The following is a 72089-nucleotide window of genomic DNA, read 5'->3' as shown; positions in this document are numbered from 1 at the left end:
GCAGTGAATAAAATGATTTAAATTTTGAAAAAAAAGATGAGAAAATGGAAAATTGATTCTAAGTTTCCATTTATGTAACTCAAATGTCTGAGTGGCCCTTAATTGCTAAGGAGGACGCTGATGACCGAACTTTAAATTCTGACTCATAAGCTTTAGATTGTGGGAGTTTAGAGGTGGTCTGATGATCCAGGCATACATCATGTGAGGACTTCTTGTTTACACTGTAACTCAGAAAATCAGTTTGTTTTGTTTGGTTTTAGATAAGTGCAAATAGAACACAACATGACTACTAATGATTACAAGATGTACTAAGGTAGAAAAGAAAGGCACTAGGTGTATAACCATATTGATTTATGGCATGTCCTAAGGTAGCTGACAGCTCATGGGAGAAAATGCCCAAATATCAGTTTACTTCCAACTGTGGTCACCAGGTTTTGAATTACCATAATAGAGTCATTGATATTTTATACCCCTCAGCTATTTTGTAATCTTATTATACTATTTTTTACTTGCACAAATCCAATTAAACTATTTCTCCTCTCAAAGAAAGCATGAGCTATCTTAGAAGCGTAGAAATTTTACTGAGTTTAGCAGGTGCCATTACAAAAAGAAAACATACCTTTCATGAGTATGATTATTTTAGGTGCCATCCAAACTAAATTATGATTAGACTATGAAATTTGGACAGTTTAGAACAAAATGATTATATTTTCTGAATCTGGGGATCCATGACTACTTCCCTTCTTATGATCCATTTTTAGAGAACTTTGTCCACCTATGGCCAGGAAATGATAGCCCTAGACATGCTATAAACCTCGCCCTGTCCCCAGTCATAGCTCATTCATGAGTAGCCATGAGTGGTTTCCTGATCTAACTCATGTCCATTATATTTTCCTTCTAAATTAGAATTTAGAACACAGATTCTAATTTATCAATATTGAGCTAGAGGTCACCAGAGAAGGAAGAATGGCCTTTAGAAAGAAATAAAGTAAAATAAAAAAAGACATGCTGAAGTCCCAGAAAACAAGAGGCAATAGTATTACTTTTGTTTTTTTTCAATTTCTGGTTCTATTTTTAAAATTTAGTTTAATTTTAATTGGCAAATACTAATTTTACATATTCAGAGAAGCATAATGATATTTTGTACACATAATGTTTAGTGATCAGATCAATGTAATTAGCATACCTATCATCTAAAACATTGTATTCTAGAGCCATGTCATATCTTCTGCATTTGTGTTTCTAACATTTTATGACATTTCAGTATATTTTCTTATTTATAACTAGCACAAATAAAATTATATATACATATAGATATAATCCAAATAGTTTCCAATTAAGGTATCTGGGATTGTGCAGTCTAATATGTTTTCTTTCTCAGTTATGTAGACTGGTATCCTTAACATAATGTAAATCATAGTAGAAATTGAATACATATTAACTAATTGATAGTTGTCTTTCCAATGCCTATTCTTTCAAGATTTCATTTAAAACCACTTTTCTCAAAAAGTAGAAAGCTGAAACTGGATCCCTTCCTTACACCTTATACAAAAATTAATTCAAGATGGATTAAAGACTTAAATGTTAGACCTAAAACCATAAAAACGCTAGAAGAAAACCTAGGCAATACCATCCAGGACATAGGCATGGGCAAGGACTTCATGTCTAAAACACCAAAAGCAATGGCAACAAAAGCCAAAATTGACAAATGGGATCTAATTAAACTAAAGAGCTTCTGCACAGTAAAAGAAACTACCATCAGAGTGAACAGGCAACCTACAGAATGGGAGAAAATTTTTGCAATCTACTCATCTGACAAAGGGCTAATATCCAGAATATACAAAGAATTCAAACAAATTTACAAGAAAAAAACAACCCCATCAAAAAGTGGGCGAAGGACATGAACAGACACTTCTCAAAAGAAGACATTTATGCAGCCAAAAGACACGTGACAAAATGGTCATCATCACTGGCCATCAGAGAAATGCAAATCAAAACCACAGTGAGATACCATCTCACACCAGTTAGAATGGTGATCATTAAAAAGTCAGGAAACAACAGGTGCTGGAGAGGATGTGAAGAAATAGGAACACTTTTACACTGTTGGTAGGACTGTAAACTAGTTCAACCATTGTGGAAGTCAGTGTTGTGATTCCTCAGGGATCTAGAACTAGAAATACCATTTGACCCAGCCATCCCATTATTGGGTATATACCCAAAGGATTATAAAACATGCTGCTATAAAGACACATGCACACATATGTTTATTGCGGCACTATTCACAATAGCAAAGACTTGGAACCAACCCAAATGTCCAACAATGATAGACTAGATTAAGAAAATGTGGCACATCTACACCATGGAATACTATGCAGCCATAAAAAAGGATGAGTTCATGTCCTTTGTAGGGACATGGATGAATCTGAAAAACATAATTCTCAGTAAACTATCGCAAGGACAAAAAACCAAACACCACATGTTCTCACTCATAGGTGGGAATTGAACAATGAGAACACATGGACACAGGAAGGAGAACATCACACACTGGGGCCTATTGTGGGGTGGGAGGAGGGGGGAGGGATAGTATTAGGAGATATACCTAACGTTAAATGACAAGTTAATGGGTGCAGCACACCAACATGGCACATGTATACATATGTAATAAACCTGCACGTTGTGCACATGTACCCTAAAACTTAAAGTATAATTAAACAACAACAATAACAACAACAACAAAACAGGCTGGAGGTGCTGGCTCACGTCTGTAATCCCAGCACTTTGGGAGGCCGAGGCGGGTGGATCACTTGAAGTCAGGAGTTCGAGATCAGCCTGGCCAACATGGTGAAACCTTGTCTCTACTAAAACTACAAAAATTAGCCAGGCATGGTGGTGCATGCCTGTAATCCCAGCTACTAGGGAGGCTGAGACAGGGTAATCACTTGAACCCAGGAGGTGGAGGTTGCAGTAAGCCGAGATCATGCCACTGCACGCCAGACTGGGTGACAGAGTGAGATTCTGTCTCACAAAACAAACAAACAAACAAAAACCCTCAAAACCAAATAGAAGGTCAGTCATGGTGGCTCACGCCTGCTGTCCCAGAACTTCGGGAAGCTGAGGTAAGAGGATCTTTTGAGACCAGGACTTTGAGACCAGCCTGGGCATTATGGCGAAGCCCATCTCTTCCAGAAAAATACACAAAGTAGCCAGGTGTGGTGGCACATGCCTGTTGCCCCAGCTACTTGGGAGGCTGAGGTGGGAGGAACACTTGAGCCAAGGACATCAAGGCTACAGTGAGCCATGTTTGTGCCACTGCAGTCCAGCCTGGGGGACAGAATGAGACCCTGTCTCAAAACAAACAAACAAACAAAAAACCTGAAAAAACAACAAAACACATTAATTTCTATCTCATAGATTTTTTTTTCATGTTACATAAGTTACATGTCAAGTTGTAAATCACCATTAAATTATTTAACTTTGTAAGTAGGCTCTGGTGTTATAAAATATGTGATACTTTCAAAAAAAATTATCAACATTATAAACCAAAGTAAGTACTCTTCCCTTTTTCCATAGTTTTTTTGTTTTTTTTTTTTTAATCTCCATCCAGGCACTGATATTAACCATTTAATTGACCTTTAAGTTCCTTAAAGTCAAAGTAGAGTAACTTGTGCAGACACTCTCATGAAGAAGACACTATATAATATTTGTTTAATTTAGAATTCAAAGAGTTAGTAAATGAGAGTATATTTGGAATAATAATTATAACAAAAAGTAGCTTATGAAATATATTAAAAACCTATGTCTCCTTTTAGTGCAATGTCAACATCATTCTCAGCCGAACTCTCCATTAAATGTAAGAATAAGAATAGACTAGCTTAATTAATTCTCGAAATAGACAAAGGCTAGTTTTTCTCTTTTTGTCTCTTTGTGGATTTTATTATCACCTCAATTGTTTAGGTATTTAAAGTGTCTCTGGAATTGAGTTAACAAAAACAAAAAGAAGAGTACAGGCCAGGCGTGGTGGCTCACTCCTGTAATCCCAGCACTTTGGGAGGCCGAGGCGGGTGGATCACGAGGTCAGGAGATCGAGACCATCCTGGCTAACACGGTGAAACCCCGTCTCTACTAAAAAATACAAAAAAGTAGCTGGGCGTGGTGGCGAGCACCTGTAGTCCCAGCTATGTGGGAGGCTGAGGCAGGAGAATGGTGTGAACCCAGCAGGTGGAGCTTGCAGTGAGCAGAGATTGTGCCACTGCACTCCAGCCTGGGCAACAGATGGAAACTCCATCTCAAAAAAAAAAAAAGATGACGATTCTCCATTACCAAAACTGGTACAGGCTTTGAGACCAACATTATTCCACATTAGTTGTATGTAGTATGGTGTGTAGTTTCATTTTTTGTAATATGTATAACATCTATTACATGCAACCTTTCTGAGGGGTACTTATCATAGTGCCTACCTAGCAGAAATTATAACCTTAAAAATAGAAGCTGTCTCCCAATTTTTCTTATTTATTTTATATTACATATAATTATATATTATATATTTTTATGCTTATATCTCTTATATATTATATATTTCTTATAATATTACTATCCTTAAATAACATTTAAATAGAGAACCCATAATTTGTTCTTTGTATTCATTTGGAGGGTAGAATTCTAAGGTCAGTGAAAATTCACTGGTTTTATACCCACTCAAAACTATACTGCGACCAAAATGTTACCTACAATCACCGCCCCCCCATCATACACACGCGCGCACACACACACACACACACCTGCATGTGCACTTTCTGAACAAATTACAGTAAGAATAGAGTCAATGAAGCATTTGGTTTCATCCTAAGTGTTGACTGCAGTGGAGGCTGTATGTAGGTTTTGAGGAAGACACATGTGAAAATGCTGACAGCATCATTTTAGAAATTTACACTCTCCTCGTGGTCATTGTACAAGGGGAAATTAAACTTCATAATTCCTCCACATCCAACATGGTGTCTAACACAAATTAGTGTTTGATTAATGAATAACTATTTCTGAATAAGTATATAAGTTAATCTTTGGATAAGTGAATACATTGAGAATGAATGACTAAATATATGAAGAAATAAAATAAGCACACACTTCATGCTAAAATCTACATTGACCAAGAATACCTGTCTCAGAGCACATGTAGGTCATGTTTAGTAACAAACTAGGAGAGTCATTAGTAAGGAAATTCTAGTAGGAGCAAATTTAGTTCATTGGTTTGAATAAGTGAAACTTTTAAAAACAAAATATGTGAAATAGCAAATATTTTAATGGGAAAATCAAAATTAGAATATGCTACATGAGAATGCTGGATTCACAAAATAGATTCTGTAGAAGAGTTTATCCAGGTTATTATTAAGCAGAAGTGGTTTACTGAATTTGTTTTTCCTATATTAAATATGTAGCGTTTTCATATTCTCAGACATTTAAGAATATTGGCAGGCTTATTTCAAGTTATTAAGTGTCAGAAAAGTGTCCATGACCAACATGAGAAAACAGTCTCTTCATGCTTTTCAATGCTTAAAACATATTCAAATGTAAAATCCAATAATTTAATTGCAATAACAAACTCAGTGATGTGTGTTTATCTTGCTTTTACACACAGGGATTTACTAGAAATCACCTTATGGAAAAGTAGTTCTATGTGCTAAAGCCTAAACTCAATGGAGCACTACACATAAAAGTTATTAAAATCAAATGCTTCTTTTAAACTTTAAATTTAAACCCAGAGAGCTAGATAATCCAAAAGGAAATTAAGGGAAATGTCCTTCTTTAAATAGTCAAACTACTACTGCATTTGGGAAAAAAAAAATTGAAAAGTGATAGGACCCCTCCTACAAACAAAAGGAAATCCCACATTTCAGTATAAGAATTATATTTATTCACATGCACTGGAACTGCACAAATAAATTTATTTTAAAAAATTAATTTTAAAGGTTTATATTAAAGTAAGAAATTCATTTTATTGATGATATTCATACCATTAATAATGTAAAATTTAAAAGAAAAAAATTATCAATATTAACAATTCTTAAATGTGATTCTGTTTCTCACAACGTAAATAAAAATATTATAGAGTACCCTTTCATACGAACAAGTTCTCAAAAGGTTTGTGTACTTTATAATTTCCATAACTTATTTTTACAAGCTTATTGCTTTAGCAGTAAATATGAGTAGAGTATAAAAATATAATTTAATATAATACTCCTTCATATATTAAAATTCAATTTATATATATATTTATACATACACATACATATTCTGAGTATTCAACATTTCAAAAAGGCTTAGAATATTTAAAAAAATATTATAACATACTATGCCACTAAGGAAACCACCACCAATTCTTGAAAAAGAAGGCATCTACAAAACCACAGAGTACTAGCATTAGAAAATAATAAAAGAAGTAAACAAAAATATTACACTAATTGGATGTTTAAGAAAATTCTCAATTAACTACGATGTCAAAGAGATAGTTATGTACACAAAAAATACATTAAAACCCTTGGAAGTGTACTCAACTTAGAGCATCAAAAATTATGACATTTATCCAACTAAGAGGAAAATCATTAGACTTTATTCAAATTAATAAATTAAATTAGCACTAAATTTTGATGAAATATTTAATTTATATGTGTATATAATTTATAATATGCAAATAGTATTTAGTTAATAAATGACTTTTTAAAATAAAATACAAAGTGCAGCTTCATTAGAAATAAGATTATATATTTTACATATTGTATAGATTAGTATATGTGAATTATGTATAAATATACATTGATTATAAAGTGACTATCATTGATTACCATTGACTATACATTATCAATAAAATATGAATTAATAAAATATTAAATATTAAACTTAATTAGAAAGGGTGTTCAGTATATTAACTCATGATAATGAGATCTGATAAACTGAATCATAAACTAATTATTTTTAAAAAATCAAACAACACAGACAAAACCTTTATAAAGATAATTAATTAAAAAGAGAGAAATACATATTAAAAATCCAAAATAAATTTGAGAATAAAGTGTGCATGAAAAATTTTGGAATGTACTATGTAAAATTTGATCAAGACAAATTTCAAAATCAGTGAAATGGTCATTTTTCTGGGTAATACATAAATTTTCTAAATTATTTAAGTAAAACCAATATTTAGGATATGTAGATGATCTTCAACAATTTATCAGAAGTTTACCTTCTATTGTCCTGAATGATCAGTGTTCATGAGATTTTGAGAAAGAATTTTTCTTAAGTAGGCATTTAATGCTCATGCTATGTATGCTAGATAAATTGAGTATATAAATATTAAAATCTGTCAAATTATGTTATGATGTTTATGTAGCCTTCTGAAAAGTAAAACAAAAAAGTAAATAAAATTTTAAAAATAAAGTTTTGTTGGGGAGAAAACAGAAGGACAAATACTACCATGTATCCATACGTATGCATCTAGAAAAATTATGAAAATTTGATACTACTAAAAGTATCTACATTTGTACATAACTGCAATAGGAAATGTGAATGCAGAAACTAACCCTTCTGTTTTCAATAATTTAGAAAACAATATATGACCTTACAACATAGTCAGGAAACAAAGAACTAATTGCCTAGCTCTCATGAAAAATGTATCATTCAAGATCTCTAACTCGCACAAAAATAAATTCTAGATGGATTAAAATATAAGATGTTTTAAAAAACTGCAGAAGTCTCAAATAAAATATAATCGAATATTTGTCTATCACAGAATAGGTGAGGACTTCCTATCTGTCAAAGTGATGGAAAAAAATCACAGAGGACATGATACATCATTTTCCAAATAGGCCTTTTAAATCTCTGTGCATCAAAAATACCTACTTAAAAGCAAAACATGAACAGAATCATAAGGCAAACAAAAAAGGGAGGAAATATTTACCAAAATATTGTCAAGAGATAAAAATCTTTAAAATATTTTTAGAGCTTCTTGAGTTGATAAGACCCCAAATATCAGGCGGATAGAGTTTACATAGTCAATTTGTGTAAAGGACAGATAAATACATGAAAATATTAAAGAATATATAATACAAAAATAAAATATAAATATATGAAATAAAGTCTAATTTTATAAATTAACTTAAATATTCAAGTATAATCAATAATGCAAACCCATTTTTATTTAATAAGTTACTGAAATAAATTCTGTTGAGATACACGATGTGGCTGGGCATGGTTGCTCATGCCTGTAATCTTAGCACTCTGGTGGGCCGGGGCAGGGGGACCCTTGAGTTCAGGAGTTCAAGACCAGCATGGGCAACATGGCAAAACCACACTCGCCCCACCCCAGGCCCTGTCTCTACAAAATACAAAAATTAGCTAGGAGTGGTGGTGAGCACCTGTATTCCCAGCTACTTGGGAGGCTAATGTGGGAGGATCACCTGAGCCCAAGGGGTCGAGGCTGCAGTGGGGTGATAGCATCACCGCACTCCAGCCTGGGCAACACAGCAAGAGAAAGAAGAAAAGAAAAGGAGAGGAGAGGAGAGGGGAAGGGAGGGGAGGGGAGGGGAGGGGAGGGGAGGCCAGCCACCATGGAAGGGAGGGGAGGCGAGGAGAGGCAAGAAGAGGGAAACACAGACACCATGCAGCACTGATTCAACGTAGCTCTTACTGGCTACAATGGGGATTTAATGTCAAGAGTATGTCTGTTGAAGATGTTCACCATGGCAGTGTGGCTGGTGACAGAAAAGATGGCCTACCAATGAAAGTATCTGGCTTCACTGCTCGGGAGATTATTCTGAGTCATCCAGGCTAAATCAGTGGTGGCTATGCCGCCATGCTGGGATTGTCACAATGCTTGCTATGAAACCATGCTGTATTGTCACACTACTTGCTAATTTTTTAGTTGAAGGAAAGGTTGGTCTATGGATACTAGCCCCAGATTATTGAAATCTGATGAGGCTTCCACCATTCATAGGGTTCCTGGATTCTCTATCATTCCCTGGTTCATTTTACTATTTACAATATGAGACATAAGTTGTTGTGGGTATCATCAATGCAGTGGACAAGAAAACTGCCTGAACTGGCAAAGTCACCATGTCAGTCAAAAAAGCTCATGAAAGTGAAATGGATATTATTTGTAACACTTGCTCCGCCATCCTACCCCTTCTGCCATTTTAACCAACTTGTGGAAGAATAGTTCCAGAACTATTTGTCAATTATCATTTACATTTTCTTAGGGACATGCTGATTAATGATAATGCATGTTAAAAGCATCAGAGGGAAAGAGATGTTTTGACTCCCCACTAGATCTCCTCTGATACCTCCTCGCTGGGAAGTGATTGCTCCAGAGGTGACCTCTATTGGGCAGGGATGAAAGCCTGGTCTCTCCATGAAGTTTTCTGACTCTTAGTGAGGAAACGGAGAGGTGCCTAGTTACTGCTGGGTGGAGATGGAATCCTAGGCAGCCTATGTGGTCTCCACTGGCACCACGGGATGGGGGCTTATTATTACCTAGAGGGGATGGAAGTCCCTATTCTCTACCCAGCCTTCTGTGACACCACAATGGCCAGTGGGTTGGGGTGCCTCATTATAGACTGGCATGAATGAAAGTCTAGGTACTTCAATCTAGAATATAATGGTTATTGTCTAAAAGCTTTCATTTTGTGAGGCTGCCCCGTTCTTAGTCCTTTAGCTAGAGAGAGTAGGCTTTTGTTGTTGTTGTTGTTCTTTGTTCTACTCTTATGTGTGTTTCCAGGTTGCCAGTTGCCAGAAACTTCAGCTCCAGGTTAGGAGATATGAGGCAAAAAGAAAATCCAGGAGGTCACCAGCATATCATTCATCAGGGCCATGGCCCCTAGACAGCTTGCCTTTTCTTTCCTCCCTTTAGAGAATTCTTCATTTTGTTTTATACTTAATATCCAAGGATTTTAGATGGACTTAACAAGACACATAGGGAAATATATATCTAATACATCCTCATGGAAGCAGAAATTGTACATTAAACAATTTTTTGCCATAATGAATGTAGAAATTCCATAATAAAGTAATTGTTAACTAAGTGGCAAAGTGATTATAGACATAGGGTGTATTATATCAAATTTTATTTTAAAAGCTTTTAATAACATGAAAATATATCCTTTACCTGTGAAATGAAAAAGACACAACTGTATATGATATTTACTATATTTTTGTATCTGCATATATTAACCATATTTTGATTATGCAGATAAAATATATGGACCAGAATCACTGGTAATTAAGAAGATGCATATTAAAGCAGTGAGATACATTTCACACACATTAGATTGAAAAAAGTTTAAATGATTGATAATTCCAAATGTTGTCCAGATTGGGAGGAAACAGGATCTGGTACATTGCTACCAGTTTAGGTGAGTTTAGGTGAGTGCAACCACTTTTGGCGAGCAATTTGTCCATAACTAGCCAAATTAGAGTTGCATTATTTTCTAAAACAAGAAACTCTACATATAAACATGTGCCACAGAAGGAGGGAGATAAACAAAGATGTTCATTGTAACACTTCACACTTTTAAAACATTGAAAGAAATTAAAATAAGTTAATTATTCAAATATAGGGGAATGGTGTATAATCAATATGGTATACATATAATATGATAGTTAAAATGAATAAACTAGTTTTATGTGTAACAACATGGAGCTATTGCAAAAACACGAGAGAAAATAACCAATTATAAAATATATAATATTATTTATGAAATTAAATGACATATAAAACTATATAATTATATGTGTATAAAATATATCTGCATAAAAATGATATATTAATTTTGTAATGTTGGTTATGTCTGAAAATGGAATGAGGGGCAAAGCACGAGGGAGTAGGAGCTTAGCAATGGCTGTAACATGTTTTTCCCTTAAAAGTAAAGATAGCTAAGGAACAGATGGCAACAGATTAGAAACTGTGGTTCACATGATTGTTACCATGTAGTCCATTAAAGAACATTTTTAAAAAACTTATTATTTGTAATAAAACAATGTGACATCATCATCTTCTTCATTATAAATGGATCTATTTTGTTTAAGAAGTTGTTAGATTCTGCTTAATAAACACTGGGTTTCATCCTCAAAGATGAGAGTGGAACAGCTTTCTAAATCATTGATTTTAAATTAGTGACAAAGTAGAAACTATTTTTGAAGTATTTTAGCCAATCCACCTATCTTGAGTACTACTAGTTTAATCAATGAAAGTTCACTTTTAACTTTCAATATTCTATGGATTAAGAGAATTAAAACATTTGCTCTGGTACTTCTGGAATGTAGTCTTTTGACTAAATGCTTATTAACCTACCCTGAATGTACATTACTAATTGAGCAATTTCCATCCCTTAGTATAAACCAAATAGCTAATACACTCATTCATTTTTCAATGCTTATTCCAATGTATTTTAAAATATATGTGACACCGACTGTATATTTAGTATTTACATGAAGTGTTGATATTAATTTTATAAAAATAAAAGGAAAATTTAATAAAAATAATTAGTGAATTTCAAAAACGCATGCTATATTGAAGAAGAGAGTGCTGAAAATAAGTCAATGTACTAAAGTTACATGAAACAAGTGTAAGAAGCATGTATTTACCCTATATCTAGGAAACTTGCATGTAATAAGAATATAAAACCAAATATAGAACAGTAATAGCTCATGCCCTCCAAGAATCTAAGCATACACATAATTTTTAACTTGAGTGCCTCTGCAACAAAAAATGAATTATATCTAATTTTCTAAATATCAAATTATATGAAGTTTCAAGGACCAGATTAAAGGACAACAGTAAAGGAACTAACGGTTCTACCTTGCACTTCAAGATAGAACAGTGTAAATCATTGCTTTTGGTAGGGAGTTAAGGGAAAGGTATTTTTTGTTGGTTGTTTTGTTTCCTACACGGTACAGATCAGAGAGTAAGGGTGCAAATTTGGAGGAGTACACAACTCTGCCATATAATAGTTGTATGGCATTGGATAATTTACTTCTCTTTCTCTTAGTTTTTTTTTTTAATCTGTAAATGTAGCTACTAATAGTGCTTATTGTGAGGATTAAATGAGCTATTTAATGTAAAAATCTTAGAACATCATCTTCCATACAGTAAATGCTTAATAAATGTTTTCTATAAATATCATTGCTATTAGTGTTATCTGTAAAATAATGGCAAAGTAATGGGACTAATTACTATTAATTATTGTAGGGAGTCATGCCTGTCCACAGTGATCATCATGAAAGTTTCTCACTGATAGCCTACTCTTCTGCCATTATAGGTTCCACTGCAGTTGGATGAGCAAAAGTAACTAGTCCCAGGCAATGCAGTCACTGCAAAAGTTGAGTACATTTCTAGTATAGCACACTCCAGAGTTCCCTTTGATTGTTGTAGTGACTGGAAGCATCAGTCTAGAGATGATATTTGTATTAGTATGCTAGGGTTTCCACAACAAAATACCACAGACTGCGTGGCTTACACAACAGAAATGTCTGAGTTCTGGAAGCTGGAAGTCCCAGGTCAAGGTCCTGCGGAATTCAGGTTTTGGTACAGGCTCTCTTTCTGACTTGCAGGTAGTTGCCTTCTCAATGTCCTCATCTGGCTTTCCTCTGAGTATATTTATAAAGCAATGAATCCTATTAGATTAGGGTCCCACGCTTATGACAATAATTAAAATTAGTAACACCCTAAATAATCTATCTCCAAATGGAGGCATACCTCAGAGATACTGTGGGTTTGGTTCCAGACCACCACAATGAAGTGAATATCAGAATAAAGAGAGTTAACCAGTTTTTTTTTGTTGGTTTTCCAGTGCATACAAAAATTATATTTTCACTTTATCGTGGTTTTAATGTGTGCAATAGCATTACATCTAAAATAGCAATGTACATATCTTAACTGAAAACGCTTCATTGCTAGAACAAACCAACCAACCCTAACAATCACCTGAGCCTTCAGTTTTGTAAGATTTTGCTAGTAGAGGGTCTTGCCTCCATGTTGATGGCTGCTGACTGATCAGGAAGGTGGTTGCTTAAGGTTGAGGTGGCTGTGGCAATTTCGTAAAATTAGACAGTAATGATGTTTGCTGCATCTATTGACTCTTCTTTTCATGGAAGAGTTCTCTGCAGCATGTGATGCTATTTGATAGCATTATATCCACAGTAAAACTTCTTTCAAAATTGGAATCAATCTTCTCAAACCCTGCTGCTTGCTGCTTTATTAACCAAGTTTATTTAGTAGTCTAAATGCTTTGTTGTCATTTCAACAATATTCACAACATGTTTTCCAAGAGTAGGTTCCATCTCAGTAAGTCACTTTTTTTGGTCATCTAGATGAAGCAATTTCTCATCCATTCAAGTTTTATCATGTGATTGCAGCAATCCTGTAACATCTTCAGGGTCCATTTCAAATTCTAATTCTCTTGCTATTTCTATCACATCCTCACTGAATTCCTTCACTGAAGTCTTGAATGCTTCAAAGTTATCCATGATGGTTGGGATTAAAAATTCCTGTTAAATTCCTTCTTAAAAATTCCTGTTACTGTCAATATTTTGACAGCCTCCCATGAATCTCGAATGTTCTTAATCACATATAGAATGGTGAATTCTTCCCAGAAGATTTTTTTGCTAACTTTGCCAACATCCATCAAATGAATCACTGTGTATGGCAGCTATAGTCTTTGAAATGTATTTCATAAATAATGAGACTTGAAGGTCAAAATGACTGCTTGATCCATGGGCTGCAGATTGGATGTTGTGTTGCAGGGATATAACAACATTAATGTCCTTGTACATGTCCATTAGAGCTCTTGAGTGACCAGGGGCATTTTCAATGAGCAGTAATACTTTGAAAGAAACATTTTTTGCCTGAGAAGTAGGTCTCAAAATTGGGCTTAAAATATCCACTAAATTATGCTGTAAACACATGTGCTGTCATCAGGCTTTGTTGTCTCATTTATATAGCACAGGCAGAGTAGATTTAGCATACCTCTTAATGGTCCCAGGGCTTTAGAAATGGTAAATAAGCCTTGGTTTCAGCTTCAAGTCAGCAGCTGCCTTAGTCCCTAGCAAGAGAGTCCACCTGTCCTTTGAAGCTTTGAAGCCAGGGATTGATTTCTCTCTAGCTATGAAAGTCCTAGATGGCCTATACTTCCAATATAAGGCTGTTTTGTCTACAGTAAAAATCTATCATTGAGTGTAGCTACTTTCATCAATTATCTTAGCTACATATTCTGGATAACTTGCTGCAGCTTCTCCATCAGTACTGGACACTTCACCTTGCACTTTTATCTTGTAGAGATAGTTTCCTTAAACTTTGTGAACCAACCTCAACTAGCTTTAAACTTTTCTTCTGCAGCTTTCACACCTCTCTCAGCTTTCATAGACTTGAAGAGAGTTAGGCTTTGTTTTAGATTATGCTTTTGCTTAAGGGAATGTTGTGGTTGGTTTTGACCTTCTATCCAAAACACTAAAACTTTTTTCATATCAGCAATAAGGCTGTTTTACATTCTTATTATTCATGTCTTCACTGGAGTAGCACTTTGAATTTCCTTCAAGAGCTTTCCATTGCATTCATAACATAGCTAACTAGCCTAAGAGGCCTAGCTTTCAGCCTATCTCCGCTTTCAACATGCCTTCCTTAAAACGCTTAATCACTTTTAGCTTTTGATTGAAAGTGAGAGACTACAACTCTTTCTTTCACTTGAATACTGAGAAGCCATTGTAGGGTTATTAATTGACACAACTTCAATATTGTTGTATCTCAAGGAATAGGGAGGCCTAAGCAGAAAGAGAAAGATAGGAAACCGCCAGTCAGTGGAGCAGTCAGAGCACATACAACATTTATTGATGAAGCTTCCCATCTTACGTGGCACCCCAAAACAAGTACAATAGTAACATCAAAGATTACTGATCACAGTTAACTATTACAGATATAATAATAATATAAAAATGTTAAATATTATGAGAGTTACCAAAACGTGACACAAAGACACAAAGTGAGCACATGCTGTTAAAAAAAAAAAAAACTAGGCCGAGGCGGGCGGATCACGAGGTCAGGAGATCAAGACCACGGTGAAACCCCGTCTCTACTAAAAATACAAAAAAAATTAGCCGGGCGTGGTGGCGGGCGCCTGTAGTCCCAGCTACTCGGAGAGGCTGAAGCAGGAGAATGGCATGAACCCAGGAGACGGAGCTTGCAGTGAGCCGAGATCGCGCCACTGCACTCCAGCCTGGGCAACAGAGCAAGACTCCGTCTCAAAAGAAAAAAAAAAAAAAAAACTACCTGTAGGCTTGTTCAACCCAGGGTTGTCACAAACCCTTAATTTGTGAAAAAAGCAGTTCCTGCAAAGTTTAGTAAGGCAAAGCACAATAAAATGATGTATGCTAGTATCTGATAAGAACTATAGAGCAATTCTTATCCTTTTCCCTTTTCCCATAATATTTATTTTCTTCTCTACCTTTAGAGTTTTCTCTTTGTTGTGTTCAGCAAGTTGAGCATGACATATTAGGGTGTGTACACATGTTTGCCCATGTGCATGCTCATGTGTGTTTTAGTTTTATTCTGCTTAGTGATCTTTGAGTTTCATTTTTCCATTGTTTGTTATTTGTCATTGCTTTGGGGAAATTCTCAACCCTTATTTTCTTTAAAATTTATTCTGACATTTTCTCCCTCTCTTCTTCTGGGGTTCCAAGTAGATATACAATAGACTGCTGCGTGTTGTCTCAAAACTCTTGAATGCCTAGTGTTGTTTTTAATCTCACTTTTCTGTCCCTTTGTACTTCATCTTGTAAAATTTCTATTAATCTGTTTGAGTTCACTGATTAATTTCTTAGTTGTGTTGAGTCCACTGATGAACCCATGATAACATTCTTTATCTATGTTACCATGCTTTTTATTTCCTGTCATTTCCATATGATTCTTTCTCAGTTTCCATTGCTCTCCTGAAATTACCCATCTGATCTTGCATGTTGCCCAGCTTTCCAGTGGACCCCTCAGCATATTGATCATAATTATTTTAATTGCCATGAGTCTAAAATCTATGTCATATTTGTGTCTAATCCTCTTAATTGCTTTGTATTTGGAAGTGAGATTTTTTCTTGTCTTTTCATATGTCTTGCGATTTTTTTTTGATAAAAGATGACCTGTTTAAGATAGTAGAGACTGAAGTAAATAATTTGTGCAAGGAATTGTGCACAATTTTCCTTCTATTGGTCTTTGGTGTGGAGTTTTGTTAATTTTATCAGGTTTTAAGCTGCTTTTGAGGTTGATTAACGTTACCATTATCCCCAGTGCGCTATGGACTCTAAATTTTTTTTTTTTTTTTGAGACAGAGTATCGCCCTATCACCTGGGCTGGAGTACAGTGGCGCGATCTTGACTCACTGCAACCTCCATCTCCCGAGTTCAAGTGATTCTCCTGCCTCAGCCTCCCAAGTAGCTAGGATTACAGGCACCCACCACCACATCCAGCCAATTTTTTGTATTTTTAGTAGAGACGAGGTTTCACCATGTTGGCCAGGCTGTTCTCGAACTGCTGACCTCGTGATTCTCCCGTCTCAGCCTCCCAAAGTGCTGGGATTATAGGCGTGAGCCACCGCACCCGGCCAGACTCTAAATTTCACTCACATTAGCATGTGTGTAGGGTCGTGTATGGTAGGAGGTGGTGCGCAGAGAGTCTTTCTCAATATCAGTTCCAGGCTTAGATTTAGAACATCTTTTACCTTGTTTCTCAGAGACAGCTTGCTTCTTAAAGTTCCCTCATCAGTATTACAGTCTAAATTTATTTATACTTGATGCTTGTTAGCAAGGTGATTGGGGTAGTGTTCTGTTCTCTGAAATTCTGATTAAATCTTAGGCAGATAATTTGTTCCTCAGTCTCAGGGATGTGACCTTCACAAATATTCTTTCCCCTCTTGTCACTGTAGCTCTGGGACCAGCTGGCATTCCTGCCCCTCATCCAGGACAGAGGCTTTTTGTTGCTGTTGTTTCTTTTTCTTTTGCCAGTGCTGTATGGGTGGCAATTTGGTGGTCCTTTCACTTACAGTCTGAAACTTCTATTCCAAAGAGAGGAGAGGAAAGCAGTGTCTGAGCAGTCTCATGACCCCTCTGCAGCAGCTGCTCCCCTCCCTCAGGTCTGCACCATGAGGGATGTTTTCTTAGGACTTTTCTGTCTTACATATAAGCTTCTGAAGAGTTTCATAGAGGACAATCATACAATAGGGCACTAACAACTTTTATATCTGCAATCCCTAGGCGCTTCATACTCTCCATACTTGACCTCAATCAATTTGTCAATTACCGTCGCTGAATTCTTATTGGTGTTTGCCACACATAACCAAGTGCGTACATCCCACCCTCTCTGTAGGTGCCTGTTTGTCTCCAGATTTTTGTCTAGTTGGTTGCCTTGAGACTTCAGCTTTCTGATGGATTCAGAAAAATTGCAAACTTGAAGATTTCTGTCTTTTGTCTTTTAAGTTTGAGATCGACATTTTCCATCTTTCTTCATCCTTCAGTGGAAACTGGAAGTGCTAATGAGATTCTTCTAATTGCCAAGTTCTTGGTAACTGTCAACTAAATCAGCTACCTTGCCTTTGCTATTTCTGGGACATCTTATTTTTTAAATATTTCCCATTAGTTTTATTTGTGGACATTTTCCTCCCTCTGGCCATCTCCTTTGTCTTGATATTCCTAGAGTTCTGTCATAAGCTCCCTTTTCCTTTCTATAAACTCAACAACAATGCCATCTATGCAAATGTATTCAGCTATCATCTTTAATGACATTTAAATCTCTAACTATATCTGAGATCATCCTCAAACCTCCTGAACTTCTGTCTTCCTGGATATCAAAGGAACTCTAAATATAACTAGAAGTAAGCTTATTTTCTGTTCTTGTTGTTGTTCTTCCCCCCTGCACATCCTATCTTGGTGAATAGCAGCAAAACTCATGTATTCTAAATGCAAAACCCATATTTCACCTAAGATTCTTTCCTCTCTTTAACTCCACATATCTAAACAGGCCCTAAGTCTTCAAACTTCTACCTCATTAACTTCCTTAATCATAAGTCCAACATAAGAAACCAATTGCTAATTTGTTAAAGCACAGCATTATCATCTTTTACCTACCAACTGTATAGGGCCCCAACTTGCCTTTCTAATGTTAATTCTGCCACTCTTCCAACATCCTATATAACTTTCTAAAATATTTCTACAATGAAAACTATAAAACATTAATGAAAAAAATTAAAGAGGACACCAAAAAATGGAAAGATATTCCATGTTTATGGTTTGGACATATCTATATTGTTCAGTTGTTTCCCAGACAATAATATACATTGTGAATGTATATTCATAATGCAAACCCTATCAAAATACCAATGACATCCTTCACAGAAATAGAAACAATATCCTAAAATTTAAATGCAATCACAAAAGACCCAGAAACCAAAGCAATCTTGAGCAAACAAAACAAACCTGGAGACATCACATTATCTGATTCAAATTATACTGCAAAGCTATAGTCACAAAAACAGCATAGTACTGCCATAAAAACAGACACATAGAGCAATGGAACAGAATAGAGAACTCAGAAATAAATCTGCACATTTACAATCAACTCACTTTTGACAAAGGTGCCAAGAATATACATTAAGAAAAGTTCATTTTCTTCAATAAATGGTACTGGGAATATTGGATATCCATATTCAGAAAAATACAATAGACTAATCTGTCTTGCCATACATAAAAATCAAATAAAAATGGATTAAAGATTTAAGTCTAATACCTAAAACTATGAAACTACTAGAATAAAACATTTGGAAAAAACTTCAGAACATTGTTCTAGACAAAGATTTCTTGAGTAAGATCTCAAAATCACAGGCAATCAAAGAAAAAATGGACAAATGGGATCACATCAAACAAAAAGCCTTTTGCACAACAAAGAAAACAATCAACATAGTGAAGAGATAAACCACAGCAAGGGAGAAAATATCTGTAAACTACACATCTGACAAGGAATTAATAACCAGAATATATAAGGAGCTCAAATAATAGAAAAAACAAAACAAATTTCAAATTTCCCAATTAAAAATCAGAAAAATATTGGAATAGATATTTCTCAAAAGAAGACATATAAATGGCCAACATTTATATTAAAAATGCTCAAAATCAATTTTTAGAGGAAATAAAAATCAAAACTATATGAGACGTGATTTCACCCCAGTTAAAGTGGCTTTTATCAAAAAGACAGGCAACAGATGCTGGCAAGGATGTAGGGAAAGGGAAATATTTATACACTGCTGGGGGGAATGTAAAACAGTGCAGCCACTATGAAGAACAGTATGGAAGTTCCTCAAAAAACTAAAAATAGATCAACCATTTGTGATCTAGCAATTCTGCTGGTATATTTCCAAAAGAAAGGAAATCAGGATATAGAAGAGATATTTGTACTCTTATGTTACTGCAGCACTGTTCACAAAAGCCAAGATATACAATCAATCAAAGTGTCCATTAATAGGAGAATGGATTTTAAAATGTGTACATATACAAAGTGGACTATTATTCAGCCATAAAGGATGAAATCCTTTCATTTGCAGCAATATAGATGGAAGTAGAAGACACTATGTAAAGTGAAATAAGCCACGGATAGAAAGACAAATATTGCCTGTTCTCACTCATATGTGGGTGCTAAAAAAAATTAAACTCATGGAGGTAGAGAGTAAATGATGATTACCAGATATTGGGAAGGATAGTGGGGAGGGGTAAATAAAGAAGAGATTCTTAACAGATACAGAAATAGAGTTAGACAGAAGGGATAAAATCTAGTGTTCAGTAGCACCATAGGGCAACTATACTTAATAACTTATTGCATATTCTAAAAGAACTAACAGAGTGGAGTTGGAATGTTCTTAAGATAAAGAAGTGATAAGCGTTTGAGGTGATGGATATCCTAATTAATCTGTTTGATCATTACACAGTATGCTTTTTATCAAGATAGCACATACATTCCCTAAACATATACAATTATTATGTACCCAGAATAATGAACAGTTTAAAAAATAAATTGGATTTTTTTCTTTTCAAACTTCAGTAGTTCCATTCCATCTGTGGATAATATATAAGGGTATTAATAGCCTGGTCACTTTTTACTCCCTATTTTTTTTTTTTTACTACTCCTCTCACCCTAAACTTTAGAAATGCCAAAACATAGGCAAATGCCAAAACTTTTATGCTTTTTTAAATTTTGCTCAAATTACTATATCCTGTTCCTCTGGCAGGCATCTAAAATATTTGAACTTAGCTCAAATGTCACATTCTCTATGAAGCCATTTCAGAGATTTTCTTTCTTTTATAATCCATGTGTGATTCCTATTATAGCATCATTAATACTGCTAGACTGAATTTCCTAATAAATATGAAATTTAATAATGCTAGTTACAGCTCAACATAGAGAAGATAGTCAGTTACTTCAATTTTTTGCAGTTTACATATAACTATAAAGAACATTGAAAAATCTATTAATATTCAGCCATTGTGGAAAGCAATTTAGTGATTTCTCAAATAAGTTAAAACAGCACTTCCATTCAACCCAGCAATCCCACTATTGCGCATATACCCAAAGGAATATAAATTGTTCTACCATAAAGAAACATGTACGTATATGTTCATTGCATCACTATTCACAATAACAAAGACATGGAATCAACCTAAATGCCCATCAGTGGTAGACTAGATAAAGACAATGTATTACTCAAATGAATCATCAACCAGATCAGTGTTTCTAACGATTTATAAGTTCACTAAATCATTAGTGAGGTGAAGCAATGATATAATATTCAATGATGGTTCCATATGAACAAGAAATATTCACTAACAAATTTTAGAATTTGCAAAACAAAATTAGACACAACAGGAAAAGAACAGTATGCTGAATACTAGTCTCATTTTTAAGAAAATACTGTGTTTGATTGTTTAGTGCTATGTAGTGTGTTATTAGTACAGCAGTAGTTACTAATGTATTATTTGTTTCCATTTTTATTGTCTTGGTTAATAAGTGTATGATAATATTTTAAGGAATGACTATTTGAAATGATTAATAACAAATCTGAATGACTGTGTTATTTAAAAACCACAATAAAAATAATAGGGGTACAACCTCTAATGCTTCTACATCTAGAGAACGTTCATTATACGCAGTCTTAGAATACACCATAGAATACTATGCAGCCATTAAAAACAAGATCATGTCCTTTGCAGCAACATGGATGGAGCTGGAGGCCATTATGCTAAGCAAACTAACACAGAAACAGAAACCAAATGCCACATGTTCTCATTTATATGTGGGAGCTAACCATTGAGTCCACATGGACAAAAAGAAGGGAACAACAGACACTGGAGCCTACTTGAGGGTGGAGTGTGAGAGGAGGGTGAGGACTGAAACTCTACCTAATAGGTACTATGCTTATTATCTGGGTGATGAAATAATAATAAAACCCCCATGAAACACAATTTACATATATAACAAACCTGCGCATGTACCTTTGAACCTAAAACAAATGTTATTTTTAAGATCTATTAATATAAATAATATTATCAATAGCAGAAAGCAACAACTTTATCCAGATTTCCCATGTCATGTACATTACCTATTTTCTTTCTTCTTTACACTATGTAATGTATCATTTGACCCTTTTCAAAACTAACAAAGTCTGTCAAAAAGAATACTTGTAGATATGCCAAGCTGTGTTTTTCTCAACAAAATGCCGTAAGATTATTTTTTACATAGTCTTCATTTTGACTTTCAGTTTTTCCAAGTCTTTATCTACTTTTATAAACATTTGCACACATTTATACAAACATTGTAAGCATTTATAGAAAATTACAAAGGTCAATAAACAACTCTAGATCGATCAATTTTGCTATTTAATTAATCAATTTATTGAGCAATATTTAGTAAAAGACCTTTTATAAAGGTCTGTGAATCTGCAGTACAGTTTGGGGAGTAAGAACTCACGCACCATTTCAGGAAGCTGATTATTTGGGACGTAAAGGGATTGAGAAGAAAGAGTAGTTTTGTATGCTTTTGTAGATTACCCAGCTGACCTATAAAGAGATTTTGGGGAAGCTCTGTGAAATCCTTTAGCCAAGTTTACTCTGGCAGCAGCAATCCTTGCTGCCTTCGCTCTGAGTCCTTTGGCTCCAACTTTGGGGAAGTAGGGAACTATTTTTATTTCCCAATGGCTTCCACACTGGAATTCCCTGACCAAGAGACCAAGAGACCAAAATCTATCAAACTGGCTTTTTCTCCAATGTAAAAAAATGTTGCACCAAAATATTATAACTTCCGATCTCTAAGACTGCTTATAATGAACGTTCTCTAGATGTAGAAGCATTAGAGGTTGTACCTCTATTATTTTTATTGTGGTTTTTAAATAACACAGTCATTCAGATTTGTTATTAATCATTTCAAATAGTCATTCCTTAAAATATTATCATACACTTATTAACCAAGACAATAAAAATGGAAACAAATAATATATTAGTAACTACTGCTGTACTAATAACACACTACATAGCACTAAACAATCAAACACAGTATTTTCTTAAAAATGAGACTAGTATTCAGCATACTGTTCTTTTCCTGTTGTGTCTAATTTTGTTTTGCAAATTCTAAAATTTGTTAGTGAATATTTCTTGTTCATATGGAACCATCATTGAATATTATATCATTGCTTCACCTCACTAATGATTTAGTGAACTTATAAATCGTTAGAAACACTGATCTGGTTGATGATTCATTTGAGTAATACATCATGAGGAAAAGGTGCTTCAATGATCTATTACTCTAAAGATGGTGCTGTGTAGAATTAAATCCAGGAACACTTTTAGTTACTGCAGAGAATCCCTGCTCTGGAGAGGGCTTCACTTAAAAAAATTCACTATCTTTTGGCTAAGTTTTAACCCATTGTTAAATATTTTGTCATTTCACTCTATTTGTTTCCAAAAGCAGACATTCAGACAAATATATCATAGTATAGAGAGAAAATTATTTTGTTTCTTCATCAAGAAATGCATGGACAAAAACATTTTGGATTTTTATTGAATATTAAGTTTCTATATCTCTTCTCTTAGTGATACTATATGAGATCATATAATACGGAAATGTTTTTATCCTCAATATTAATCATCATTTTGCATACTCTAAAATAGCAATACTAGAATTATGTGACTCTGGAGATACATTTACAATCACTATTAACCAAGAGCCAGATGACTACTGTGTAAACTGTAGTCTTTAAAACAGAGTAACTTAAAAAGAAGTTCTCAGAGATCATTCAATTGAATTTAGGCCGTATATGCTTAAGACATAGTTTATTAATCTTCTAATTTTTCACTGTTTTCAAATATTATTCTACTCTTAATTTTCTACATGTGAGAAATAGAATGTATTTTTTTACAATAACTCATTAATAGATTCAAACTCTAAAGTCGAATAGACAGTGCTTTATTTTCTATTTTTTAATAAAAATAATCAATCTGACAAACTAAATGAGCACTTTATACACTTTTAATATTAATATAAAATGATACCATCAAAACCTTATACAGATGCCTTACTCTATGTTGTGAAAAGAAAGTTCTGAGTTTTGCAGATTCTTTCTCTGATTTGGATGCCTATTTAATTAATTTGATTAATCACTGCTCTAAAATAACTCAGTGCCTTGGATTTTAGAAAAATTGACCCAATAGTCCCAAAGAAGGGATAAATCTCTTTTATTTCCCTCCAATATACTCCACTCCCACTCTTCCTAATCCAGGACACATCTAATTTTTGCCCAAAGCTGGTAGGCAGAAAACATATTCATTATTTTTAGGATAAATCCTGGTCTCTACTCAAAAAGAAATAAGTGACTCCTTGACCCACAGTGGACAGTTACTGTAGCCAGAAGGTATAGTTTTCAAGAGTGTGAGTAATATAATGTTAAATCACACCTTGTGCACATTTACAATCTCAGACACATGCTATTTAGCCCTAGTAATATCTCCTGTGTTGGGGGAAGAGAACATCATACTGACCCACTTCCCATTGCAATAGTCCAGTACCTCTCACAGTCTTTTCTCAGTATGTAGCACATCTTGTAAGAATAAGCAATAGTTCTTTGGCATGAGACAGCTCAAATTCAGATTAACAAAAATAACATAATTTGTTTTATGTAATCTAAAGAGTCTTAAGCACGTCATAAATTTGCGTCTATTTCTATCATGAAGCAGAACATTTAACATATTTATAAATTGCCCATTTGGTTTACCTTCAAACCCTCTAACTTTTCCAAGGACAATAGAGGGTACTTACTTTAAATCTGCTTCATTAAACAACCTGATAAAGTGATTTGCCCAGTATAAAGAAGCCCTTAGCTCCAAAAGGTAAATTCCAAACACCTTTTTGGATGGTATAAAATGCTTATGAATTTGAAATTGGCAGTTTTTCCTGCTAGGCCTTACGGGTTGTCTCATTATACAAGCTTCAGGAAAGAAATTTAAACTTATTTGAAAAAAAAGAAAAAAAAAAACTAAGAATGCTTTTTAACAAAGCACAATAATTCCATTATAGTGAAATATTAAACAAATAATTCAAATTATAGGAAAATCTCCCCTCAAATATATTCACTGATATATTACTGAAAATAATGAAATAATATAAACCAGCTTAGTATCCAACAATAAGGGAATAAAGGCATACCCCAAGGAAGATCGGAAGATCTTTCCAGCTAGTGTTTTCTAAAAAGAATGTCTTCTGGCTTTTGATATTGAAACTTCATATCAAGAAAAATGTATAATACATTTTTCTTTTATTATAATGTCTTCCAGTCATTATTTATAGAGGTAAATTTTATATTTATCTCTGTAAAACACGATACACCATTTTTAAGCAAAATTTGGGGTAAATCTTACTACATTTTAAATACATCTGTACCACGGTCACAGATTTTGTAAACCATACTGAATATCAGCGAAAGCTGTTGTATTGTGGATGTGGCTGGCCATAGGATGGGCATCTCAGGGTCGCATCCAGTGTGACACTGAGCTTTCCTTAAAAAAAATTCGATATTGTTTTAGCACAAGATAAAAAGCTTACAACTGCACTTAACGAGAATTAAGTCAAAGTCCCATTTTGCAACGTTTTTATCTTAAGTGCCCATTACCTCCATGAAGATTTAGCAAAGCCGTCCTCTTCAATAGTTTCCACAGACATCTCTGTCATCACTTCCTCTGAGACTCATGATTTGTCTGAAGTAAGACTTTGATCATCATCTCAACCTCACCATTATATCTGTAATCAGTGACAATGAAGTGTCAACCATCCTTACCATCTTTATTCTGAATTTTCTTTAATTTTTAAGACTTCAATTCATTAGTGAGCAAACAGTTTATTTCCAGATATTACCTGGTTTTTACTGTGAAATGTGCATTTCCATTATAAATTTTGTTATTGCTTTGTATTCTTTGCTGGGCTGTATTATAAGTGTTTATCAAATGACATGCAAACTCTACAAGAACAGCATTTAAATTGTTTATCAGCAACTTTATCAACTGTCCACTGTACGAGATGTTTTTAAAAATACTTCTAACATGATAGTTTGTTTTTTGCCCATCATCAAGTTCAACGTGGATTTGAAAGGAGTTCTGCTATCATTTAACCATTGAGACGCCCAGGTTCATAGAGATATGTTTATGAACAGAATTGTATCCTGCCCAGAATTCATATGTTGCAGCTGTAACCCACCGTACAAACTGTATAGGCTATATTTTGCTTTATTTTATGTTAATTTATTGTGTTTGGCAGATATTTCTTTTTTAAAACAAAATTGAAGATTTCTGACAACCCTGCTCAAGAAAGTCTATTGGCATCATTCTTAAAACCACATGTGCTTACTTTGTGTCTCTGTGTCCCTGAGCCATAAAAATATTGAAATGAGGCCAATTAATAAAACTACCATGACCTCTAAGTGTTCATATGAAAGGAAGAGTCACACATCCCTCACTTTCAATCAAAACCTAAAAATGATTAAACTTATTGAGGAAGGAAAGATCAGACCGACTGAAAGCTAGGCCTCTTGTGTCAAACAGCCAAGTTTTCAATGTAAAGGGAAATTTCTTTGCAGTATTTGACTCCAGGTTATAAAGCTAAAATATAAAACGTACTACACATAAAGTCTGTACTGTAATTAGTAAATGTGCTTCTTACACAGGTATGGGTTAGAAATTATGGAACTAATTTATATGTATATTAAATTCAACATGTAAATAAATATGCTGTAGATAATGATAGCTAGGCTTCACATTGTTGAAGAAAGAGGTTACAAATAAAAGAGAAGAAAAGAATGAATTCTGTGTTGCTGGATTGGAATTGGAGGAGGCAGTGCGATCTCATGGTTTTAAATTATTGATACAGATAGTATACCAGTTTCCCATTACTGCCGTATGAAATTAGCATAAATGTAGCAGGTTACGACAACAATGATTTGTTATTTTATAGTTCTTAAGGTCATAAATCCAAAAGGGCTGGGTTAATATCAAGGTGTTTGCAGGGCTGTATTTTCTTTTGGAAGATCTAGGAGAAAATCTAACTTGTTTGCCTGTTCCAGCTTCCAAAGGCTGTCTGCATTCCTTGGCTTGTGGCTCCCTTCCCCCATTTTCAAAGCCATCAGCATAGCATATTCAAATTTCTCTTCAATTCTGACCTTTCCTTCCCCTGTCTTCATTTATAAAAACCCTTTTGATTACATTAAGTCTACCCAGATAATCCCTCCCCCCTCAAGATCCTTAACTTATCACATAAGTCTCTTTTGCCATGTATGGTAACATATTCACAAAAGTCTAGGTATTAGGATGTAGACATCTTTAGGGGGCCTTTCTTCTGCCTACACAGATAGACAGGTCAGAAATAAATCTCCATATGTATGTATCTGCACAGGCCAAAATTTTCTCTTTCTCTCTAGATGTATTTTCAAGCTTTGACTGCTGAGAGGGCCTGGCAACAGAGATACCACAATGGCAAACAACACATCTCCATCTCAGATCTTAGTTCTGCAATAACATTCTTCAATGAAAAGAGCTCAGAGTCTTTGAAGAAGCTGTTGATTTCAGAGCTGTAGCACTGAAAACACAAGTTGAGCCTAGAACATTCTGTGGTGCTTCCAAAATAGAAAAGTTATCCAAAATAACGGAGGCATAGTAGAAATCAATCTGAAAGAACCCCCAGTAGCCAAAATTGGAAATAACTAAACAACAAAATAAATAATGATTGTATTGGATTACAGTCTATAAAGTAAAACATATACCTATGTGTCTATACTGAATAAAGTTGCCAGTTAAAATATAAGACACACAAATTTTAATTATAGCTAAACAATGAATGAAAGCATATTTCAAATATCCATGGGACATACTTATACTAAAATTTATTTGCTGCTTGGCTGAAATTAAAATCTAACTGGGTGTCCTATATTTTCATTTATAAAATTAGGCAATCACAATCTTGATATAAATAAATAGACGATTGATACATATAAGTAGATGAATGATAGAAAGATAAATAAGCAAAGACAGTAGAGTATTTTATTGCAGAAGGATTCTGATTAATGACTATAAGCAAAATGAAAGAAATAGAAAATCACCAATAGAACACCATAGAAATATTTGTCTCAGAGAAGATTAAGTGATGGCTACTAAAATTAGTGGGTTAAAAGTCTGTGGAGAAACAAGATACAAAGTCTCAAAAAGACTCCCCCAAGGTATTTATTAACTAGAAAGCAAACAATGGCAACTCTAGGTTGATTTATCCCCCCACAAAATATTCCCATCTTCTAACCCCAGGTACCTATGAATGTGATATTATTTGAAATGAGGTCTTAACACATACAATTAAGTATCTTGAGATGAGATCCTGGATTTAGGATAGACATTAAATCCAATCACAGTCATATGCTGCTTAACAACATTTCAAGCAAAAGCAGACTGCATATGCAATGGTGGGCCTATAAAATTATAACAAAGCAGAAAATTTCCCACTGCCTAGAGCCATCCTAGCCATCGTAAAGTCATAGTGCAATGCATTACCATGTGTTTGCGGTGATGCTGGTGTGTAGTGTCTATAAAGTCTACAGTAGTGTACAGTTGTGTCCTAGGCATTCTAATCCACTCACCACTCACAGACTGACTCACTTAGAGCAGCTTCCAGTTCTGCGAACTCCTTTCACGGTAAGTTCCCTCCACAAGAGTACCACATTTATCTTTTATACTATGTTTTGACTGTTCCTTTTTTATGTTTAGATACACAAGTACTAACAATTATGTTACAATTTCCTATAATATTCAGTACAGTAACATGCTGTACAGGTTTGTAGCCTAGATGCCATATAGCCTAGGTGTGTAGTAGGCTATACCATCTAGGTTTGTGTAAGTTCATTCCATGATGCGATTTTCAGAATGTATCCCTGTCATTAAGTGACATATGACTATACTGATATCTTTATAAGGAGAGGAAAACTGAAGACATGGGGTTTGCATCCTGGAAAAGACGGAAACATTAGGGAGAAAAAGAATGAAATCTGAATAAAGTCTTTAGATTAGTTAATAGTATTATGACAATGGTAATACAATTTCCAAATATTTCTTTTAATATTTATCAAACAAATATTAGAATATTTACCAAATTACTAAGTATTTATTTTAGTAATTATACTATAGATATATCAACCTTTAGGAAAGTGGGGAATAAGGTATGAGACATCTCTACTATATTTCAACTCTTGTAAATGTATTTTTTTGAAAATACAAAGTACTAAATAAAAATTTCATTGTTGAGAACTAACTGAGCAGTTTCATTTGGGTGTTACCATTAGAAACAAGACTACTAATTGCTTTTAACTGCGGTATGGGATAGGAGAGTCAGAGTACTATGGACTGAATTATTTGCCCTCAAAATTTATATGCTGAGATTCTAACCCCTGTACCTCAGAATTGACTATATTTGGAGACAGGACCTTTAAAGAGGTAACTAAGTTAAGGGGAGCCCATTAGGATGGGCTCTGATCCAATCTGACTGTTGTCATAAGGATATGAAGACACTGGGGAATCACCAAGAGAAAAGGCCCCATGAGGACACAGTGGAAAGGCAGCCACCTGCAACCCAAGGAGAGAAGCATCAGGAGAAAGGGAACCTGCCGACACCTAGTTCTTCGATTTCCAGTTTCTGGAAATATGAGAAAATCAATTTCTGTTGTTTAAGCAACTCAGTTTGTGGCAGGTTGTTACGGCAGCCCTAGCAAACAGTTCCACAGCTAGTATAACCTCTTGCCCATGGAAGCTGTGGTGGAATCTATGCAGGCTTTGAATAAGTTAACCTTCCCAATTTCCACTTGTTTATCTATATTTGAAGAATAATACTTATATTTAAGCCTGTCAAGATTATCAGAAACACTGTAGCTAACAGCATTTGGTTTTTTTATGAAGAGAGAAGCAATTTTTTGCTAAGAATTAAAGGGGGCATTCAAGTTCAGAGCTTGAGGGGCGGAGTGAACGTTTTGAAGAGACATGATAAGAAACAGGAGATCAAAGAGTAGACATAAAATAAAGTATAATTCCAATGAACTCCATGACTAAATAACATCCCCAAGTAGTTAATTTGCTTGTATCAAAACCTAAGTACAAATGCCCTTTGTGCCATTTGTAATTCAAATTTCTTCTTGTCCTTTTACAAAGCAAATCAAATATGCAATATATATTTATGATAGGTTGGCCTCTAAAAGTTAGACAACGGAAGCCTTCAGATATTTGACACCGAGTCATCTAATTAGTGTCAGTAAAACTTAAAATATACACAATTCACATTAGATAATATATGTTAAGAGAGAACTTTCAGAAAAAGGCTAAACTGTAACTCCCATATAAAAAGAACATATGTTAAAGATTGTATTTAACTCATGAGGGAAGCAGGCAGATGTTACCAATGGTTCAAAAGAGAATCTGAAAATGGAAACAATTATAGATCAGGAATATTAAAATGCAAATGCATATGAGAGAAAAGTAGTTTTTCCTCATCGTAGGAGGAAGACAACTGAACCTCGACTAAGCAGGATAGAAAAAATTCTATGTCTGTCAATGACATACAACTTACAAAGAGTATAAAAATCACTCAGAAATAATGAAAGACTTGAATCAGACAACTTGAATCAGTGTCCTCCCAACAGTGCATATACATTCTTCTTCTTTTTTTTTTTTTTTTTTTGAGAGGGAGTCTCGCCCTGTTGCCCAGGCTGGAGTGCAGTGGCGCGATCTCGGCTCACTGCAAGCTCTGCCTCCCGGGTTCACGCCATTCTCCTGCCTCAGCCTCCTGAGTAGCTGGGACTACAGGTGCCTGCCACCACGCCCGGCTAATTTTGTGTATTTTTAGTAGAGATGGGGTTTCACTGTTAGCCAGGATGGTCTCCATCTCCTGACCTCGCGATCCGCCTGCCTCGGCCTCCCAAAGTGCTGGGATTACAGGCTTGAGCCACCGCGCCCGGCCCATTTTTCTTTTGGAAGCACACATTTCTTTCTACATATTTAGACAGAGGTCCTAATGTGTCTGGAATTGGTTCCTTCCAGTGGGTTCTTGGTCTCGCTGACTTCAAGAATGAAGCCGTGGACCCTCGTGGTGAGTGTTACAGTTGTTAAAGATGGTGTGTCTGGAGCTTGTTCCTTCCGATGTTCAGATGTGTCCGGAGTTTCTTCCTTCTGGTGGGTTTGTGGTCTTGCTGACTTTAGGAATGAAGCCACAGACCTTTAAAGTGAGTGTTACAGCTCTTAAAGGTGGCATGTCCGGAGTTGTTCGTTCCTCCCAGTGGGTTTGTGGTCTTGCTGACTTCAGGAGTGAAGCTGCAGACCTTCCCGGTGAGTGTTATAGCTCATAAAGGTAGTATGGACCCAAAGACCCAAAGAGTGAGCAGCAGCAAGATTTATTGCAAAAAGCAAAAGAACAATGCTTCCACAGCGTGGAAGGGGACCCGAGCGGATTGCTGCTGCTGGCTCGGGTGGCCAGCTTTTATTCCCTTATTTGGCCCGGCTCATGTCCTCCTGATTGGTCCATTTTACACAGTGCTGATTGGTGCATTTTTACAGAGTGCTGATTGGTACGTTTACCAACCTGTAGCTATATACAGAGTGCTGATTGGTGTGTTTACAATCCTTTAGCTAGACAGAAAAGTTCTCCAAGTCCCCATCCGAAGCAGAAGCCCAGCCAGCTTCACTGCTCACTAACATGCTGTTTCTTTAATGAAATGTTGGTGATACTTCAAAGTCAGGATATTTTAGGGTATTCATAGGCCAAGAAATTTAAAAATAGTTCCAATATGGCACATCCTCATGACTTCTGAAGAAGCTTCTCAAGTGGGTCTCTTTTAGTCAGTTATTTTTCTTCCTACAAAATGCTTAACAGTTTAGATATTCATGGTATAACCTCTATAGAGCCCTATTCTGAATCTTATTAAAAGATATGAAATAAGCCTAAATGTAGACATCTAAATATAAAAGTGTATGTAAACATTTAAATTATTCAACTAGAGAATCAGTATGTGTTTTTGCTCTATGAGTAACATTCTAAAGTGAGTAAAAAAGGTGGCTTGGAAAATAGACCCTAATAGAAAGATTAAACTAGTTCGTTTGCCTTTTGTTTTCATTTCTGCTTTAGTCTGGGAGAATCAGTAGACCTACAATAAGTCTTTGAAAGACACCAATAGGTGCATTGTAGTAAATTATTTTCCATAGCTACAAAGGGCAGAAAAATAGAACAGTTCAGATTTCTTATGAAAAATGCACATTAGAATACATAGATATAGTGGTGTCAATTTTTAAACAGCTTACTGAAGGAAGTTATTGATATCCCTTCCTTGCTTTAGAGTCTAAAAAAGAACAGTTTGCCATTTATCTAAAGTGGCCTAAAAATAAATAGAAAATGAGTAAAAAATAGGAATCACCTAGGAAATTGTATAAATATTGCAAAGAACCAGCTCAGATTATTCAGACTCAATAGGTAAGCAGTGAAGCCCAAGGATTAGAATTTTTATGACGGTTTTCACATCATTTCAATGTACCTCTAGGTGTGGAATCAACTTCACAAGTTGTCCTCAGCCCACTTTTATTCTGACATATCATCCTATTAACCTCTCGTTACATTTGATATAAATAATTCTGTGCAATATAGCTTCATGTGAACAGTGAAGTGAGAAAGGCAGAAATGTACCAGTAATTCCTGGATTTTCAAGTTTCAGAAAACCATTACAACCCAAAATACAAAACGTATGTACCTGGAAGAGGAGATAAGGATATCTTCAGTCAGGTGCCTTCTCCTGTTTTGAGTACGCATTACCTAATAATCTACCCATAGGCCCTTGAGACCCTGGCAATTGCCTTGGAATATTGGCAACCTGGCTGTATCTTGCTATATTGTATTTTTACAACGTTCTTATTTTATTCATTAGTTTTAGCAGGTCACAATAATTTGTTTTGCTATTTATAGGCACTCAGGATACATTCACCTACTTTGCTGATAATGAAGTACTTTCTGTTTTACCAAATATCAGACTCTTGCATTTAAAATGTTTGTCTACATACGCCCTTTGGTACTTCTTTTATTTGCTCCAAAAGTGACCATTTTTTAAAATTTTATATTTTTAAAAAAGAAGAAACTCTTATAGATACCATTTAATGAAGAAGACATTGTAACAGATAAAAATTTTCCATCTGCAATTTTGCTTAGATAGTACCTGTTTTTAAAATCTAACAGTGAATAGTTCACCTGGGAAAGTAAATGTTTAACTGAAGATCTTTCATCATTACATGTATTCAGGACAACACAATTATTAAAGAGAACTAACCAATTTTTTTAACTTAGTGAATTTGGAAGGTTTTTATCTTGCCCGTTGTTTGTCAAGATCACTTAAGAAATGAAAAATAACACAGTGCCAGAAGGACAGAAACATTGAAAGGGAATGAGCAGTTTTGACAATAATAATAGATGAGTGTTTTGTGAAAATAGGTTATAGGTTTATCATTAATATTAAAGCTGCAACTCAAAATAAATGGGCACAATTTACAATATTTGCATAATTACATATACATAGAAAACTTTTCTATCTCCAATAATCTCAAACTGGAGAGAATTGAAGTTAACAATTAAATGAGAATGAACTTCAATGTAGAACCACACTACAGTTGTGACTAACTTGGACTCAAATGAGATTCAACTGAGTTGTTATTATTCCATCCAAGGTAACTTCACCTCAAATCCTTCCTGGACATGCAAGAATATTTTGGTAAAATAATAAATAAATAAATAAATAAATAAATAAATAAATAAATAAATAAAACTTACCAAATAAAAATCTCTTTCCTGGCTCTAAATTTAGTTTTTTCCTATACTTGTAAGGAAAACAGACCCCAAAGGGCTAAGTTCAGATCTGATATTAGAGGGAAGAAATGAGCTTATTTATGTAAAGTGCATATCCCAGTTCCTAAATGACAAGTAATCACTTCATGGTAGTTATCGTTTATATTTGTTAATATTCACCTTCTTTTCTTTGCTAAAAATTGCCTTACGTAAACAAATGAACCAATAAAACTAAGAGACAAACAAAAGAAAAAATCTTCTTTCTGGATAAACTCTCTGGGCAGCCCTGCCCCTGGGATTGTACTGCCCAATGCCAACATTGCATCTCCAGGAAGGTCCACACCGTTCCCATTGAACCTTATTTATTTTATACTAAAAAATAAGTACCTCTCCAAAAATATAAGTAGTTTTTGATTGAAAATTATTTTAAGTGTATGGGTAAAAGTGTATGGACAATGGCTGAAATATGTACATATACAAAAAGAAAGTAGTTCTGAGAGTGAATGTATACGTGATTACATCTTATTTTGATTTTTTTTGTTAACTTTTCTTGTCCATTTATTTTCTATGCTTCCATAACAAATGACAACAAACAAAATGGTTTGAAACAACAAATTCATTACTTTGCAATTCAGAAGATCAAAAAACCTAGTAGGTATGAGTCTCACTGGACTAAGATAAAGGTATTGGCAGGGTTGTGTTCCTATCTGGAGGCTCTAGGGGAGAGAATACCTTTACTACTCTTTCAGGTTGTTGGCAGAATTCAGTACCTTGTAGCTGTAGGACCAAGGTTGCAATTTTTTGCTGCATGTAAGCTGAAGGCTCTTCCCAGCTTCTAGCGGCTACCAGTATTTGTGACCCCCTTCTTCCATCTTGAAATTTAGCAAGAAGATGAGGGGGGTCAAGTCCTTCTCATGTTGCATCTCTCAAATCCATCTTTCTGCCTTCCACTACTACTTTTAAGGACTTAAGTGATTACATAAGGCCTATCTGGATAACAACCCAGGATCAGGATAACCTGCCTATCTTAAGGTCAGGTGATACATAATCTGAATCCCATCTATAGCTTTGGTTCTCTTTGCCATCTAACTTTATAGAGTGACAGATTCTGGGGGATTAGGATGTGAACATTTTAGGGAATCATTACACTGCCTACAGACAGTAGGTAGGCTTTTGACAACAAACTTTCAGAGTAACAGAGCCCAAATTTTGTACATCCAGTATTGATTTTACCAACTTTACCCATCATCTCTTGTTGCCAATTTTACCCTCTCATTTCTATTTCCTATCTCTAACTAAATAAATACCACAGTCTCTGCAATAAATCACAATTGCTCATGGTCATAACCACTAATTTTAGTTCTGCAAACAGTCTTACTATCTCTTCATTATTTTTAAATCAATTTCTGACTTTGAGTATCCAGTTACTGCTATAGTACAAACTCATATTCTTTTCATTCTCTATATATATATATATATATATACTTTAAGTTCTAGGGTACATGTGCACAACGTGCAGGTTTGTTACATATGTATACATGTGCCATGTTGGTGTCTTGGTGGGCTGCAGAAAAATTTCCACACATTAGTGAGTATGTTCTGTCTAAAATGATTTTGTCATACTATCATTTTCCTGGTATACTCTTTTCCTAGGAAAATGTACGGCTTAGCTGTCCTCTTTTTCTCTCATCCTTTACTTGACTTTTCTATTCAAAAGCCAAGACTTGGCTTATCTATCATTTCTTTGAGTAGGAGTCCTCATTCCTCCATTCTGGGTAAGGTGCATCTTCTCATTCTTCTATACTTACCTCTCACAATATTTATCACACTGTTATCACCATAAATTTTCTTATCTATTTCTCTCAATGGATTGTAAGCTTCTGAAGAACAAAGTTGTGCCTCTTATCTGACTTGAGTCCTTGAGTTCCGTTTAGAGCATGGCAACTAGTATGTATTAATATCCAATAAATATATGCTGAATGAATAATTAATAGTGATTAATATTATGTCTGCCCTATCTAGTCACATGGAATTCTTGAGGTTTCAGAGGCAAGGAAACTAGAGGACATTATGCTAAGTGAAATAAGCCAGACACAGAAAGAAAAATATTGCATGATCTCATTGACATGTAGAATCTAAAAAAATTCAAATATACAAAATAGAGGATAAAACAGGGGCATGGAGGTGGGAAAATGGGCGAGATGTAGATTCAAGATTACAAAGTAGCAGATACATAAGATGAACAAGTCTAGAGATCAAACGTACCATATTAGAACTATAGTTAATAAAGTACTGTGTTTGGGATTCCTATTAGATGGATAGATTTCAGTAGCTCTTTCTATAAAAAGAAAAAAATGAGTAACTATGTGAGATGATAAATATGTTGGTATGCTTCACTATAGTTAGTAACTCCTTTAACTATATATATGTATTTCTTATATCATGTTATATACCTTAAATACACACGATAAAATTTAAATACATACATACATAAAACAAAGAGGCAAAGTATGAGAAAATTATTTGGAAAACATATGCTATGCACACTCATAGCTTTATACATTTTTTAATTTACAAATAAAAGATGTATTGTTAAGTATAATATACTAGCAGTCAATTTGCTTTGCTTTCCGGCAAGTCTATACTTCGCAGAAAATTAAATATTTTAAAAGCTATTTTTAGAAACTTTATACTTGCCAACCTTTGTGCATTATGTAATAGTATTACATTTCAAACAAGGCAGAGAGATCTGTCATTGTAAACCTACTTTCATATCTGCCTGAGGTCACAAGTCTCTTCCAATACTACGGCATGGGCCATGGAGTGGGAATCCTGACATGCTGACAACATATTCCTATTAATTTAATAGTTGAATGAACGCCAGTTTAGAAATCAATGGATACTTGCTCTATTGTATTTCAAACAACTGCTCCTCTGAAAGTGTTGAACATAGAGTTAAATAAAATCAGAGTACCAATACAAGTGGCATAAGAGATCTGTTTTTTTATTTGAGCTGTGGTCAAGCTTGGGAAAAAAGTTTAGTTGGTTATTAATCTGATTATATTGGAACACCCAGTAAGCAACAGAAAATTACTATTTTTTCATTATGCCTCGATTTTATGAATGTTTCCATAGGTCCTTTTCAAACTAAAGGAAGGGTGATCCTGAAAACAATCCTCCCAAAAGTGCAGTAGTTGTTTACAAAATAAATATAACAAAAAAATAGCTTTTTTTTTTTTTTTTTTTTTTTTTGAGACAGAGTCTATGTTGCCCAGGCTGGAGTGCAATGGCATGATCTCGGCTCACTGCAACCTCCGCCTCCTGGATTCAAGCGATTCTCCTGTCTCAGCCTCCCTAGTAGCTGGGATTACAGGTGTGTGCCACCATGCCTGACTAATTTTTTGTCTTTTTAGTAGAGATGGGGTTTCACCACATTGGTCAGGCTGGTCTCGAACTCCTGACCTCAGATGACCCGCCCACCTCAGCCTCCCAAAGTGCTGGGATTACAGGCATGAGCCACCATACCCACTAAAGTAGCTTTCAATATACTAATAACTAATTAGAAGGCACAATGAAAATAAATTATCATCTTCACTAGCAATGAAAATGTGTGTTTTCTCAAAATGAACCAGAAAATTGTAATACTTTTCTAAGTCATCCAATAATATTTGTGTAAATGGAAAGATATACCATGCTGATGTATAAAGACTTGCAAATTGTTGGATTTCAATTATCCCTAAAGTGATTTACAGTTTCCATCTTGAATTTTATTCTAAACTGACTTCCAATACTATTAAAATTCCAAAGCAATTTTTAACCTAAGAAAAACTGTTAAATGTTACTTGGAAGGAAAAATTGACAAATGGTAGATAATAAAATATATAAAAACAAAAACAATGAGAAAGTACCTGTAGTATTGGATATTAAACTAAAATAGTTTTTCAAAAATTAAGATAAGGATGGTATCAGATAAGGAATATCAGTTGATCAAATTGAATATAAAGTTACAAAACTGACATGACAATAAAGAACTTTTATATGTTATTAAGATATAATTTCATAGCAATAGCAGGAAAAAGAGAGTCAATGAATGGCACTAGAAAATTTGGAGGAATGAAGCAAATTTAGATTATTATCTTGTAATGTATAAATAAAGCCTAGATGGAGTTATGAATAAGGGAGGAAAGTAAAGAGGGGAGGGAGCAAGGAAGAGAGGAAGGAAGGAAGGGAAAGAGAAAGGGAGGGAGGGAGGAAGAAAAAATATAAAAGTGTAGAGAAGGTAAAATCTTTAATGAGTGAGGAGAAAGTGAATTTACACATCTCTGCACAGTGAAGCTACTAAGATATTCAGCTCTTATTATGTAATTTCTGGAAGTTTATTCTTCTACAATCTTAATCAACACTATGCCTTGTTTTTTTCTTTCAACAAACATACAAGTTGCTTACCTAGCCCTAAGGGGTCGGTAAGCTTCTAGATCTGGAGCTAAAAATATAGAGATGAGCCTGAAATATCTTACCATATATGCAAAAAAAAAATAGAGATCGCATAGACTATCATCATCAAGGATTATGTTAAAGGAACACACAAGCCAACTTGAAGTGGCTCCTGATGGGCAAAGGTGGAGAGGAGTTGAGCATAAGCATCCATAAGAATGATGATGGTAATGAATTGCAATATATTATGCATATTTCAATCCATGATATCATTATATTTTTAAAGAAAATAATGTGTTTTGGCGGTTACATACAGAGAATGCTACGGAAGGAACTCATTATTTTGAAAATGGGTACATATAATAAAAATTTATTCTATCTCTTGTATACAAATTCTACCTCAAAGTAACCAAATAGCTGTTCAGGAGAAGTTTCTCTGTAGAAGTATTCCAACAAATAAGAAGTGATTGAATTAGAATATTAGCATTTTGTGATGCATAATGAATTAATGAATACTAGCAACCACACTAATGGCTGCTGACATTCCAGAAAGGATGTATCTTCTAATGAAAATGTACAATACCAGCTATAAAGTGTTCCTCCCCAATACTCTTGAAAGTATTTATTTCAGAAGAACAGAGAAACAGTAATATGGGGATGCAGTGAGCAAAATCCTGACTATGGGAAACTATAGAACAAATACGCTGCTTTCCTTAAAAAGTAAATTCTAAGGAAAAAACAGAGATAGAACTTATAAATGAAGAGAGTTCTAAGAGATTAACTGAAATAATGTTTATTTGGATCCTAAAATGAACAAATAATACTAAACTTATGAGACAATCAGGGAGATTTGAACACTTACTGAATATGTGATAAAATGAACAAATCATTAGTTTATGATAGTATTTTAGATATCCATGCTAAAATATTTACAGAAGAAGTAATAAAATGTCTGGATTTTGACAAAATAATTGGGGTAGTTTGGGAAATGCATGAGAGTATCAATGAATCAAGTTTGTCTATGTGTTATTAATTCTTAAAGTTGGATGACTGACATATAGATGTTATTCTGTTTTCTCTGTTTACTAAAATTAAAATAAAATGCTATTTTAATAAATATTATTTCCTTCTATTAAAAAAAAGCAAAGATGAAGTAACAGAAGTTCTGTGATTATTCAAACTACATGATAGATGTTTCAGTTATTCAATCTTTATTTTGAAAAAATAATAAAGGACTAATTCTCTAGTAGAACTATCATTCAATTAAAAATAGTAACAGTGAATACATAAATAAACACACCTTACCAACAAGTCTGGAAGGCACAAAATGGAAATATAAAACCAATGAAAATTTTAAAAATTATTTTCAAAATATGAATAAGTAAAACATCTAAAGAAAATGTCTACAAACAGCAATTTCAAAAGGGCCTCTAAGACAGAAGCTGATTAGATCTAAGAAAAAAAGCAATTGCATGTTTTACAAGCATCTTTACTACAACCAGAAAGGTGAAATTGCTTATTGGTACAAAAGTCAGTGCTATATTGTGTGACTATGATTTACTCCATATCTGAAATGGTTGACATGTTAAATCTAATGCTTATTTAAGCTACCAAATCATAATTGGTACATTTATGCATAAAATATTAAAATACATTTGTCAGTTACTATAGATCTCTGCTTATCAACTGTAGGGGATTTTCTGTCCTCTTCTCCCTGGGAATATTGGCAACGTCTGGAGACATCTTTGGTTCCCATAACTGGGGAAGTGTTATAGACATGTAGTTTGTAGAGGGCACAGAAGCTATTTAACATCTTCCAATGTACATGGCATCCCACCACAGAATTACCCAATTCTGTCAATGGTGATTTCATTTAGAACTTATGCTGTAGATACCCCAATATTTTTCAAAACTAATCTATGAATTTTTTTAATTACACATTGAAATTTTATTCTTATTCATTCATTTGTTTATTTATTCACACAGGATATCTTGCCTTTATGAACGCCTCTTTTTCTTAAGGTTATAAAATACACCTTTGTCCAAATTAAATGTGTTTTTAAAATTTATTTTTCATTAGATATAGGTACAATGAACCACCATAGATTCAATATTATAGTTACTATTACATTTGCTCTAACATTTGAAGTAACAAACAAAAGTTGTTTGGAGAAGCAACATATGCTGATTGATATGAAAAACAGGAAACATTTCTTAATATCATAACTTAAATTCACTGTGAACATCTTTGAAAAGTATGGAAATATCTTTAAATAAATTAGTGTCATAGGGAACAACAAAATTCTTACCCGGAGTATTTTTGTTGTTTTTATGTCAAAAGACTGACATGTTCTTTATTCTTAATAAAGAAATGACCTTTGTTTATATTTTGTAAACTTTATGCTATGCATTTTCTTCTGAATCCTAGTACATATCGCATTGCTAAAATTTTCTTTATTACAAACTTAAATTTGTATATGTTTGCATGCTGTTAAATAAAATGTACCAATGGAAATCTGGAACTAAAATTCTAATGTTTAGCTTTTAATCATATTTAGAGCAGATTATTTGAACTGTGACTAAAGAAATAATAACGGAAAATCCTTGTGTTTTAATGGATGAAAGCACTTTGAGAAAACAAATGGTTATGAAATAATATTCTCCAACAAAATGGAGACTAGGAGACATATTTTTAAACATTTGTGTTTTCTGGAATTCTCAGATTATAGTGGCCCTGACACAAACAAGGATAATATAAAGCAAATCCTATACCTTTAAAACTTAATTTATCCCTGAAATTAATTTTGAGGTACAGTTGTTAATTTTTAATCACTAACCCATATTACAGTGAATCTTTTACTGTGTATTTGAGAAAGAAATCTAATAAGATGATGTAGACTCTACTAATGTATCTAAATAAAAATTCATCTTTATCAAAAAAATACATTTGTACAAATGAGAAAATGATGCTAACAGAAATCAAGGCGTTTAAAAGGCATTCTAATTAAATCAGCATGTAGTTACAAATCCCAACTGTAGGTAAGTGACTAATTAGCCAGTTAAGGTTAATAAAAATTTTCTCTTGTGTGAGATTAATTATAAAGGATGAGTGACCACTGAAGAGTCTTTAAGCTATTTTTATTTTTAATATCTCCAAATCTAGTTGCAACCAATAAAAATTATTCTAACCACTCATAAAACATTCTACAATTTCTGATTTGTATGTTTCTAAAGGTGTTCCTCAGAGTAAAAATTAATTACAGATGGTCACTGACTTGTGATACTTCCATTTATGATTTTTCAAGTTTACAGTGGTGCAAAGTGATACATATTTAGTAGAACATCAGTAAGTTACCTGAGATATTTAGTAATTTATTAACCTCATCATAAGTCAAGAAGCATCTGTATTGTACTCATGACACTATTTCTTACAGAACTGAAAACTAAGACGTGAATTAAACAAACATAAATGTTATATCTGAAATGGTGGCTTACTTTTCCTCAGGTTATGTATTTATAATACCTGCTAAGCAAAGTAGAGTCTTAATTACTTTTGTCTCAGCTAGCTATTATTTTCTCCTTAGGGGATAAATGTATTATTAGGGATCAATTATCATTTCCTTTTATAAAATTTGGATGACTAGCACAAGGAGAATATTACAAGCTATCTTCTCCTGAAGAAAATGCTGAGATGGAGACTGGGGTAAAATATGTTTATCTGATATCAATGCCTGGGAAGACGAAGCCCTGGAATTGAGAAGAGGAAGAAATGAGTGAAGGAGATGCAACATCTCTTTGGCCGTCTAGTGGGGAGCTCTGAAGCTAGAGCTATCCATCAAGCCAAATGGATGTGGCTTTGTTTCTCTGCTTTACTGTGTCACTGGATCCAGGATCCGCAGGAAAGGGCCGACTTTGGGAAGACAGCTCCCTGAAGCTAAGGCAGACTCCAAAACAGCTGAGAGTGGAAGCTGCCTTCTGCTTACGCTCCCCATAGTTTGGCAGCAAGTCCTTTTTAAAGGGAGGGAGCCAGGACAACACATCTTCGTGTCTACCACAGTCCACCCTGAACCAGATCACCCAGGATTCTGGTGAACTTCTTTTTCTGAGGAGAAACTTAGAAAAGGAAAACTAGTGGAACAAACTCTAGCATTGCTGCTGCTGTTAGTATCAGCTAAAATTGAAAATCACCATCTCTCTCTTCAACAATTCATTCCACAGTTCCCTCACTCTTAGCTATCACCTCTTCTGGACTCAGTAGTTTACCCTAGTGATGTGAGAGATCCACATCCATGAGAAGACTAAACCCCTGGTTACCATGCCCTCATCAGGCAAGTTTACTTTACCTGAACATTTAATTCACTATAGGACAAGAGTACAAAGAGGTACCCACGTAATTCACTTGGGTTCCACACATATTCTTCTCTTTCCTCATTGTGTGACATCTCTACCTCTTCCTAATGGCCAGAGTCAATTATTCCTGCAAAGACACTGATTCCTTCTTTTGCCTACTGGTCCCTGGACACAAGAAGACCCACTTGTCCAGGTGGCAGCCATAGTTTATAATTCAATGGGGCTTTTGCTGTGTTCTCTGGTGAGAGTGTGTCTCCTTTGGAGACTAATACAAATCCCTACAATGGATCACTGGAAGTAATAGTAAGTAGGGCCACTCCTGCTTCAAGCTTTTTGTTCTGCACCTATATATTCTCCCTATTAAGACACAATTCCATATAAAAATCTTTGAGGCAGTGCATATAGTACATCCTGAAGGATGGTAGTCCATCTGCATATGCATTGCCTCAAAAGTGGCACTCTAGTTGTGCCATCAGCAAGCATACCAATACACTATCAAGCCTAGAGCTTACAGATGGAGCAGGATCGGATACAATCATTGGGTTCTCTTGTCATGGAATCACTCGTACTCTTCCTTCTCTGTATGATAGGTCCTCTCATACCTAAGAACCTAAATCTACAATTTGATAACTGTGTTCACACTGTGATTTTGCTTCTCACCAAAAGAACTTCACCATGAAATTAGATATTTATTGTCACTAATCAAAATCTTAAACATGAGGAGATTGCAAAACTAAGGAATAGGTATTCTGGAAACAAATGCAGTCAAAGTTTAAAGATGGAGATAAACTAATATTTTTCATAGAGATAAATAAATCTGTATATATTGTCACATTTCAAAATCTGTGAAGTGTTAAGAAGGTAAAACATTTTAAGTCCATTTTATTGGCTCTATTTTAATGAATTCAACCCTATGATTTTTTATCATTGGCAGCTACATTTAATAGGGCTTAGCGACTTAAAAAATACAAATGTGGCCAATGTACCATTTGGAAATTGGACTAATTTTATTCATCTGCAGTGAGAAATCATCATACTTCGGCCTTTCTAATTGGAAAAAGTTATGATCATCCTGGCCCAGATCCATTTAGGAAGGAATATTCCATGGCCCTTAAGAGCAGAATTTGAGTTAAAGGGAGAGCAAAAATAGTGAGGGAGTGAGGGAGAAAGGAACAGATGAAGATACACAGTTTTATAGAGTCAACTGTCACCCACAGTAGGAAATACAAGATGAAATAACATTTAGGAATAGGACAGATCTGACTATTCAGGATGTTTAACGGTTTTATTTCAGAGATGATATAGATATGCCAATAAAAAAGGTCATACATAAAATAGGAAGTTGGGGCTAAAAAGAAAAATGCCATTAGGTTGAGAGGAATTGTATTAAGGTCCAATCATCTTGAATGTCATATAAAAATTCAGGTGCAGGTCACATTTTTTTTTTTTCAAATGATGGCTTACACCTGTCTTAACTTCACCTCCAGGTTGTAGTCCTCACGACATCTGGCCTAGCAGTGTTGCTTCTTAGTACCTGTTTGTTGAATTAAATCAGAATGAACAGGAGGCATTCATGAGTAAGTTCCCTCACTCAAATTTTATTTTAGAACTGTTAAGCAGTGAAAATAATATATTTCCTCTTTCAGATGTCAGCAAGTGGATATTCCTCAGCAGAGATTATTGGAGTAAACTAAATGAGACCTCTAGAATGGCAGCCCTCAATCTTTGAGAACCCTACTTCTTTTCTGATCAGACTGGGTTAAGACTCCACTGAGAAACATATTTCAGTAGGGGTAATCAAGCAAATTCCAGATGGGTGAAAATCTCTACTCTTAGAAATGGTGACAATATTCTGTATTTCCTAAATGTTACTTAGGCTCATTCTTTCCCATATGCACAATCTGAAAAATGATTCATCTTGCCCTGAACTGCTGCCTATATACCTGAGCGGAATCCATTTCTGCTCCTTCCTCCTAAACACCTCTCCCCAAACTTATCTTTGGCTGCAATACTCTGAATCTCAGCCTTGACCAGGGCAGTCAGCCTAATCATTTATCCTTGGATTAGGCACTACTGAGCCATGTCCACTCAAGACACTGCTGGTAATTCTCAGCTTGCTTCTCTCGGCATCACTGAGCAAAGCTGTTCTTACAGGTTGGACAAACATCCACCTCAAAGCAGGAGGCTTTGGTTGGTAGGATAATCACATTTCTTCCTCTACTGAGCTTATCAACGGATCTTTGGCAGCCTCGCTTTCATTCAATTTCAGATTTAAACCCTTAAATGTTACTGTGTTATCAACTGCTGTGTATTTCCTACCACGGTAACTGTATCCCCATTCTGAAACATCAAATTAGATGTTAAATTGTATTCAAGGAAACTTCATGTAAGACAAAAATTCACCAAGCCCAAGCGCATGTTACACAATGATAAAGACTGAGAGGCTAATCTGATGACTTTTAATTTATAATTTCAATCTCTAAGTTTCAGGCTTTTATTTTCCTTGTTACAATAGTACTCAAACTATCCTGAATTGTTTCTGGAAAACTAATTTGAAAAGCCAATTCATGTTATAAAATCATGCTGAGTTTTTCCACATCAATCTTGACACAAAGTCAGGGGTTTCCGAGAGAAAAATAAATAACGAATATAATTTGTCCAGTGAAGATTTGTATGTTAATGAAAAAGGTATTGATCTCTAAATTAGGAGACCTGAGTTCCAAACCTGGGCTGAGTCTAATTAGTTGTGGTATATTATTTATATTTCTGGACTCTACATTTCCTGTTTGTTAGATAAAGATATTTAACTAAATTACTTCAAAAGTTTTTCCTGGTTCTAAAATTATTGGTCTATTCTATGGAACATTTTTGTATCAGACCATTAATGCTTTATGATAATACTCACTGGGCAATGACTCCCACTAAGTAACTATTTGCATAACAGCAGGAGGGCAAGGATTCTGAGAAATCAGAACTAATTTTTTCCCACAATGCAAAGGCAATTGCCTTTATAATTAGATGGTTTTTATGTTGTTACAAAAAAAATTAACAATTATAATTTTGAACTGTAGTACGTTTGTTATATGTTAAATAAATTAAAGTTTTTAAAAGTTTATTTTCAGATTTCTTCCTAACTTTCTCAAATCTTCTCTATGCTTGATGAGCATGATAAATATATCTGGCTGGGGAAACAATATACACAGAATATTTGCATATGATTATAACTCTTTAGGCAAATCTAAAATGATAAAGAATTATAAAACATCACTACAAATCAAAAAGTGTAAAAAGTCTGTGTACCTCTCTCTTCTGTACAGATCTGATAAAAAGTCTCAGCCTCAAAAATGTTCATGGGTATCTGTGGTCTTGATGATAACTCAAACTGATTAAGTACTGAATGAAGAAAATACAGGGTCATTTAATCTGATTGGGACACTTCTAAAATGATCAAACAAACTACCATCTTAGGATGTTGAGTTTTTCAAGGAAGCACTAGTAGTTCAGGTACAAGTCTGAAAATTATCATCTTATTATAACTTCATAGTAACTTTGCCAGATATGTGATATATACTATATAGCTAGCACTGGTCTAGTTGTCATTGTATTAGAAATTATACTTTGGGGACTCTTTTTACAGTTTAAAAGAAGATCATAAAATATTTATACTATACATTTTAATATTGTGTTCTGATATACTATACTGTTCAGACTGTTTATATTTAACATTATATTTTGTATTTGTCAGATAATATCAACAAGGCAAAAGAACATGTCCTAATGCTTTTACAGGTTTCCTGAGTATTGACTGTGCAATAATGCAAATTAAACATTAAAGATCTAGTAGCTTTTTTTTTCCTTTTTCATGTATTTTTAACCTATTAAATAGGAAGTTTTACTTAAAGCTATAGTTAAGGTTTTAGTGAACTGCATGCATTTTAACTTGCTGAATTTATCACATCCTGAAAGATAACATTTTATAATTGCTGATGAAACAGGGATTATATGTTATATGGATAGTGCATAAAGCTTATGATCACTATGAAGAAATGGTTTACTGCAAATGCAAGTTAGAAAACCCTTCTTAAAATTAATAATGCCTTTCTCCAATTTTAACCAATCATCCATGTTTATAACTATGTTACCAAGGAAAACCCAAGGACCAATAAGCTATAAGGTATTTTTTACCCTTAGCCCTACACATTCAACACAGATAAATGGCTTTATTAAAACACACACTTTGTATTTTTTAATGCCTTTACATTTTGATGCTCTTATTTATACTCTTGATTAAATTAAAATACAGTTCTCTCAAATATACTGTAATATAAAGAATGTATTTCAAATCCCCTTAACAAAAATTGTTTGGAAAGACATCAACATTATACAATAAATATGAATGTAAAACTTCAGCTTAAATTGATGATTAATATTATTTCATAGGTTAAAAATTGACAAATAATTTTAGCTGTTATTTCACAGAACACTTATATAAAACAAATCAGTATTATAGTTTGCTAAAATAAAAACAGGACTAACAACACTATTGAGGCTTGGTTCACAAATATACTAAAAGTATAACTCACTTTGTACACAGAAATTGATCTTTTTGAAAATAAAAATATTACCATGAACTATATACATAGATTCACTTTTGATTCTTTTTGGAAATCTAGTAATGCAATAGTTTCTTAAGGTGAACAGTACAGAATGCTTAACTTGGCTCTACCAAGCATATAGGAAATGATATCTTAGAAAAAAGCTATTAAAAACTGTCAATGACATTCACACTTAGCAACTATGTTGCCAAATTCCAAAAGCTGCAATTTGACTTCAAACATTTAGGTTGAAATAGTAGGAGATGAAATTTGCGTGCTTAACAAATTTTAAAATTTCAAAATGTATTAATTTTTATTTATTTATATTTAAAACTTTTAAAGCAATAGGCTGGTTAAATAAACAACTTGCATGGAGCTACATTTTTCTATATGTTTATGAGTTTTAAAAACATGGCAACTGGCCAAAAATTTTCCAATTTCAACATGTACAAAGCACTGTGCCAGGTAGTGTGGTAAGGAGAGAAGAAAAGATTTAAAAATATTTAGAAAATAATTTAAAAATTGTATTTCCTTGCCACAGCATCTAAGCACATATTTATCTGAGGAAATGTTTGAGTATTTGAGTGTTAAATGAGAAATATATGTAAAAAAAATTAAAAAGAACATATCAGAGTAATATTCTAACAAATGGAATTTAATGTTACTTAAACACAAGTTCTATGTTGTGAAAAGATATAACCAATAGAGAAATAAACTTAATAAGACTGCTGGATAATAAAGTGCTTCTCATCAAAAGGTAGGCCGAGAAAGATGGCAGAATAGAAGGCTCCACTGATCATCTGCCCCATCAAGGACATGAACTTAACCACTAACTACAAAAAAAGCAGCTTCATAAGAACGAAAAATTAGATAAGCACTCACAAAATATCTGGTTTTAACTTTATATCACTAAAAGAGGTACTGAGAGGCAGGTAAAACAGTCTTAGAATTACCAATGCTACCCCTCCCCCAACTCCCAGCAGTGGCAGTGTGGTATGGAGAGCATTTCTGAGCCATGGGGAGAGGGAGAGTGCAGCAATTGTGAGGCATTAAACTGAGTGCTACCCTGTTATAGCAGAAAGAAACACTGGACCAAACTCAGCTGACACCTGCCCACAAAGGGAGCATTTAAACCAGCCCTGCCAGAGTGGAATCACCCATCCCAGAGATCGGAACTTCAGTTCCTGCAAGCCTTGCCACTGTGGGCAAAAGTGCTCCAGGATTATAAATAAACTTGAAAGGCAGTCTAGGCCACAAGTACTGCAACTTCTAGGCAAGTCCTAACGCTGAACTGGGCCCAGAGCTAGAGGACTGGGAGGGCACGTGACCTACTGAGACACCAGCCAGGTCGCTAAAAAAGTGCTGACATTACCACTCCCATAAATTCAGGCTGCACTGCTCACAGCTCCAAAAGAGATCCCTTTGTTCCTCTTGAGAAGAGGAGAAGGAGAAGGAAAAAGGGGGAGGACTGTATCTTGCATCTTGAAAACCAGCTCAGTCACAGAAGGATAGGGCACTGGTGAGAGTCATAGCTTTCTTTCCAGGCCCTACCTCACAGACAACATTTCTAGACACACTCTAAAACTGAAGAGAACCTGCTGCCTTGAAGGGAAAGACCCAGTCCTGGTAGAATTCATTACTTGCTAACTGAAGAGCCCTTGGGCCCTGCCTTACCAGTGGCAACACCCTGGTACTATGTTGAGGGCCTTGAGTGAGACTGAGACTTGTTGGCTTGAAGGTAGACTCAGCACATTCCCAGCTGTGTTGGCTATGGGATGAGATTTTTTTTCTCCTTGAGAAAAAAAAAAAAAGAGGGAACAGTAAAAGGAATTTTGTCTTGCACCTAAGGTACCAGCTTGGCCACAAGGGGGCTAGAGTACCAAGTGGGCTCTTGGGGGTCCCCAATATCAGGCCTTGGTTCCTAGATGGCATTTCTGGACCTGCCCTAGGGCAGACAGGAGCCTACTGTCTTGAAGGGTGAGTCCCAGGCCAGGAAGCATTCACCAGAAACTGACCAAAAAGACATTGGGCCTTAAGGGAACATCATCACCTCATCAGTAACCTGGCAGTACTCCCATAAGCTGGTGGTGATGCCCACTGAGTGAAGCTCCTCTGCCATTGGAAGGGGAACAGAAGGGTGGGAAGGATTGTGTCTTGTGGTTTGAGTGTCAGCTCAGCAACAGTATAGTATGACACCCAGCAGACTTCTAAGGTTTTTGACTCTAGTCCCTGGCTTCCAGCCAGCACCACTGGACCTGCCTGGGGTTGGGGGGATCTTACTGCTCTGCAGGGAAGGAAACAAACCTGGCTGGTTTTGTCTCCTGCTGATTGTAGAGCCCCATGGCCTTGAGCAAACATAGATACTAGACAGTGAGTGGTTAAAGAAGGCCTTGGGAGAGACCCAGTACTGTGCTGGCATCAGGTCTGACCCAGCACAGTAATAGTGGTGGTGGCCACAGGGGTGCTTGTGTCACACCTGTGGCCACCCACCTCCAGGTGACTCAGAACAGAGACAGATACTCCATGTAAGAGAAGAGAATAAGAGTCTCTGGTAATCCATAGAATTCTTCCAGATTTTATCCAAAAACCTCAAGTTGGTATGTCTAAAAGTCTGCAAGAATGACATTAATGACATTATTACTGGCCTGGAGTGCCCCTAAAGCACATACAGCTTAGATCATGACACCCAAGTCCTTTCACATATATAAAAACCTTTCCCAAGAAGGACAGGTGCAGATAAGCCTAGACTGTGTAGACTATGATAGATACTTAAATCTTCAATGGCCAGACACAGATGAACATCTACAAATACCAAGATGATCAGGAAAACATGACCTCACCAAATGAACTAAATAAGACACCAGGGACTAATCTTGGAAAAACAGAGATATGTGATCTTTCAAACAGAGAATCCAAAATAGCTGTTTTCAGGAAACTCAAAGAAATTTAAGAAAACACAGAGAAGGAATTCAGAATTCTACTAGGTAAATTTAACAAAGAGATTGAAATAATTAAAAATAATCAAGCAGAAATTCTAAAGCTAAAAAAATGCAATTGCCATACCGAAGAATGCATCAGTCTTTTAATATTAGGTTGGGGAATAAGTAATTGTGGTATTTTGCTATTACTTTTAACACCTACTTTTAATGACAAAAACACAATTATTTTTGCACCGGTCCTGCAGGCTTGACCAAATAGAAGAAAGAATTAGTGAGCTTCAAGACAGCTTATTTGAGAATACACAGTCCGAGCAGACATAAATAGAAAAGAATAAAAACCAATGACACATGCCTACGGAATCTAGAAAATAGCCTCAAAAGGGCAAATCTAAGAGTTATTGGTGTGAAAGAGGATACAGAGAAAAAGGTAGGGGTAGAAAGAGATAATAAGAATTTCCCAACCCTGGAGAAAGATATTAATATATAAGTACAAGAAGGTAATAGAACACCAGGCAGATTTTACCCAAAGAAGACTACCTCAAGGTATTTAATAATCAAACTCCCAAAGGTCAAGAACAAAGAAAGGATTCAAAAAGCAGCAAGAGAAAAGAAACAAATAATACACAATGGAGCTCCAATACATCTGGCAGCAGACTTTTCAGTGGAAACCTTCCAAGCCAGGAGAAAGTGGAATGGCATATTTAAAGTGCTGAAGAAACACAGTTTTACACTAAGAGAAAAACACTATCCTTCAAATATGAAACAGAAATAAAGACTTTCCAAGACAAAAGCTGAGGGTTTCTATGAACACCAGAACTGCCCTACAAGAAACGCTGAAGAGAATACTTCATGTAGAAAGGAAAAGGATATTAGTGAGCAATAAGAAATCATCTGAAGGTACAAAACTGACTGATAATAGTAAGTACACAGAAAAATACAGACTATTACAACATTGTAACTATGGTGTATAAGCTACTCTAATCCTAAGTAGGAAAACTAAATGATGAACCATTCAAAAATAACTACAACTTTTCAAAACATAGATAGGACAATAAGATAGAAATAGAATAAAACAAATGTTAAAAATTGGGTGAATGATGTTACAGAGATTTCTTATTAGTTTTTTGCCTGTTTTTATGATGTTGTTATCAGCTTAAAATAATAGTTACAAGATAGAAGTTGCGTGACTCATGGTAACCTCAAAGCAAAACACATAGAACAGATACACAAAAGATAAAAGGCAAGAAACGAAATCATATTACTAGAGAAAATCACCTTCACTAAAAGGAAGACAGGAAAGAAACAAACAACAAAAGAGAAGAAGATAGAACAACCAGAAAACAGATAATCAAATGGCAAGAGTAGTCCAGGCGTGGTGGCTCACACCTGTAATCCTAGCACTTTGGGAGGCCAAGGTGGGCAGATCATGAGGTCAGGAGATTGAGACCATCCTGGCTAATATGGTGAAACCTTGTCTTTACTGAAATTACAAAAAATTAGCCAGGCATGGTGGCAGGTGCCTGTAGTCCCAGCTACTCAGTAGGCTGAGGCAGGAGAATAGTGTGAACCTGGGAGGTGAAGCTTGCAGTGAGCTGAGATCGCACCACTGCACTCCAGCCTAGGTGACAGAGCAAGACTCCATCTAAAAAAAAAAAAAATGGCAAGAGTAATTCCTTTCTTATCAAAATAACATCAAAAGTAAATTACCTAAACTCTCCAATGAAAAGACAAAGTGACTGAATGGATTCAGAAACAAAGCCCCAGTGATCTGTTGCCTACAAGAAACATAATCAAATATAAAGACACATATAGATTGAAAATAAAATGATAAAAATAATATTTAATTACAATGGAAGCTAAAACAGAGCAGAAGTACCTATATTCATATCAGACAAAATAAAGTTTAAGACATAAACTATAACAAGAGACAAAAAAGACCTTTATATAATGATAAAGGGGTCAGCACAAGGATATAAGAATTTAAAATATATATGCACCCATCACTGTAGGAGCCAGATATGTAAAATAAATATTATTAGAGCTAAAGAGAGATAGACCCAAATACCAAAATAGCCAGAGACTTCATCACCTCACTTTCAGCATTAGATAGATCTCCTACACAAAAAATCAACAAATTAACATCAAAATTAATCTGCACTGTAAAACAAATGGACCTTATAGATCTCTACAGAAAATTTCATCCAATGGTTGCAGAATACACATTCTTTTTCTCAGTACATGGTTTATTATCAAGGATAGACCGTATGTTAGGTCACAAAACAAGTCTTAAAGCATTCAAAAAAAATGAAATAATATCAAGCATCTTCTCCAACCACAATGGAATAAAACTAGAAATTAATTACAACAGGAATTTTAGAAACTATGCAAACACATGGAAATAAAACAATATGCTCTTGAATGACTAGTGAGTCAATGAAGAAATTAATAAGGAAATTGAAAAATCCCTTGAAACAAATGATAAGGAAATACAACATATAAAAACCTGTGGGATACAGCCAGAGCAATACTAAGAGAGAAGTTAACGCCTACATTAAAAAAGAAAAAAAAATTTCAAAAGTTAGTGACTAAATCAAAAAAGGAGAAAACTTCAAATAAACAACCTAACAATCCATCTTTATAAAGCTAGAAAAGCAAGATGAAACCAAACCCAAAATAGTAGAAAAATAATTAAAATCATACCAGTAGTCAATAAAGTTGAATTTTAAAAAATACAAAAGATCGATTAAACAAAAACTTGTTTTTTTAAAAAAAATTAAACAAAATTGATACACCTTTAGCCAGACTAACAGAGAAAAGAAGAAAGAAGATCCAAATAAATAAAATGAGAGATGAAAAAGAAGACACTACCATGGATATGGCAGAAATTCAAAAGATCATTAGTGGCTGGTATGAGCAACTGTATGCCAATAAAGTGGAAAATCTAGAAGAAATGAACAAATTTCTAGACACATACAACCTATCAAATTTGAATCATGAAATCCAAAACCTGAGCATACCAATAATAAGTAATGAGATTAAAGCTGTAATAAAAAGTCTCCTAGCAGAGAAAAGCCCAAGACCTAACAGCTTCACTGAAGAATTTTACCAAATATTTAATGAAGAACCAATATCCTACTCAAACTATTCTAAAAAATAGAGGAGGGAATACTTCCAAACTCATTCTACAAGGCCAGTATTGCCCTGATACCAAAACCAGACAAAGACACATCAAAAAAAGAAAACTACAGGCCAATATCTCTGATGAATATTGATGCAAAAGTGCTCAACACAACACCAGCAAACTTAATTGAACAATATCTGAATAAGTTCATTCATCATGACCAAGTAGGATTTATCCCTTGGATACAATAATGTTTCCACATATGCAAATTAATCAATGTGTGATACATCATATCAACAGAATGAAGCACAAAACCATATGATGATTTCAATTGATGATGAAAATCTTTTGATAAACTTCAACTTCACTTTATGATAAAAGCCCTCTATAAACTGGATATACAAGGAACATACCTGTACATAGTAAAAACCATTTGCAAGAGACCCACAGCAAGTATAATATTAAATGGGGAAAAACCAAAAGCCTTTCCTCTAAGACCTGGAACATGACAAGGATGCCCACTTTCATCACTGTTATTCAACTTAGTACTGGAAGTCCTAGCCAGAGCAATCAGAAAAGAGAAATAAATTTAAAAAATCCAAATTGGAAAAGAAGCCAAATTATTCTAGTTTGCAGATAATAAGATCTTACATTGAAAAAACTTAGACTTCGCCAATAAACTATTAGAACTAATAAATAAATTCAGTAAACTTGCAAGATATAAATATATAAAAATGAGTAGCATTTCTACATGCTAACAGTGAACCATCTAAAATAGAAATTTTTGAAAATGTAATCTCTTTTACAATAGCCACAAATAAAATTAAATACCTGTGCCCCTGCCCTAGGAATCTGTGGGACTTTGAAGTTGAGAGTGATGATTTAGGGTATCTGATTGTTTAAGTAAAAGATCTCTATAATAAAAACAACACTGGTGAAGGAAATTGAAGAGGGCACCAAGAAATGGAAAAACATTCCATGTTCATTGATTGCAAGTATCAATATTGTTAAGAGATACACATTGCCCAAAGGAATCTACAGATTCAATGCAATCCCTATCAAAATAGCAATGATGTTCTTCACAGAAATAGGAAAAAAAATCCTAAAATTTATATGGAACAAAAGAAGAATCAGAATAGCCAAAGCTATCCCAGGAAAAGAGAACAAAACTGGAGGAAGCATATTATCTGACTTCAAATTACATTACAAAGCTATAGTTACCAAAACAGCATGGAACTGGCATAAAAACAGACACATAGATCAATGTGAACAGAGAACCCAGAAATAAATTCACACATCTACAGTATACTCATTTTCAACAAAGGTGCCAAGAACATACACTGGGGAAAAGACAGTCTCTTTCATAATGGTGGTGGGAAAACTGGGTATACATATGCAGAAGAATAAAACTGGACCATTGTCTCTCACTGATATGGTTTAGATTTGTATCCCCACCCAAATGCAATGTCAAATTGTAATCCCTATTGTTGGAGGTGGGGTCTAGTGAAAGGTGATTGGATCATGGTGGTGGAATTCTCATGAATGGTTTAGCATCATACCCCCTTGGTACTAAGAAGTGGGGCATTGCTATAAATATACCTGAAAATGTGGAAGTGACATTGTAACTGGGTAATGGGCAGAGGTTGGAAGAGTGTGGAGGGCTCAGAATAAAAAAGAATATGAAGGAAAAATTGGAACTTCCTAGAGACTTGTTGAATGTTTGTGACCAAAATGCTGATAGGGATATGGACAATGAAGTCCAGGTTGATAAAGTCTCAGACGGAGAAAAGGAGCTTACTGATAGCTAGAGCAAAGGTCGCTTTGTTTTGCTTTAGTGAAGAACCTGGAGGCAATGTGCCCCTGCCCTAGGAATCTGTGGGACTTTGAAGTTGAGAGTGATGATTTAGGGTATCTGATTGTTTAAAAGTGTGTGGCACCTCCCCCCACCCTCTCTCTCTTACTCCCACTTAGGCCATGTAAGAAGTGTCTGCTTCTCCTTTACCTCAGGTATTTCTTTATAGCAGTGAGGGAATGAACTAATAGACTCATCATATATAAAAATCAAATCAAAATGATTTAAAGACTTAAATCTATGACCTCAAACTATGAAACTGCTATTAAATTGAATAAAACATTGGGGAAACTCTACAGGACACTGGACTAGGCAAAAATTTCTTAAATAATACTTCACAAGGACAGGCAACCAAGACAAAAATGGACAAATGAAATCACATTAAAAAAAAATCTGGCTGGGTGTGGTGGCTCCCGCTTGTAATCCCAGCACTTTCGGAGGCTGAAGCAGGTGGATCACCTAAAGTCAGAGGTTCACTACTAGCCTGGCCAATATGGTGAAATCCCATATCTACTAAAAATAGTAAAAATTAGCCAGGCATGGTGGTGGGCACCTGTAATCTCAGCTACTCAGGAGGCTGAGGCAGGAGAATCACTTGAACCTAGGAGGCGGAGGTTGCAGTGAACCAAGATCATGCCAATGCACTTTAGCCTGGGCAACAAGAGCGAAACTCTGTCTCAAAGAAAAAAACAAATTTTGCAAAGCAAAGGAAACAATCAAAAAAGTGAAGAAACAACCAAAAGAATGAGAGAAAATGTTGGCATTACTTGCAAACACCCCATCTGATAAGGGATTAATAACCAGATGTATAAGGTACTCAAACAACTCTATAGGAATAAATGTAATGATTTGATTAGAAAATGGAAAAAGATTTAAATAGACATTTTTCAAAAGACACACAAATGGCAAACAAGCTTATGAAAGGTGCTCAACATCATTGATCATCAGATAAATACAAATCAAAACTACAATGAGATATCATCTTACCCCATTTAAATGGTTTATATCCAAAAACCAGGCAATATGATGTGGAGAAAAAGGAATGCTTGTACACTGTTGGTGGCAATGTAAAGTATACTCTATTGAGAACAGTATAGAGGTTCCTTGATATACTAAAAATTGAGCTGCCACGTGATCCAGCAATCCTACAGCTGGGTACATACACAAATGAAAGGAAATCAATATATCCAAGTTATTTCTGCACTCCCATGTTTATTGCAGCACTATTCACAATAGCCAAGATTTGTAAACAACCTAAGTGTCCATCAACAGATGAATGGACAAAGGACATGTGGTACTTACACACAATGGAGTATTAGTACTATTTAGCCATAAAAGAAGTAGGTCCTATCATTTACAATAACATGGATGGAATTGGAGGTCATTAACTGATATAAACCAGGCACAGAAGGACAAACTTTGCTTGTTCTCACTTAGTTGTGGGTACTAAAGTTAAAAACATTGAATTCATGGAGTTAAAAAGTAGAAGTATCATTACTACAGGTTGGGAATGGTAGTGGTAGGGGATGGGATAAAAGTAGGCATGGATAATGGGTACAAAAACTAGAAAGAATAAATAATGCCTAGTTTTGACATCACAACAGGGTGACAATAGTCAATAATAATTTAAGTGTACATTTTAAAATAACTAAAATAGTGTATGTCGATTTTATTTTAACAGAGTTTACTTGAACAAAGAATTATTCATGAATAGGGCAGAACTCAGAACCAGAAGTGGTTCAGAAAGCAGACTGCTGAGCCGTGTGAGCAATGAGATTTTGTAGCCCAAAGGAGAGAAACCACCTGACTGGATTTTTTGCAACACAAAGGATAAGTACTTGAGTGGATGAATCCCCTATTTTCTATGTGGTTATTACACATTGCATGTCTGTATCAAAATATCATATGTGATCCATAAATATATATACCTACTATGTACCTACAAAAATTAGAAATTAAAAATTAAATTTAAAAAAAGACAATAAGACCATGGTCAAGTGAGTTTTATACCAGGGATGGAAAGATGGCTCAACATGTTCAAATCAATAAATGTGATATATCGCATATACAGAATAAAGAACAAAAATCATGTAACTATCTCAATAGATGTAGAAAAAGCATGTGATAAAATTCAACATCCCTTTATGATAAAACCTCCAAGACAATAGGCATTGAAGGAACATAACTCAAAATAATAAAGGCTAAACATGACAAAACCATAGTTAACATACTGAATGGGGGAAAGCTGGAAGCATTTTTTCTAAGAACTGTTAGAAGATAAGGGTGCCCACTTTCACCATTCCTATTGAACCTAATACTAGAAGTCCTAGCAAAAGCAATCAGGTAAGGTAAAGAAATAAAAGCCATCTAAATTGGAAAAGAAGAAGTCAAATTATCTATTTGCTGATGTTGTTATATTACATGTAGGAAAATCTAAAGACTCCACCCAAAAACTTTTAGATTTGATAAATGAATTAAGTAAAGTTGCAGGATATGAAATAAAAAAACAAAATTTAGTAACATTTCTACACATCAATAACAATTTAGCTAAAAAAGAAATTAAGAAAGCAATTTCACTTACAGTAGCTACAAAAAGAAAAAGAAACCCTAGAAATATATTTAACTAAGAAGGTGAAAGTTTATTTTTAAGGAAAGCTATGAAACACTGTTAAAAGAAATTGAAGAGGGCACAAAAAAATGAATAAATAACCCATGCTCTTGGATGGGAAGAATTAGTATCATTAAGATGCCATGCTGCCCAAATAATTCAGGGCAGTCCCTGACAAAATACCAAAGTCATTTGTCACAGAATTAGAAGAAAAATCCTAAAATTAATAAGAAACCAAAAACAAAAACCTAAATAGCCAAAGCAATTTTTTTTTCTTTTTTGAGGCAGAGTCTTGCTCTTGTCACCCAGGCTGGAGTGCAATGGCATGATCTCTGCTAACTGCAACCTCTGCCTTGCGGGTTCAAGTGATTCTCCTCCTGCCTCAGCTTCCCTAGTAGCTGGGATTACAGGTGCCCATCCAGCTAATTTTTGTATTTTTAGTAGAGACACGGTTTTGCCACGTTGGCCAGGATGCCAAAGCAACCTGAGCTTAAAAAAAAAAAAAAAAAAAAAGCTGGAGAGATCACATTATCTGACTTCAAATTATCTTACAAAACTATAGTAACCAAAACATCATGATACTGGTATAAAAACAAACATATAGACTAATCGAACAGAATACAGAAATCAGAAAGAAAGCTACATATTATACAGCAAAATGATATTTGATGAAGCCAACAAGAACACATATTGGGGAAAGATACCTTCTTCAATAAATAGTGCTGGGAAAATTGAATTGTCATATGCAGAAGAATAAAACTGGACCCATATCTCTCAACTCAGCATGAATTAATTCAACATTGATTAAAGACTTAAAACATAAGACCTCAAACTATAAAAATACTTAAGAAAACCTAGGGCAAACTCTTCTGCACATTGGTCTAGGCAAATAATTTATGAGTAAGGCTTCAAAAGCACAGATAACAAAAGCAAAAATATATGAATTGGACTTAATTAAATTAAAAACTTTAAAAACTACAGCAAAAGAAACAATCAACAAAGTGAAGATATAACCTCTTGAATATGAGAAAATGTTTGCAAACTATTCATCCAACAGGTGAATAACAAGAAACTCAAATACCTCAACAATAATGAAAATATTACTAATAATCGCATTAAAAAGTGGGCAAAAAACATGAATAGAAATTTTTTCAAATAAGACATACAAATGGTCAACAGGTATACAAAAATCCTTAACATTATTAATCATCAGAGAAATTCAAATCAAAACCAGAATGAAATATTATCTTATCCCAGCCAGAATGGCTAAAATAAAGAAGATTAAAAATAACAGATGTTGACCAGGATTCCGAAAGAAGGAAACTCATTTACCCTGTTGGTCATAAAGTAAATTAGTATAGCCTCTATGGAAAACATGGTGATTTCTCTAAGAACTAAAAATATGACTATTCTTCACTCCAGCAATCCCACTGCTGGCTACCTACCCAAAAGAAAAGAAATTAATATATCAAAAGAACACCTGTACTCATATGTCTAAGACAACATTATTTACAATAGCAAATGTACAGAATAAACCTAACTGTCCATTAACAAATGAACAGATAAAGAAAATGTGATTGATAGACCGCTAGCAAGACTAATAAAGAAGAAAAGAGAGAAGAATCAAATAGATGCAACAAAAAATGATAAAGGGGATATCACTACCAATCCCACAGAAATACAAACTACCATCAGAGAATACTACAAACACCTCTATGCAAATAAATTAGAAAATCTAGAAGAAATGGATAAATTCCTCGACACATACAACCTCCCAAGACTAAACCAGGAAGAAGTTGAATCTCTGAATAGACCAATAGGCTCTGAAATTGTGGCAATAATCAATAGCTTAACAACCAAAAAGAGTCCAGGACCAGATGGATTCACAGCCGAATTCTACCAGAGGTACAAGGAGGAACTGGTACCATTCCTTCTGGAACTATTCCAGTCGATAGAAAAAGAGGGAATCCTCCCAAACTCATTTTATGAGGCCAACATCATTCTGATATCAAAGCCTGGCAGAGACACAACCAAAAAAGAGAATTTTAGACCAATATCCTTGATGAACATTGATGCAAAAATCCTCAATAAAATACTGGCAAACCGAATCCAGCAGCACATCAAAAAGCTTATCCACCATGATCAAGTGGGCTTCATCCCTGGGATGCAAGGCTGGTTCAACATATGCAAATCAATAAATGTAATCCAGCATATAAACAGAACCAAAGACAAAAACCACATGATTATCTCAATAGATGCAGAGAAGGCCTTTGACAAAATTCAACAATGCTTCATGCTAAAAACTCTCAATAAATTAGGTATTGATATGACGTACCTCAAAATAATAAGAGCTATCTATGACAAACCCACAGCCAATGTCATACTGAATGGGCAAAAACTGGAAATATTCCCTTTGAAAACTGGCACAAGACAGGGATGCCCTCTCTCACCACTCCTATTCAACATGGTGTTGGAAGTTCTGGCCAGGGCACTTAGGCAGGAGAAGGAAATAAAGGGCATTCAATTGGGAAAAGAGGAAGTCAAATTGTCCCTGTTTGCAGATGAGATGATTGTATATCTAGAAAACCCCATTATCTCAGCCCAAAATCTCCTTAAGCTGATTAGCAACTTCAGCAAAGTCTCAGGATACAAAATCAATGTACAAAAATCACAAGCATTCTTATACACCATTCACAGACAAACAGAGAGCCAAATCATGAGTGAACTCCCATTCACAATTGCTTCAAAGACAATAAAATACCTAGGAATCCAACTTACAAGGGATGTGAAGGACCTCTTCAAAGAGAACTACAAACCACTGCTCAATGAAATAAAACAGGATACAAACAAATGGAAGAACATTCCATGCTCATGGGTTGGAAAAATCAATATCGTGAAAATGGTCATACTGCCCAAGGTAATTTATAGATTCAATGCCATCCCCATCAAGCTACCAATGACTTTCTTCACAGAATTGGAAAAAACTACTTCAAAGTTCATATGGAACCAAAAAAGAGCCTGCATCGCCAAGTCAATCCTAAGCCAAAAGAACAAAGCTGCAGGCATCACGCTACCTGACTTCAAACTATACTACAAGGCTACAGTAACCAAAACAGCATGGTACTTGTACCAAAACAGAGATATCGATCAATGGAACAGAACAGAGCCCTCAGAATAACACCACATATGTACAACAATCTGATCTTTGACAAACCTGACAAAAACAAGCAATGGGGAAAGGATTCCCTATTTAATAAATGGTGCTGGGAAAACTGGCTAGCCATATGTAGAAAGCTGAAACTGGACCCCTTCCTTACACCTTATACAAAAATTAATTCAAGATGGATTAAAGACTTACAGGTTAGGCCTAAAACCATAAAAACCCTAGAAGAAAACCTAGGCATTACCATTCAGGACATAGGCATGGGCAAGGACATCATGTCTAAAACACCAAAAGCAATGACAACTAAAGCCAAAATTGATGAATGGGATCTAATTAAACTAAAGAGCTTCTGCACAGCAAAAGAAACTACCATCAGAGTGAGCAGGCAACCTACAAAATGGGAGAAAATCTTCACAACCTACTCATCTCACAAAGGGCTAATATCCAGAATCTACAATGAACTCAAACAAATTTACAAGAAAAAAACAAACAACCCCATCAAAAAGTGGGCAAAGGACATGAACAGACACTTCTCAAAAGAAGACATTTATGCAGCCAAGAAACACATGAAAAAATGCTCATCATCACTGGCCATCAGAGAAATGCAAATCAAAACCACAATGAGATACCATCTCACACCAGTTAGAATGGCCATCATTAAAAAGTCAGGAAACAACAGGTGCTGGAGAGGATGTGGAGAAATAGGAACACTTTTACACTGTTGGTGGGACTGTAAACTAGTTCAGTCATTGTGGAAGTCAGTGTGGTGATTCCTCAGGGATCTAGAACTAGAAATACCATTTGACCCAGCCATCCCATTACTGGGTATATACCCAAAGGACTATAAATCATGCTGCTATAAAGACACATGCACATGTATGTTTATTGTGGCACTATTCACAATAGCAAAGACTTGGAACCAACCCAAATGTCCCACAATGATAGACTGGATTAAGAAAATGTGGCACATATACACCATGGAATACTATGCAGCCATAAAAAATGATGAGTTCATGTCCTTTGTAGGGACATGGATGAAACTGGAAATCATCATTCTCAGGAAACTATCGCAAGGACAAAAAACCAAACACCACATGTTCTCACTCATAGGTGGGAATTGACACATGGACACAGGAAGGGGAACATCACACTCCAGGGCCTGTTGTGGAGTGGGGGGAGGGGGGAGGGATAGCATTATGAGATATACCTAATGCTAAATGACGAGTTAATGGGTGCAGCACACCAACATGGCACGTGGATACATATGTAACAAACCTGCACATTGTGCACATGTACCCTAAAACTTAAAGTACAGTAATAATAAAAAAAAAGAAATGTGGCATATATACAAAATGGAATATTATACAGCCATAAAAATAAAGGCATATATTTTGAAGCAACAAGGTTGTAACTGGAGGTCCATATTTTAATCAAAATAAACTAGGCAGAGAGACACAAATATCACACGTTGTCTCTCATAAGTTGGTACTGAAAACGTGCTCACATGAACATAAAGAGTGAAATGATACACAATAAAGACTTGGATGGAGAGAGGATGGGAAAGGCAAGAATAATAAGAAATTTATGAATGGGTACAATGTAAGTTATTTGGGTGATGGATAATCTAAAATTCCTGAGTATACACAATCTATGCGTGTAACAAAATTGTGCATGCACCTTATAAATTTTTACAAATAAAAAGGAAAATAATAATAAAGTCCTTTCAGATGAGTTGAATTTTATGTTTTACTGAAATTAATATGAAGGAAAAACATAAAAACCTCTATTTTTTTTTTTACTTGTTGAGACCCACTGACACATTTTTATCAACCTGTTGGAGGAGATGGAAATCCAAATTATTGTCAATATATGCTGCTTTTGGTTCAATATACTTACTCTATTAGACCAAAAAATAATGTTTCTGCTCAAGTTCTTTTTATTTATTTATTTATATTATTTTTTATTATTATACTTTAAGTTCTGGGTTACATGTGCAAAACATGCAGTTTTGTTAATTAGGTATACATGTGCCCTGGTGGTTTCCTGCACCCATCAACCCATTAACTTACATTAGGTATTTCTCCTAATGTTATCCCTTCCCTAGCCCCCCAGCTCCCCACAGGTTCTGGTGTGTGATGTTCCCCACCCCCGGCATGTCCATCTGTTCTCATTGTTCAACTCCCACTTATGAGTGAGGACATGCAGTGTTTGTTTTTGTGATCTTGTGATAGTTTACTGAGAATGATGGTTTCCAGCTTCATCCCTGTCCCTGCAGAGGACATGAACTCATCCGTTTTTATGGTTGCATAGTATTCCATGGTGTATATGTGCCACATTTTCTTAATACAGTCTATCATTGATGGACATTTGGGTTGCTCCACACCTTTGCTATTGTGAATAGTGCCACAATAAACATATGTGTGCATGTGTCTTTATTGTAGGATGATTTATAATACTTTGGGTAAATGCCCAGTAATGGAATTGCTGGGTCAAATGGTATTTCTAGTTCTAAATCGTTGAGGAATCACCACACTGTCTTCCACAATGGTTGAACTAATTTACACTCCCACCAACAGTGTAAAAGCATCCCTATTTTTCCACAACCTCTCCAGCATCTGTTGTTTCCTGACTTTTTAATGATTGCCATTCTAACTGGCATAAGATGGTATCTCATTGTGGTTTTGATTTGCATTTCTCTGGTGACCGGTGATGATGAGCATTTTTTCATATGTCTGTTGGCTGCATAAATGTCTTCTTTTGAGAAGTGTTTATTCATATCCTTTGCCCATTTTTTGATGGGGTTGTTTGTTTGTTGTAAATTTGTTTAAGTTCTTTGTAGATTCTGGATATTAGTCCTTTGTCGGATGGATAGACTGCAAAAAATTTCTCCCATTCTGTTGGTTGCCTGTCCACTCTGATGATAGTTTCTTTTGCTGTGCAGAAGCTCCTTAGCCTAATTAGATCCCATTTGCCAATTTTGGCTTTTGTTGCCATTGCGTTTGGTGTTTTAGACATGAAGTCCTTGCCCATGCCTATGTCCTGAATAGTATTGCCCAAGTTTTCTTCTACGATTTTTATCTTCCTAGGTCTTATGTTTAAGTCTTTGAACCATCTTGAGTTGATTTTTGTATAAGGTGTAAAGAGGGGTTCTAGTTTCAGTTTTATGCATATGGCTAGCCAGTCTTCCCAACATCATTTATTAAATAGGGAATCTTTCCCCTATTTGATGTTGTAGCTGTGTGGTGTTATTTCTGAGGCCTTTGTTCTGTTCCATTGGTCTATATATCTGTTTTGGTACCAGTACCATGCCGTTTTGGTTACTGTAGCCTTGTAGTATAGTTTGAAGTCAGGTAGCATGATGCCTCCAGCTTTTTTCTTCTTGCCCAGAATTGTCTTTGCTATGCGGGCTCTTTTTTGGTTCCTTTTGAAGTTTAAATTTGTTTTTTTTCCAATTCTGTGAAGAAAGTCAGTGGTAGCTTGATGGGGATAGCATTGAATCTATAAATTACTTTGGGCAGTATGGTCATTTTCACGATATTTATTCTTCCTATCCATGAGCATGGAACGTTTTTCCATTTGCTTGTGTCCTCTCTTGTTTCCCTGAGCAGTGGTTTGTAGTTCTCCTTGAAGAGGTCCTTCCCATCCCTTGTAAGTTGAATTCCTAGGTATTTTATTCTATTTGTAGCAATTGTGAATGGGAGTTCACTCATTATTTGGCTCTCTGTTTGTCTGTTGTTTGTGTATAGGAATGCTTGTGGTTTTTGCACATTGATTTTGTATCCTGAGACTTCGCTGAAGTTGCTCATCAGCTTAAGGAGGTTTGGGGCTGAGACAATGGGGTTTTCTAAATATACAATCATGTCATCTGCAAACAGAGACAATTTGACTGCCTCTCTTCCTATTTAAATAACCTTTATTTCTTTCTCCTGCCTGATTGCCCTGGCCAGAACTTCCAGTACTATGTTGATAGGAGTGGTGACAGAGGGCATCCTTGTCTTGTGCTGGTTTTCAAGGGAATGCTTCCAGTTTTTGCCCATTCAGTATGATACTGGCTTTGGGTTTGTCATAAATAGCTCTTACTATTTTGAGATATATTCCATTGATACCTAGCCAGACTAATAAAGAAGAAAAGAGAAGAATCAAATAGACACAATAAAAAATTATATAGGTGATATCAACACTGATCCCACAGAAATACAACCTACTATCAGAGAATAAAACACCTCTATGCAAATAAACTAGAAAGTCTAGAAGAAAGGGATAAATTCCTGGACTCATACACCCTCCCAGGTCTCAGCCTGGAAGAAGTTGAATCCCTGAATAAACGAGTAACAAGTTCTGAAATTGAGGCAGTAATTAATAGCCTACCAACCAAAAAAAGTCCAGCACCAGATGGATTCAGAGCCAAATTCTATCAGAGATACAAAGAGGAGCTGGTACCATTTCTTCTGAAACTATTCCAAACTATAGAAAAAGAGGGAATCTTCCCTAACTCATTTTATGAGGCCAGCATCATCCGAAACCTGGCAGAGATACAACAACAACAACCACAACAGCAACAACAACAACAACAAAATAAGAAAAGAAAATTTCAGGCCAATATCCATGATGAACATCAATGCAAAAATCCTCAATAAAATACTGGCAAACTGAATTCAGCAGCATATCAAAAAGCTTTATCCACCATGATCAAGTTGGCTTCAGCCCTGGGATGCCAGGCTGGTTCAACATAAGCAAATCAATAAATGTAATCCATCACATAAACAGAACCAATGACAAAAACCACGTGACTATCTCAATAGATACAGAAAAGGCCTTCGATAAAATTCAACACCACTTCATGCTATTTATTATTATTTTTTTGAGACAGATTCTTGCTCTGTCACCCAGGCTGGAGTGCAGTGTCACGATCTCGGCTCATTGCAACCTTCGCCTCGCTGGTTGAAGCCCCGGGTTCAAGCAATTCACCTGCCTCAGCCTCCCAAGCAGCTGGGACTACAGGCATCCACCATCATGCCCAGCTGAATTTTCTATTTTTAGTAGAGATGGGGTTTCATCATGTTGGCTAGGCTGATCCATTCAAGTTCTTATCCAACCTATTCCGCTTTCAGAAGCAGGTCATTATTTCCTTTCAACTGGTGGAGATCACCTGACTGCTTTTCCTTTCCCATCTTTTTCAAACAGGGGTATTTTTTAATATCCTAACCAATCCTAGATCTGATATTTTTGTGTATCTGATTTTCCCCCCAAGTCTTATTTGTTTGGCAGTTATTGAATGCAAGTCTGCAAATTAGATCTCTGTCATATTATTTTTTCACAACTCTGCATGTAGACATATTTTCATGCTACAAACAATAAACCATATTTCCCAGATGATCTTGCTTAAGCAGGAGGATGAGAAAAAGTATGCAAGCATCTGGGATTCTGCCACGCCTGACAAATTTTATTATTGATTAAGATTCTCATCTCAGTTTATTGAAGAGTAATCACTTATTTGCAGCTACATAGCAATCGCTGGTGGAAACTAACAGAATTTCCATCTCCATAATACATCTTTATTCTTTTCTCTTAGGAGGAAAAAATATACTAAGTGAAAATTATGTCTGCTTTTAAGACCTGAGAAAATACTAAGTGGTTGAACAATAAATTTCAGAAATTCCTTTGTATAGTTGAAATTAAGGTTAATTAAGGATTTTTTAAAAACCAAACTATGAATTGTTCTATGAATTAGAAGAACCAGTATCTTTTTTCAAGTGTCTATCAATTCAAACATTGACAACTTCCCAGAACGTTGGACAGGAGTAGGTGCAATCTAGAAAAGACAATGGTAATAGAATGGCAAAAAACAGGTGAATATTGACTTGCTCCTTTTTTACTGCTTTTACAGATGGCTAATTAATCTGTTAATATTTATTTATTAACTGAAAGTATCTAGAGTAACTATGTGCACTTTACCACCAACCTGAGCCCACAAACATGCATTATTTTATTCTTCCTTGGAGAAATTTCTGTTAGTACAGTGATTGCACCTTCAAAATAAGTAAATGAATACATCAAAAAGCTTATCAGTTAAGTTATAATCAAATTAAAATATGTTCAAATGAAAGTGTCTTAGGCAACAAGAATATTCATTTTCTCACACTGCAAGAAGCCCAAAGTTAGGCAATTCCAGAGTAGCAATTTAGTGATTTTTAACATGACTAACTCCTTTATCATCTCTCTGCTCTCCAATCCTCAGTGTATTAACAATTTCTCCTCTCATGGTTGCAGCATGTCTGTCTCAACTCTGGAAATTATATTCTCACATACCAGTCATGAAAGAAGGGAAGAAAAGAGTAAAAAGAGATTGTTGCTCCTACTTCATTTTTTAGCACAAAGGAAAATATTTCTAAGTTATCTGCCAGCAGATATATATATTTTTTTTATTCTCGTTGGTGGAAATTGGGTCATCCATCCATCCTGAAATCAATCAGTGGCAAAGATGCATTAGCCAACCATAATGTCATAGCCCAGTTAAGGCTTACCCTTAAAGCTGGGAGAGGGGCACATCTTGGTGTGCATGTTGCTGCTAACCTACAAACTCAACATATTTGAAGAAAGAATGGTTGTTGAATAAGCCACAAATCACTTCTGCCACCAGAGTGAAGTAGTTTTAATTAAATTTTCACCGCCAAGTATATTTAGGAAAGGTAAAAATGCATGAATGGAAAGTTGTTGGAGACAGTGTGGGACGTAAATGAAATGGAAAATTTCCAAGTACATATTATGATAATGCTGAAATCATTCTCAGAAGATTTTTTAACTTAAATGGCCTTTCTATCAAAGGTTATCCCACATAGAAAAATAGCCTGCAACCACAAGGAAGGAGGAAATTTAAAACCATCTTTGAGAGTAGCTTTCACATTATTGACTGCCTCTAGGAAAATCGACCCACAACACATATCAATGCATATTTCAATTGTGTTTACTCTGTCTCACCTTTTCATTTGTCAAAATCGGAAATCAGGCTACACCTTCCTTGGCCTTACACCATTAATCTGGCCTGACCAATATTTAGAAGTTATCTTTGTATTACATCTGCCCATCTTTCCCTTTTTTATTTTGGTAAACTATACATAACATAAACATTTAAATCATTTTATAAAATTTTTATTTTTTGTACAAAGTACATAGTACTTAGTAGGTATACACATTTATGAGGTACCCGAGAATTGGACACAGGCATATAATGTGTGATAATAACAACAGGAGGAGCGGGGTATCCATCACCTTAAGCATTTATCCTTTCTTTGGGTTACAAACAATCCAATTATATTCTTTCCATTACTTAAAATGTACAATAAATTATTGTTGACTATAGACACCCTATTGGGCTATCGAGTACTAGATCTTATTCACGCTATGTATTTTTTGTGTCCAGTAACCATTTCTACTTCATTTCCCCACCCGACTACCTTTCTCAGCCTCTAGTAACCTTCGCTCTGCTCTCTATGAGTTCAATTGTTTTAGTTTTCAGCTTCCATAGACAGGTAAGAACAGGTGAAGTTTGTCTTTCTGTGCCTGGCTTATTTTACTTAACATAGCTCCATCAATGTTGTTGCCAATGACAGGATCTCATTGTTTTTAAATAGCTAAATAGTATTCCATTGTGTATATGTACTACAACTTCTTTACATATTTGCCTGTTGATGGACACTCTTACTGCTTCCAAAACTTGGCTATTGTGAATAGAGCTGCAATAAACGTAGAAGTGCAGGTATCTCTTTGAAATACTGGTTTCCTTTTTTTTTTTGAGTTTATGTTTTTTGGGTATGTCTTCTTTTGAGAAAGATCCATTCAGGTCTTTTGCCCAGTTTCTAATGAGATTATTAGACTTTTTTTCCTTAAAGTTGTTTGAGTATCTTTTATATCCTGGTTATTAATCCCTTGTCAGATGGGGAGTTTGCAAATATTTTCTACCATTCTGTGGGTTGTCTCTTCACTTTGTTGACTGTATCCTTTGCTGTGCAGAGGATACAATTCCCTCCTCTTCTATTTTTTGAAATAGTTTGAGTAGGATTGGTATTAGTTCTTCTTTAAATGTTTGGTAAAATTCAGCAGCATTTTTTAACTTGAAGCGATCCCATTTGTCCATCTTTCTTTGGCTGCCTGTGTTTGTGGGATATTACTTAAGAAATCTTTGCCTAGTCCAATGTCCTGTTTGAGGTCTTAGATTTAAGTCTTTAAACGACTTTGATTTTTGTATATGATGAGAGACAAGGGTCTAGTTTCATTCTTCTGCATATAGATCTCCAGTTTTCCCAGCATCATTTATTGAAAAGACTGTTCTTTCCTCATTGTATGTTCTTGGTAAATTTGTGGAAAATGAGTTTACTATAGATGTGTGGATTTGTTTCTGGGTTCTCTCTATTCTGTTCCATTGGTCTGTGTGTCTCTTTTTATGCCAGTATCATGCTGTTTTGGTCACTATAGTTGTTTAGTATAATTTGAAATCAGGTAATGTGTTTCCTTCAATTTTGTTCTTTTTGCTCAGGATAGTTTTGGCTATTCTGGATGTTTCGTGGTTTCTTTTTTTTTTTTTTTAAGAATCGTTTTTCTATTTCTGTGAAGAATGTGATTGGTATTGTCACATTGAATCTGTAGATTGCTTTGGGTAGAATGGATATTTTCTCAATATTTATTTTTCCAATCCAGGAACATGAACTATTATTCCATTTTTATGTGTCCTCTTCAATTTATTTCATCGATGTTTTATAGTTTTTATTGTAGAGATCTTTCACTCCTTCAGTTAGGTTAATTTCTTTGTATTTTATTTATAGATATTACAAATGGAATTCCTTTTTTATTTCAATTCCTGATTGTTCACTGTTGGTATATAGAAATGCTACTGATTTTTGTATAATTATTGATTTTGTATCCTGCCATTTTACTGAATTTGTTTATCAGTTATAATAGTTTTTGGTAAAATTCGTAAGTTTCTCATATTATGTACAAATGAGGATAATTTGACTTCTTCTTTTCCAATATGGATGTCCTTTATTTCTTTCTCTAGTCTGATTGTTCTAGCTAGAACTTACAGTAGTAGGCTGAATAACAGAGATGAAAGTAGGCATCCTTGTCATATTCCAGATCTTAGAGGAAAAGCTTTCAGTTTTTCCCCATTCAGTAGTGATACTGCTGTGGGTCTTTCATATTGGCTGTTATTATGAGGTATACCCAGTTTATTCAAGTTTATTATTTATTATGAGGTATACCCAGTTTTATTATGAGGTATACCTAGTTTATTCAAGTTTTTGACGTGAAGGGAAGTTGAATTTTATCAAATGCTTTTACAGCATCAATTAAAATGATCATATGATTTTGTGCTTCATTCTGTTGAAATGATGTATTTCACTGATTGATTTACATGTGTTGAGCCATCCTTGCATCCCAAGGATAAATGCCACTTGGTCGTGATGAATGAACTTTTCAGTCTGTTGTTGAATTCAGTTTGATAGCATATTGTTGAGGATTTTTTAATCAATGTTCATCAGAGATACTGGCATAAAACTTTGTTTTTTTCATGGGTCTTTATCTAATTTTGGTATCAGGTTAATACTGGCTTCATAGAATGAGTTTGGAAGTATTCCATCCTCCTTTATTTTTTAAAATAGTTTGAATAGGATTGGCGTTAGTTCTTATTTAATAGTTTGGTAAAATTCAGCAGTGAAGCCATTAGGTCTCAAAGTTTTCTTTGCTGGGAGACTTTTTATTATATCTTTTATCTCATTACATGTTATTTGTCTATTTAGGTTTTAGATTTCTTCAGGTTTAATCTTGGTGGGTTATATGTGTCTAGGAATTTGTCTATTTCTTCTAAATTTTTCACTTTGTTGGCATATAGTTGCCCCTGGTAGCCTGTAATCATCTTTTGAATTTCTGTGGTATCAATTGTAATGTATCCTTTGTCATCTCTGATTATTTTAGTGTTTATATTTATTTATTCAATTTTTAGCTTTTATTTTAGGTTCACGGGTACATGTGAAGTTTTGTTATATAGGTAAATTGCATGACATGGTGGTTTTGTGTACAGATTATTTCATCACCAGGTAATTAGCATAGTACCCAATAGGTAGTTTTTCGCTTATCTGCCTCCTCCCACCCTCCACTTTAAAGTAGGCCCAGTGTCTATTATTTCCTTCTTCATGTCCATGTGTACTCAATGTTTAGCTCCCACTTACGTGTAAGAACATATGGTATCTGGTTTTCTGTTCCTGTGATAGTTCACTTAGGATAATGGCTTCCAGTTCCATTTATGTTGCTGCAAAGGACAAAATCTCATTCTTTTATATGGCTGCATAGCATTCCATGGTGTACATACACCACATATTTTGTATTCTTCCCACCATTGATGGGCATTTACATTGATTCCACTTTTTGCTATTGTGAATAGTGCTGTGATGAAGTTACATATGCATATGACTTTACTTATCTGGGTCTTCTCTCTTTCTCAGTCAGGCTCAAGTTTTGTCAATTTTGTATATCTTTTCAAAAAGCCAACTTTTTATCAATTTTTGTATTGTTTTCTTAAGTTCAATTTCATTTATTTCTGCTCTGTTCTTTATTATTTCTTTTTTCTACTAATTTTGGGTTTGGTTTGGTCTTGCTTTCCTAGTTCTCTAAAATGCATCATTAGGTTGTTTATTTGAAGTTTTTCTACTTTTTTAATGTAAGCACTCACAGCTATAACTTTCCTCTTATTACTGGTTTTATCATATCCCAGAGGTTTTGGTATGTTATGTTTTCATTATCATTTGTTACAAATGTTTTAAATTCCTTTTTAATTTATTGACTCCACTGGTCATTCCAGAGCATATTGTTTAATTTCCATTTGTTTGTACAGTTTCCAAAATTCTTGTTATTAATTTTTAGTTTTATTCCATTGTGGCTAGAGAAGATATTTGATATAAACTCAATTTGTTTACATTTTTAAGGCTTGTTTTATGACCTAACCTATATTCCATCCTTGAGAATAGTCCATGGGCTCCAAAGAGTTTGTATTCTGCAGCCATTGGATGAAATGTTCTGTAGAGATCTATTAAGTCCATTTGGTCTAAAATGCAAATTAAGTCTGATATTTCTTTGTTGATCTTCTGTCTGGGAGGTCTGTTCAATGCTGTACGTGGGGTATTGAAGTCTGGAACCATTATTGTATTTTGATCTATGTCTCTCTTTAGCTCTAATAATATTTGTTTATGTAACTGGGTGCTCCAGTGTTGGGTGCATATGTATTTCAAATTGTTATATTTCTTGTTGAATTGTTCCTTTTATTATTAGTGACCCTTTTTTCCTTTTATTATTAGTGACCCTTTTATAATCCTTGTCTTGAAATCTATTTTTTCTTATGTAACTATAGCTACTTCTGCTCTTTTTTGGTCTCCATTGGTATAAAATATATTTTTCCATCCCTTTATTTTCAGTACATGTTTGTCTTTACAAATGAAGTTTTTTTTTTTTACCAGGCAACAGATTACTGGGTCTTTTTTTCTTTCCTTTTTATTTTTCATTCAGCCACTCTATGTCTGTTTGGAATGGAGAGGTTAGTC

The sequence above is a fragment of the Symphalangus syndactylus genome, chromosome 3 (assembly GCF_028878055.3).
Source record: "Symphalangus syndactylus isolate Jambi chromosome 3, NHGRI_mSymSyn1-v2.1_pri, whole genome shotgun sequence".
Lineage (NCBI taxonomy): Eukaryota > Metazoa > Chordata > Mammalia > Primates > Hylobatidae > Symphalangus > Symphalangus syndactylus.
Note: the sequence above shows the minus strand (reverse complement) of the source record.